The following is a 71,181-nucleotide window of genomic DNA, read 5'->3' on the forward strand; positions in this document are numbered from 1 at the left end:
CAATGTTAGGGAATTTAAACTGGTAAGAGCTTATGTTATATCACATTCATATTTCTTCACACACTGCCAAGCAACTAGCAATACCAATGAGAACTGATGAGAGAAAATCCACTGTATCCTGTGCAACAGAGCCTCTAGCTCCTTTGAGCTCCTGTCAATTTGTCTTCCCTTCTGGTCCTAAAAATAACCTTTGACTGTGTGGTAATTCTGACAACTCAAAAGAAAAGTGTGAAATTATTCTACAAACACTCAGCACATTCTTGTCAATTAATCTAATCAAACTGAGAAACAGTAATATGTCTACAAGGAGTAAGTGCTATTACCGAGACAGAAACGTACCCTAACTGTGGGAAGTCTGAGCCCAGGGATTTTGGCGACAGGTGAAAAGCCCCCAGCAGCATGGCCTAACAAGGCATGCAACACATTGTGGCACGTAGCCATGCAACTAAATACCTGTCCTGGTTTCAGCTACAGAATTCTCTCAGTAGCTGTTACAGTGCTTGCTTTGGATTCAGAATGAGAATGGTGATGATAACTCACGGATTTGTTTGTCTGAAGTCAGGGACTGGTTTTTCCCTTGTCTCATGCTCTGCCAGTGAGGAGATATGCAAAAAACCCAACAAACTGGGAGGAAGCATAGCTGGACAGGTGACCTGAACTGGCCAAAGGGATATTCCACACCACAGAATGTCACACCCAGTCCATAAACTGGGGGGAGTCACCCAGAAGCTCCTCCAGTCTGGATCCAGGAGGGGCTTCTGGCATCTGTCAGTGGGCAGTGAGCAATTGCATTGTGCACCACTTGGCTTTTTTCCATTATTATTATAATTATTATAATCCCCTATTATTTTATTTTAATTATTAAATTTTTCTTTTCTCAACATACAAGTTTTAAGTTGATTCTCTTTCCTATTCCACTGTGGTGGTGCAAAAGAAATGGGGGAACTTGAGGAGGGGCTGCATGGTGTTTATTTTCCAGCTGGGCTTAAAACAACAGCAACACTTAAGGCGAGTCTGCCCAGCTACTAACCTGAAAAGGATGTTTTTGTAGTGAGACACAGAAGACACAGAAAGGACGGGAACTTGTAATATCGCTATGAGCAAAATGTCCCTGGCTATATAGAATCATAATGAAGGACAGTTGAACCTCAGGGAGCCTGAAATATACTCCTTCACTCCAAAACAATAAAGACTGAAAATGGGCATGAGAACGAGAAAAAAAAAAAATAAAATACATGCGAAATCCTCTGCACTGAAAACCAGCAAAGATAATAAAGCTTTCTGGTGCATTAAAAGTATTTTCTGGTTGTGTGGTGCTGTTGGCAGTACCTCATTACAAGCAGAATAAAGAAACTTTTGGTCCTTGAGAAAATAGGTTATTGCCATTATCCTTGCTCCCTCTTCCAGGGTTTTTTTTTTTTTTTTTTTAATGCATCAACTGATGACTGTAGCAGACATCCTGCAGCTGAATATAGCCTCACTGGCTGGAATAAACCCATTTTTATAATGACAGTCCAATTCAGAAGTTAAGAACAACTTCCACTGCAGAATGACTGTTACTGGACCTTTGGCTTCAACTTTGTTCCTAAGGAAAATTTCTTTTAAAAGGTCTAAGAAAAAAAATTATTTCATATTTCATGTGCTTACATTTCCAGAACTTTAATACTCACAGCCTGATTTAGACCTAAAGGGAAGCAAGTCACCTAATCAGCAGCATCATTTTCTAAAACCATCTTTAAGATGTTTTATATAAGTTTCCTATACCTGTGCTTAATCCCAGTATTTCAGTTTAAATAGGCATGATCACCAGTTGTTCAACAAGAGGCAAATTCCATTCCCAAGAAACAGAACACATTTTCTTCAATTTTCTCTCTTTTCTACTTCACCAGCTCTAGTGATTTTACTAATGGTCCTTGGTTTTGTTCTTTTGGGCAAGAAAAGTGAGTGATAAAAATACCTTTTTGTTGGTTTATCTCTTCAAGGAGTTAGAATAGTGGAGCGGATTCTCCTTGATACCAGCTTGAATAAATAAATGGACTCAAGTGCCCTCTTGTGTTTCTCTGCCTAAAGCTTTGAGAGGCTTAAGAAAATACATAATATTTCAATTGTGAATACAAAAAAAAAAAAAAGAGAAGATATCCTTAAGTAAATATTTAAAATCATATAGCTCTTAAAACATGAGAGGTATTCAGAATTTTTTTTGCCTAGTCTTTCATGCAAGCACTATCTCATTTCACAGCATGAAAGTTATGCTGAAATACTTACAGTCTTTGTTGATCCTTTGTCCTGTACTGTACTGCCTCAGCACTGCTGCATTCACATCTAAGTTACAGCATAAATCAAGAAAGCATCAGCAGAACAGAGTTACAAAAATAAACACTCATAAAACAGTCCAAAATGTGACATTTTGCTTTAGTCCATTTCCTAAAGTAACATCTTTTAAAATGGCAATAAAACAAGGTTTTATGCCAAAAAATCCTTTAAGTAGCAAATATTTAGTATTAAACTGGCATGGTTTTTGTCAGGTGAAGGGGATTACTTGTGTTAAGAAGGGATAGGACCTTTTCATCAAGACCGAGGGACAGCCTGAAATGTTTTGTGGTTGTCTTATGTTTCACACTAGGATATGCATGTTATATGCAAATGTTAATGTTTACATACTGTTTTAGTGTCCTTTTCTTGGGAGAAACAACGTGAATGATAGCAACAAATTCATCAATCATTTGTGAAGAAGGAAAATACCTAAAAAATGAATTCACTTTGGAAAAGTCAATGACAGTTTGAATGCAGTAGTTTGCAAAGTAGACTCTCAAACTTTCATGTGTCTTTTACTGGGCATATTCCCAGCACATTTAGCTTGTTGAGAAGCGTTGTGATTTGGGAATGGTGCTCTCCAATTTCATGCTCCTACTAAAACCATGCTGCCACCCACTTGCTCCCCCTCTCCCTTCTCCTCCCTCTGCGGGTGACTGGGGAGGAGAAATGGAGGCACAAAAGTTGAATATCACAGGTTGAGATATGAACAATTTACTGGAAACAGCAATGAGACAACAACACAAATGGTAACAGCAACAATATTAATAACAAAAGCCTTAAACAAAAGAGAAAGTGATTCACATACAAAATTCTCACATTCTTCACATACAAAATTTAGATCCTGCCAGCCTCACCCTCCTGGCAGGAACCCATTCTCCTCAAAACACACTCCTTTTCCCCTGCCTCTGACAATGATGTGAGGTGGTAAAGAATGACCTCTGGGTTCTGGCTGTTCCCTCTCGTGACTACTGCAAAAATTAAGATGGTCCTGGCCAAAACCAGAACAACGAAATAAAAATCAAAAGCAGTATATGACGTCTATGAAGTAAATTCAGATACCTGCAGCAGGACAGGTGATACCTGCTCCTGCCCTGGCCTGGCAGAGACATCAGGCACTGTTCATCACCTGGGTTTTCAGCTCACTGCACAACATTCCTGTTCAATTACTGCTTCGCTCTGTACCTTCATTTTTGACTGGGAGGTCCCTGCAGATATCTCTTTTAATATATAACAGTTGTAATGGAGCAGTTGTTTGGGAAAAGAAGCAGAGGTTCAAGGGTCTTGGAAATTTTGGCCTGGAGATGAATGATTCTCTCATTGAAGTGGCTGGCTTACAGTTGCAAAGATTTAAATGTTCATTTTGCAATTCTGTAGTTCTTTTCTTTTTCCCCAGCTATAAAGGCTCATTCTGAAATGAAAGATACAGTTCTGTTCCATTCCTATTTGATGCCTATCAAATTAAAAGTTAAATGGGCCTCTAACCACAAATATTAATATAAAGCAGACAATAGGATGGAGCTGGGCTGGTTTTAGGTCTGTCAAAATTCAAAACCTGATATGTGTGCAGAACTGGGCTGTCTGTGGAGGATTTCTGCTTTATTTCCCACAACTCTGCTATAATTTGTTACATCTATGTTTTAGGCACAATCTAAGGCAGATTCCTTCTTGCCTGAGCTTCTCCACACAGACACACACTGACATGGCCTCTCCTGAGGAGAGTGGAGCAATTTTTTTGGCTTGCAAATCTCCCAGAGGACTCTGAGCTCTGCAACAATCTACATGGGGGTATCTCAAAACCCACAATCCTGTCCCATCCCCTCCTTCCTCCCTCTCTCCCTCTTCTGTAATGGAATGTTTTTGAAAGCTCCCATTTTCACAGCCTGTTATTTTTCTCCTTCCTCCTCTAATACCACTTTATAAGTCAAGACCTTACAAATCAATATGTTTCACCACCACCAGGTAAAAATTCAGGAACCCTGAAGAGGATTCACTTGTTATTGTCTCACTGATTCCACCCTACAATATCTGAATACTGAACTAGTCTTTGATGACAGAAATCCCTTTCTAAAATATAATCTGGCTTACAGATGCAGCTATTTGGGTTTATTAATATTCATAAATACAGCCAGGCATAATAGCAGTGAAGGACTGCCTCTGCTATGATAGTATTAATCTAGTATTTTTCACTTTTTACTGCCTTATATTCTTTTCTATTTGGATGTCTTCTTTGGTTTATGTGTTAAATTTTGTCTTTATTTGTTTGTACTGCTCATGAATTGTGCATACGCCCTACATAAAAAGCTGTGTGAAACTCCATAAAGCATGAAAGAACAATTCCCATCAGATAGATGACTAGCATGACCTAGTAACCTGCTTTCTTCACTCAAAGTTAGAACCAGTATGCCATTTCTCTTTTCTTGCCATTCCCCTCACTGAAGATTCAGTCCAAAGACTTCTGGGTTCAGCAGAGCTCTTCCTAGTGGCTTTTTTTCTGGGCTGTCCACCAGGAACCTGACTGTGATACACATGTAGATCACTGACCACTGCAAGTTCTTTTCACAGCTTTGAAGAAATAAAACAGGCCTCTGAACTAAGCATTGAACTCACTGGCTGAAAGACCATGACTGCTAGCCATGACAAGCAGGCAAGTGTGTTTTGGAAAAAAGAGAAGAGAAGCCTTGTGCAACCACTCTGTGGGGAACTGAATGATAAATCTCTGCTGTTTGTGGTGCCCTCTTCTCTCTGTAAACATAGATACTGATCTGAATAAGTAGATATTATACCTATTCACAAAAAGTGCTGATACAAAATATGTTGAGTTAGAAAATTATCATAATGAAATCAGACACTCCCCTGAGCACAATGAAGATGCATCTTGCAAGATTGACTAGTGACAATACATGTGATGATCTTACAAATGTAAAATTTTATCTTCTTCAAGAAAACTATGACTGAATTTTATGATAGTGTGATTATACAGAATATTCTACTTTTTATTTTCTTTTTGTTTAGAGAAATGAATATGCATGTTGCATATCTACTCAATATAGGTAAAAAAATTCAGACTATAATTTATTAAACAGATTCAACTATCTGTTCTTTGTTACTGTAGTATGAGATGACAGGGAGTAAAAGTAAGAAAGGATTTAGAGATTCTGAGTAGAGGACAGTGTCATGATAAGTCACACAATTTTCCACATAATACTTTGCTATGGATGCAATACCAGCAAAAACCTTATAGGCCCTTGATTTGTTTGGCTATTTCTATTCAGATATGTTTTCAAATAAATTTGTAGTCAGCAAAACTTCTAGACATGTGCTTATTTCTTACTTAAAACTGTAGTCAATATATCAGCTCTATCAGTGCCTATAGGAAACTCACTGGAATATAACACTTGTCATGCTCTAGATAGATGTTGAACGTTGCCCTTCCAAAAGGATTATTCTTTCAAATGGTTGTATTTTCTGTGTGTTTGTATTCTTCTGTCTGTGTCAAATATTGGCCTTGTGGAACTGACAGAACAGCTGACTGCCCTCACAGGTTTTTGTTTCTATTCTATACTAAAGCATTAGCTATAGTCAAAGTATCAGTTTTGAAAAACACTTTGGAGGATTTGGGCATAACAAAGGTTATTTATTTCCCTTTTGTCATGTTTGGATATGTATTTAATTACCAGGGCACATGATAAATAAATCTAGTCAGCCATGTTATAAAACAAGAATTGAATAGTTTACTGACGTTAGAGGGAAGTCAAGGATTTTTTTTGTTCCCCAGAGATGACATGTCTGCTTTTAAAAAATTTTCCATTTGATGCTCAATATAGATACCAGAGATAAGTGAATTCTTGAAATGACATGAATTGGCATTTCATAAGCAAAATCAAACTGGTGTTAATGACTTAGGCGCAGATAAGCTAATGGTGCTAAATAAAACCTTAACAGCTGAGGATCTAACATAATGCATATCTTAGTATGAGCTTAAGCATTTCAGCCAAGAATCACACCTGAGAACATGAGTTTTTCTGTAATTATTGATGGGTGCTTACTGCTGTAGGTTTGATCAATTCATAAGTCAATTCAAGTCAAAAATAGCAGAAGCTATAAAAGGACACCAAGTATCTTCTGCCAGAAACCTGAAAATTGAGGCCAATCCACATACATCCTGGAGAAAGACACCAGACAACTAGCATACTCTTCATAAAATACTGACCTTTTATTTACCCTAATCCTTGGTAGGATTATGCAAAGCATACATTTTCTCACTTTTTTGCTCTCTCACTATGGTTTTCATGAATACATTATAAGAAAATAAAAGGTTAGATACTGTAGATATGACAGCCTGGTCAGAGAGCAAGAAAACTAGATAAGTTTTCCCAGAATAGGCTTGAGAAACTTTAGGGAGTTTAAGACAAACAATGATAGCTTATTATAAACAACCTGCAGGTGCTGTTTGCCTACTCTCTGTTTTCTTGTTTTTCTCAAAGATTTTTTATAAGAAAGGTGTCTTGTTAATTAGCCAGTCAGGTGAAATGTATTGATTAATTGACCAACCAGATCCATCTGTATTGGAACAATGTATAAAAAGAGGATCCGAAGTAAAGAAGCATGCTCTATGCAAACCAGCCTTCTGGTGAGTCTGTGTCATTTCTTACTCAATAGCGACAAGATACGATACCCCAGAAAGGACTTTTATATCATGAAAGTAATCTAGATACCAAACCGATAAATCTCCCTTGGTAGGGCCATTGTCCAGACTCCAAAATGTTCTCATGATGCTCTCCTAACCTCACATATTGTCATCATCCATTTCATTGTGATAGCACCTAAATTCAGAGCAACCTGAATCACCAGAACAACCAATGTGAGTAACTGCATCCACACTAGATGACAGAAGAATATACTGCAATTTCATGAATAATAGTTGCAAAAGAAAAAATTTGCTGTGATTTGCTGTACTCCAAAAGGCTGCCCAACTAGCTGGGGTTCTCAGGGAAGGCATCTGTGACTTCCAGGAAAGGCCGCCCTCTCAGCTGCATGCCAGGGCTCAGGCAGCTGCAAATAAAGGCTACCAAACTACAGACAATACCTGAAATCTCCACAAAATCCTAAAGCAGACAATGGTCTAGACTGTGGAAGCAACATAGCAGACTGTCATGCATCCAAAAAAGTGAAGTCCAAGAAAACCAGTGTACTTCTAATCAATTGAATCCATCATCTAAAGCAATGAAATGAAGTACATTTGACAAACCCTATTTTATTTTAAGCCCTATTGACTGTCATTAATTCTGCTTCAATCTTTTAAACATTCCATCTTCTGGCCACAAATCAATGCAAGATTGACCTAAAACTACACAGGTCATTTCACTTACCTTTCTAAAAATATTATCATGGCTTTCATGCTCTCCCTTGTCTCCTGGAACACATGCAATTATAACTTTACAAGAAATTGCAGACTCAGCTCAGATACGTCTACTACAAATACAAGCATTTTCTTGTCATCTTGGTACCTTTGTTGGACAGAAGAGACTGGTGTAACTCGGGCCTCCAACCGGTGTTGTCTGATGCAGATGGAGGTGGTATCTCATTTATCCCTACTATTCCCACACATCCCACTTGGCCATTCTCTCCCCAAAATCTTAATGGGCACAGTCAGTCCTGTGGTAAGGAATTTGCAACCTGCACTTCTGCAAAATTCCTCAGGCTTGTCATTTGTCCCTGTGAAGAAGAATGCGAACATCAGGAAAGCAGTGTGAATCAATATACCCTGCTGGGGGAAGAGGATTTGTCCCTTAGGATGTGCTGTGGATTAGGGAAGACGTAATACCGCTGAGTAAAATAAGCAAGTCTCTCTCAAACATAATTGGCCATGACTCTGGATTATATACTGCTTACATCATATTACTCTTCTGAACCAACACTTGAATCTTAACATCTTACTGCATTATCAAGCTGTTTGTTCTTAAATTCAGCCCTCTCCACACATCTTCCTTCTGGCTGAAGTAGTACTAAATTTCTGACTTCTTCTAAGATAGGGCTTTGTCTTTGCTTGATTTTTGAACACCATCTCATTTCTTTCAAAAGAGTCTCTCTTATAAAGAATACCTCAACAACCACTGCCATCAAAACTATTCTTTTCCAAATTTAACAGATTAATGCTGTCAGTGATGACAGCACTAATAGTAAAAAAATCAGTGTATCAGGAAGAGCATTGAGAAGGGAAAAACAAACTGGGGGAGCAACTAGTCCCTTTAAAATTATTAGCACTTATGATAAAATGCATGTCAGAAGGCTTCAAAATTTCAACCATTAAATGAAAGTGCCTGAAAGTAAGAGACATGGGTATACTCAGGTATGCCTAGCTGCTGTATTTCCCTATGCAGTGATTCCTCATATTAGACTTATCTCTAACTTTCAAGACAGTCCAGAAAACTGAGCATGTTACTGACACGTTCAGAGGGCATTTCACAAGTCAAACTCACTTTGTTACATACCATGAAAGCAAAACTACACACAGTCATGCAGCATTTCCAGCAAAGACATGCTAAGATATGAATTAAGCCCTGCACCAAGGTCCCAAGGCCATGATGTGATATGTCTCATTTCACCCAGTAAGGCCAGAGGAAGAACAGTAAGGAATATCTCAGTCACAGTAAAGTCAAAGCTGAAACTCTCTGCTGAGGCCTTTAAGACCCAAACTTCAGGTTTATTTTGTCAGTTTCTGGTAACTGCAAATAAATGTATTTTTCATGGTAAATCATTGCTTGCTGCCTGCTCAGCAATGCAACCCTTAGCAGACAGCAGCTGGTTCAATGGTTTTATTTTTATTTAGTTTTCAATCTCTATTTAAAGACATGGACAGTATTGACTACAATGCACTAAACATCTATTAAAAACATCATGGTACAGGCAGCCTTTTAGACTGTGGACGTTCTCTCTTCAAGTGATCTGAATGGTTAAACATTGCTTTGAACTTCTTTTTAGTTTATCTAATAGACCATTATGTTGTTCATCTAGTTCGTAGGACAGTGGACAAGTGTACAGTAGGACTGGGCCTTGAAAAATATCTATTTTCCACCTTCCATGAATCTTTATACATAATCCTAACAATATAGGGAGACCTAAAAGGAAAAACACTAGTGACTGGTTCTGTCTGCTAACTTAATTGCTGTGACTAGTAAGTAGGGAAGGCCTTCTCCTTCCCGACTTAATAATCATTCCTGTGTTCTCAAACATCAAGGGAATGTGTGGACTGCCAGGATAATGAATTTCCCATACTCAGATTGTGCCAGGAAGCAAGCTAAGGAGCAAAAGTATTGAATTTGGTCAGGTTGGCTGTTCAGACAGACATGCTTGTCTTTGCCAGTTGAATTTTTACAGCATTGTTTGAGGGAAATGACATTTGCTGATAATGAATTGACCTAGTCCCTAAATTCAGAAATAGGAGACATGAGCATGGAATTTCACATTAGGCAGAATGGGGAGGAAGAGAAGAACCTCATTCTTTTCTGCACTTAGAAAAGAGCCCCTGGAGTAGTTACAAATCTAAAAATAAAGCCAGCACCCAAGCTGAAGATCTGCCATGCAGAGGTGCACAGTCATCAGCAAAATAGGGACAAGTTCACTGTTGTTGTAAGTCGACACAGCCCTTTATATCTCATGGAATTACTTTTCTTTTAACCATCAAAGTAAACACTACTTCTCAGTGTCACAGCACAAAACCCAGCTTACAAAATTACCATTGCCCTGAGGACCCTTTGTGTATTCAAATTATTTTTCAGACAGTAATCAATGTAAACAAATCAGGGTGTCTTCACTCAAATGGAGAGGGTGACTCATCTGAGTGCACTGGTGGACTCCGCCTCTTCTAATGGGAATGTCAAGCCAAATCCTTGGGCCTAACCCCTTCTGGTTGACAGGCCTGCTGCTGGACCTGAGCCCTGAGCTCTCTGGAACTCCTGGACTACATCAAGAGCAATGGGGAGCACTTCCCTTCCTCACTACAGTACTCTCTACTTCTATGGGAGAATTTCCCTCACAGTTAGCATTAAAAACTCAGGTGAGTTGGAAATGCCATCATCAGATTAATTTGGCCATCATGACTGCAGGTGCTGAGTTTTACACATATTCTGAACATTGCAGAAATCTTTGTAGATCAGTCTTAAGTAAGGACATCCTTAGTGGAGCTGCATGATGACCTGAGTAAGCACTGCATGGACAGCTACTAGCAACAAGGAAGAAAGGGTTAATATCACTTCCACTGCCAGGGGAACCTTACTGTGAAATGATATCATAGGACCCTCCAAGGTGGGGAAATAAAGGAACAAGCCTGATCATGAAAGTACAACAATTTTTTCCATCACTCCTCATGAAGAAGGCATTAGTGAGGGCCATGACAGACAAAGAACCTTATATAGTTATTATCCAAACTAGACGTATAGCAAGATGAAGAGGCACTTCAGCCTCCAGAACAATTTTCTACTAAGAAAAATCATCCCAGGACACTAAATACTTAAAAGACAGCTTAGCAAAGCAAATGTCCCCATCCCATGCATCTTGCTTTATCCATACATTTATTAAAAAGGCCTTACTAAAAACGTACCAACCTTGCTAAGTTCATCAGCAAAACACTAGGTGGCTAAGACACAGTGATTGAAAAGCACTGAAGCAATTTATTTCTGAGCACAATTAGGCAGCTGCCTGGCACACAGGTACTTGATCATGGGTTAACAAATTAGTATTTGTGTGACCTGAAATACCACTATTACTGCGCCTGAGTGGGTCGCTGCTGGTGAGAGAGAGACGGTGAATCTTCTTTCTTGAATCAGAAGGCTTGATTTATTTAGATATCATATATAATACCTTAAGACTATGCTAAATAGAATATAGAGAGAGGTTTGCAGAGCTGCTAGGCTAGACTAGGAATAGATAGAAAAAATCTAAAACAAAGTTGTGCCCAAGGACTGAGTCCCTGGCTTACACTTTGTGATTGGCCCTTAATTATAAACATAGAAAATGAGCCAATCAAGAAAACCCCTGTTACATTCCACAGCAGCTGATAATAATTGTTTACCTTGTCTTCTGAGGCCTCTGGCCTCCAGAAGACACAGAAATCCAAAAGAAAGGATTTCTGTGAAGAAATGTCTGCGACATACCACATCTTGTATATGGACTATGAATATACCCATTAAGAAACTGATTGGAATCAGTTGTGTGCTAGTCCTTCAAAAAAAGCAACAGCTTCATGCAATCATTTTTTGTGGAAACAACACTGACTGCTGTTAAAACACGTAATTGCAATTCAAGCAAAGACCAAAGTTCCACAATGCAAGAACTTTTAAAAAGATATCAATTTTTATTCCTCTTACCAGCTACCTTCACAGAGCAGTAAATGTGACAATATCAACTCCCAAAGCAGGGAAATAATGTAATTTTTTTAAAGTTTCCTTTGCTTATCAGGCTGGAATTAAAATTTTCCAAAGGTAAGTGAATGATAGCAAACAGACCTAATTGCTAAAGGAGGGATTTATTTTAAAAGGACCACTATGAAGGTATCTTTATAAACATCCAAGAAAAAACACATCTCTATCTTCATCATGGACAGAAACCGCCTGGATTGCTCCAGTCTGAACTCAGATCACGTAGGGCTGTTAATCGTTGAACAAATGAACCCTCAGTATATCCTCAGCTGCGCCACCAGGATGTCCTGATCCAACATCGAGGTCGTAAGCCTCCCCGTCGAGACGGACTCTCGGGGGAGACTGCGCTGTTATCCCTGGGGTAGCTTGGTCCATTGATCAACTCTAGTGGGTCTGGTTGCTATTAGCACCTTGAGGGGTTGCTCTCGGTCTAGAGGTATGGTCTAATTTTTGGAAGTTTTGTTTTGCTGCAAGGTCGCCCCAATGAGATGTATTAAGTGATATGTTCTTGCCCTCACGGAAAAGTGTACATTCAACATTTGTATTTATGTACAACCTCTGTAACGTGTAAGCAAATCTGAAACCTTGTTTCTTGTTTCCTGCTGTTTTCTGGTTGCAAGGTCCCATTTGTGTGATTCATGCATGTGAAAATATGTGGATCTCAGAACTGACCTGAAAAACAAACCCCAAATTTCTATGCAAAGTCACAGACTTTGTTAGAGGTCAAGCTGACTGGATTTTTCTGTTGTTTACCGCTCCATCACATATATACACACACTAAATGAACCTTCGCCTCTATGGAAAGTGAAAGATCTCTCTGTACAACATTGACTGTCACTGCCGGGTTCCACAGAGCCCTTCTACATGACTGTCACTGCCTTGTGCTTCCTGACAGGGTGGGCTCCTGCAGCCACACTTGACCAGCCAGGACTCACGCAGCCACTCCACTACAGCTGCTCCCGGGAACCAACTGCCTCAGTTTACCAGTATTTCCATGGATAGGCAGGATTCCTTATGGAGAAGCCTGCAGAGGCTTGCTTGCTCTCTTGCCACTCTATCAGGATTATTTTAGTTGCACTTCCCAACACAAAATAACTACTCAGCCATCTGTGGAGGCAATCCTCTGCTGCGCCCTGATTCAGAGGCAGGCACAAAACTGTAACCAAGCCCTCTTTGATGGGCTGGCATCAGCAGATCAAAAGAGTAAGCAACATATTGCTAAAAATCACTGCCAGAGGAATCTTTCAAAGCACCTATCAAATCAATTTTGCTAATAAAATTGTTCCCAGTCAATATATAAATTGAGCAAAACAGAAATACCTATTTTTAATAAAATAAGTCTTCCAAACTTTAGAGGGGACTCCACTCTGGAAGTCAGTGCTGATGACTAGTGTTCATGCTCCCAGGAGGCTTCCTAGTGTGACTATCAGAAAACTGCATATCTAGATAAATTACAGCATAATAATGGAGAGAATTCCACAAACCTGACAGTATTGTTTATCAAGAAAACAAGAAGAGACCTAAATAAAAACAAATTGTACAAGGAAAAAAAAAATTAAAAAGAAGAAATCACCGTTGCCTCTTCTGGTACTTGGTTACAGAGTATCTAGCTCATCATTGCATGTTAACTTTTCATAATGTGGTTTAATTGCCAAAGATGTTCACCCTTTCCCATCGCGTGTTGCTCATTCTCACCCATGCAGTATCAGTCACTGCCCTTTACAAAATATCTTCTGGGGGTGTGAAAAAAGCAGTCAGGCAGCTGGTGGCAGTGCAGTCAGAAGCATCTTAAATCAGCTTTGCTGCTTAAAACTGTCATACAGAATTGCATCACTGCTCTTAACAGAAAATGTGACTTAGAAGCCTTGGCCTGAAACAGATCCCTTTTTCACTTAATCATGACACAGCACTGATGGCATAACCATGGCACTGTGCCCTTAAGCAGGGCACAGATGATTCAGAGAAATCTGTGTCCATGTGTCAGAGAGAAGAAAATTATTACAATTTTTAGGCTAATTGTAGGATAAACTCCTAATGCTACTAAATGAGGCTGAGGTAATAAGTCATGAAAAAAAAAAAAGCACAAAGACGCAAACAGCAGATAAAATGCATGAGAAATAGAGGATCAGGATGCTCTATCTCTTGGAAATATGAGCCAGGAAATACTCAGGGACACTGCAGTAGCTGAACATGCCAAAACAATTCATTCCTCTCCCAGGGCCATCTTCAAGCACGCAATTAATAAAACCAGCAGATATCAACCCCTAGATGTTTTGAAACTAGCTTAGTAATGCCAGGTGAACAGTCTTCTGGTTGACACCTTCAAAACCAATAGTTTTATAACTTTCATATGTTTAATTAGTTAGAAGGTTTCTGGACTGCCCTAGAGAAGCAGTGTCCTTCTTGAATTAATTTTTTTTCCTCTTTGAGAAAAAAAAAATATATCTGCTGAAACTTACAGGCAAAAAGCTGTTAAGAGTGTGAAAAAACAGATATATGTAATTCAGACTTTACATGGCATGCTTGCAAATATGAGATGTGACGTGAGGCACTTGCCTGCTCTCCTGCTCTCCCTGGCTCTGTGTTCAGTTTCAGACCTGTCTTTCCATAAAAATAGGAGCCATTTGAGAGGAACTAGAAGCATGATGAGGGTGGAGGAAGCAATCAGCAAGCTAGAAAGCATGACTTTTAGAGCCAGATTAAAGAATTTGGCAGAGAACTTGTACTTAAAAAGAAAGGACAAAATAGGAAGTGGTGTAATAATGATCTTTAAAACTTCAAGAAACTTCTGCCTAGGAAAGAGGGTGATTTGTTGAACTCCATAATGCAAAAAATTCAACCAGGCAAGCTATGCTGCAGCAGGAGAGGGGGACACTACCAGTACCTTCTTGAGAATCTTTGGAAACTCTCAGATGTTGGGAATGGTTAAGGACATGTCATGTTACTGTATGTCAGGACATAGTTATCAGTGATCTACTCACACCATGGCTGAGACCCTTCTGCATCAATTATTCTGGTATGTGGCTTTTCATTATGAAGGAATTATTTACTGAGCTGATCATGGCAAAAAATTATCTCCTATGTGTTGCATAAAATAAAGCAAAGAGTCAAAGATACTTTTTCTGACACACTTGTCAGTAGAGAGCCTTTCCAAAGCTGAATAGCTGCATTGCTTAGTAGGAGACCCAGATATTCAGATACCCAAAAAACTGCTTTAGATGGCTACAGCCCCATCTAGACAGCTGTCTCAGTTTGAAAGACAGGGCTCTGCTAAGGAAGGCAGGAGCCTCCCTTAGAGCGAATGTAACCTCCTTCCCTGCGAATTATTATAATTTTGAATCCAAGGGGCTCTCAGGCAAAGATAAGACAATAGGAAGAGCAGTTCATGACGAGTGTGTGCAATAAAGCACACAAACATCACCAGCCCCGGCACTGACCCCACACAGAACCCGAGCTCGGGCCCGGCCCGCTCGGCCGCGGCGCTTTCCCTCTGCTGCAGTTCCGGCCTCGGCCGGCAGGGGCGCCGCTGCTCCCGGGGGCGGGGCGGGGGCGGTGCCTCCCCGCGCCTGCAGGGGGCGCTGTGGCGATGGCGGCTCGGCCCACGCGGGCCGGGATGCGGGAGAGGCCTCGCCCCACAAACCCCGTGGCACCGATCCCGGGGCCCGGCGGGACTCTCGGGAGCACCAGGCTGGGATCGCAGGACGTCTCGGCAGGCAGGGGTGGGGGGCTACAGTGCAGTGAAAGCTCGGAGCAGTGCTGAAGGAGCTGCGTGGGCAGCCCGGCTCGCAGCAGGGCAGGGAGAGCCGAGCTCAGGATGCCGGGCAGGAGCAGACGGGGCAGGTCCCTCTGTAGTGAGGTCGGTGTTAATGAGCTCCCAGTCCAGTGGCTGCTCTCACCAGCAGAGACTCACCCCATGGCAGGAGAAGCAGCAGCTCTGGGCTGGGGTTTGGCAGCAGCAGCGAATTCCCTTCCCCAAGCAGCAGCTCCGACCGTCCTCCTCTGAAGCTGAGAGGAGAGAGAGAAACAGAGAGAGAGAGAGAGGAGAGAGCCAGCAGCTGACCCAGCCCGTCCTTTACCTGCCCAATTCCCACAGTATCTCTGCCCCTCGGAGAGAAACTCCCAGATAAGAAAAGTGAAACCAGATACCGTCCTCCCCCAAGCTTGGCCACTTCTTTTGTTTTCCTTAAGTACTCGGTTGTTAGAGTTTCCTAGCAGTTTATGGGAAAAGTTTCTACATATAAAAAGGACAAAAAGAAAGAAACCTAGCCCCCAACAGCAAGAAATTTTCAAAAATGTCCTCTCGACTGAGGAGCCTGTTGTGTAAATGGGCATTGTGTCCTCTTTCCACCTATGGATTCATCACCAGATTAAGAAATGGTAGTGTGATCTTCTCCAAGTCCTTTGGTTTTAAAATTATTTATAGTCTCAGGCACAGAGTGCCTGCAAATTGAGTGTTCAGTATTAGAACAAGCTGTATGTCCTTCTGGGAATGTAGTGAACATATGCCAAGAGCAGCCTCCAGCTGAGACAACCAGCGCTCAGCCAGAGGAAGCTCTGCTTCACCTCACCTGGGGTGGCTTGCTGCCCACAGACCATATTGTTCCCCTGAACAGGGCCGGGGGAGCAAAAGCAGTGTGCAGGCGTTGCCTAGGCACTGTGAGCAGGACACTGCCACTCAGCTGCATGTGTGGGAAGGATGTAGAAGGGAAGGTAGTTGGCATCTATTCAAATTTAATCCTGAGTGGAAAGAAAATGGTGATTCAAAAGCATGCCTGGAACTCAGCACTCTTTCAGGAAGTGAAAAGGTGTGTAATCTTTTTGGTTGGCACATGTACTCACACAGGCAACCCCCGACCACCTGCTGATACAGCAGTCAAGAAAATAGACCTTGTGCCCAGTGCAGAACTCCACTTTAGTTGTTCCTGCGATGGTGGCACAAAGGTGAGTGCTTCTGGCATTTCTAAAGAGATCAGAACTGTACATCTGAAGCATGTTTGGTCGATGCATTAACCGAGTGCAGATAGAAACGTCTTTTTGTACACATAGGCCTGATCCTCAGCACTGCCAAGTGAACACATACACTTTTTCCTCAATTTTATTTCACTACATTGGTCTTGGGTTTTTGCCTGTTGGCTAGCCTTTGAAATCTCTTATTTACATCAACTCGTAGGGTACAGCAGATTTTTACCACTGTAAGATGTATGCCTAATGTATATATCCTGCCTAGTACCTGGTGCATACCTAGTGCATGCATCCTACAGTTTGTTCTTGCACTTTGCAGCAGTTCTCTTAGCACCAGTGCAACAAAAGCAGGCACGGTGCAGAGGTGGTAATACTGCATCTTCTGTCTCACCTAGATGGCCCAGAGATGGCCAGACCACGACAGTGCCCAGTTCTGCCAGAGACACGGATCACAGACTCGCCTGTCCCACTTCTGCATGGGGAGCTGGGTAAGCAAAGATTCGGCAGGTCTTTGGCAATCAACTTGGCCTTTGCTGTCTTCCGCTCTGGGAACCTGCTGGCAAAGCATTCCTCCTCTATTGCCCAGCTCTGAGAGGGGCTGCAGGACTCCCAGGTGCTTCTGACAGGGCTGGGGATCTCCCCGGTCCAAGGCAACCAGCGAGCACACAGGTGAAATTTGGCAAGCCAGCGCCTCGGCTGCCGCTCGCTAGCCCCCTGCAGCTGCCCCGGCTGTGTCCCTGGGCCCCAGCTGTGTCCCTGGGCAGTGGGGGAGCCTGTTTGGCGCTGACAGAGCAGGCCGGGAGCGCCGCGCGTTCCCAGCCCGGGAGCTGCTCCCGGCTCCCGGCTCCCGGGGCAGGCCTGCCCTCTGCCGGCAGCGCCACAGCGCGCCGGGCCCGCCTGCCCGGGCTGCCTGCGTTTACTGCGTTTGGTTTGCTGGGTTATGTTCTGGACGGTGTTTGTTGCTTGGAGGTTTTGTTAGTTTTGTTTAGTTTGTTTTCGTTTGGTTTGGTTTGTTTCGTTTTGTGGTTTGGGCGGTGGGAGTTTTTCGGGCACGGGGGTTTGAGTCAATAGGCGCGGCCTGCCGCCCCTTGCTGCAAGGGAGGAGTTCCTGCCACGCTTACAGACCTGCTGCTGGGTGTTCCTGGCGTTTGGCTGGGTCCCTTGAATCACACGTTGGAACAGCTGGCTCTGGCTATGGCAGGATTTCATTTCGGGCGCTTCTCAGCAAGAGGTGTTTGGGGCCACAAGCTTTGTTCACATGACTCCTTCCAAGGTCGCTGGAAGGGCCACATCCCTGAAACCCCACATGTCTCATCCCAGTGGATGGCCAAACACATGGAAGTTGAAGCAAATATATTCTGCTGTAAAGCAACAGAGTTTTTAACTGATTGGTACCGTGGGTGCTTGAGACCAGACATTCTTTTGCACAGACTATTCAGATAGTCAGTTTTGACCTTCTAAGTACTTTTTTCCTTTTTCCTCACTGACATTTAGAAATGTTTTGCCTTTATAGCAGCAAATTTATATTTGTCTGCATTTAAATACACCCTAACAGAGAGCTTCCTCTATTCCTACAGCACAATTAATACATCTATATCTCTACCACCTGCAGCAATCCCATAACTGACTTTTAGCAGTATATTAATTTCAGCTGTAAGTTTTACGTTTAAGCAGGTATCCTATTTCCAGCTTCCCCTTTCTTATCCCATTTTCCTTGCCCTTCATGGCACTCCAAGTAGAAACACATGTTCCTTGGCATTTACAGGTTCCTCGTTATGGCATTAAGGTCTGTCATAAGTCAAGCAGAAAGAAGACACATCTAAACCTCAGCTGCTTGTCTGCACAAATCCACAACCTTTCTCTGGATCTCCAGGTGAGCCTTGAGAAGGGGTCCCTGGCCCTGGTCCAGCAGTGCCCCTTAGCTGCTGGCCAGGACACAGGCAGGGCCCTGCTGGTGTAGTTGCAGAAGAGTTTCCCATGACTCTAGCTAATCTTTCTCTCATAATTCATTCCAGGCATCTGCTCCATAGACACTCTGGGAGGGCACCCACTATAATGCGTCTTGCCCACCATGGACCGCTCTGCCCCCTACTAACTTCAGCCTGGTAGTGAAAATGGTAGTGACAAACCGACCAGGCAAAGGTATCTGCAACATCTGTATGCAACCTGCAGTGGGCAACAATCCTGCCAGTTGCCTAGAAAATGGACTCTGATCCTCCTGTAGCAGACTTCGCTGCTTGCTTTCCTCAGGAAAAGTGCAGGACACTACCTTACAAAAATAGGAAAAGGCACTAACTTACAGCTTCTACCTATTTCTTTATACTACTTAATGAAAATATAACCATTTTGAAGAGTAAAGGACTAAATACTTCACTAAAACACTGTTTGAAAGGGTTCTCTCTGGGCTGTACCCACAATAGTTCACAAGAGTTGCTGTGATTGCCATGCCGATGGTTTAATGACAACAATTTAATGGAACTAAGCTCACTACTAAATTATATTAATTGTCAGATCTGGAAGACTGCATAGAGCACAGTGCCAGGCTTTTGGACTGAAGAAATACCTATTTAAAACTGAACCTTAGTGATTCAGTAGAAGCAGAGATGATCATGCTAACAACTGCTGTGATATCAGAGGTTAAAACTCCAGCCACCTCTCATAACTGTGTGTAAAAATAGTCATGCTGTGGAAAGTAAAACATGCAGGTGAGGGAGAAGGGAAACGGCAGAGATTTTTTTTGAAACACAAAGAAACTCAAGACTATTTATTTATTTGCAAGAACCTAGGTTTTCTTTTTAATATGCTTTCATGTCTGATGTTAAGGTCTTCACTATTCTGTGACATCCATGCGGGCATACACTTGCATCTCTCCAGCAGAAAACTAGTTTGGAGTTTAATGAAATGTGTTGTTCTTGTCCTCTTTTGGGGTCTGTTGAGGAATTTATGAAGATATGAAAGCTCAGTGGTAAGGTCTTGAGACTAATACAATCAAGACAGGTTTAAATTACTTTCTCAAAGCTGTTTTTGTTCCATTTGCTTGGCTTTGTTTTTGACACTGTTATGGTTTGGGCCTGGCAAAGCCAGAGCCCCCATGAGTACACCTTCTCCCCGGTGTCTGCTGCGAGATGTGACCAGGAATAAACAAAGCAGGCTCCAACTTCAACATACAGAAAAGTTTATTAACTAAGCTACACACAAACAATTACTAAACTACAAAACTACACACAAAAGAGGGAAAAAAAAACACGAGGAAAATGAAAACCTCACAAAAAAAACACTCTCCCCCTCCTCCCCCCTAAATTCCCAATACAATACATCCTCCAAAATCACCAGTTCTGGGTCCAACACCACCCTTTAGATTGCTCAAACTTTCAGTTCCTCAAGAGGAGAGGGAGTCCTTCCATGTGTCATGGTGGCCTCTTCTGTCCTTGTTCCGGTGCTCTCACCACCGAACAGGGATCAGGGCTGCTTCCAGGGTTGTCTTTTTTTTAAGGATGCTTTGTCCAGTTCCAGAAAAGCACAGTATCTCACCTTTGGGACATCTATCCCCCCCATATTTTATATACCCCCTGGGGCCGAGGGGTACCCACACTGAATCTTCTCTGGCACTGGGACATTTCTCCCCCTGGACTCAGTCTCTGTATCTCACGGAAACATGGCTCTGTCCATGGCTACACAAAAGAGTCCAGCATAAAATGCCACTCCATCTTCTCCATTCTTCCAACATCTCTCACTCTCTCTCTCTGGTCCAGACCTCCATCACTCGTTCATTTCCTTCATCCTCCTCCACTCTTATCACTCGTCTAGGAAGGGTTAATGTTCTGTAAGGCTTTCATTGTCCAAAAAGAAGGGTTAAAAACTCCTCCAGGCGGCTGGACTCCTGGCTGCACCCCCCCCCATCTCCTCAGCCGGGCTGCCTGCTGCCAGCACATATTTACTGAGTTTCGAGGTAACGACACAGGCTGCACTCTCTCTCTCTCTGTCTGTCTCCAAGGGGGAAGGGGGGAATGGCTGTCTGATGTCTCTCGGGGCTCTCCACCCTTTCATCCTCCAAGGCCTCCTCACTCCCATCTCTGTCCAGGCCCAGGCCTACCGCATGGCTGCCCCTGCCCCGCCCAGCAGCAGCGGCTGGACGGGGGAGAGATCCGACCTCCGTCCCTCGAAGTCCCAAGAGAGCCTCCCAGGCCCGAAGCTCTGCTTTTAACCCCTGGGTGTTCTCGGAGGTGTGTCCTAAAACCCACTGGCTATACCAGGTGCCAATATCAAAATCCAAGCACCCATTGGTTTGACCACAACATCCCAGAATTCCCACTTCTTCCTGGTCAAACCAGCACAGACACCCTTGCTGTGTGGAACAGTTTTTACAAAAGGAAATGATCAATCAGTATTTTGTTAATAGAGTACTTTCTAAAGTAAAGACTTTACTTTTGAAACACAGCTGTGTTTCAAAATGAGAATGATTATTTGGTATTTCACTGCCAAGGCTCAACACATGGGCTTTTTTCTTTCTTCTGTTGAATCCAGCAATGTTTTTTAATAATTAAATATGAAAAAAATTTAACACAAACTTAAGTAATTGGAATCTTGTTGATGTTAAATGTGTTGAATGAACTACCCAAGGATCAGATCAGAACTTGTTAATGAAGATGTAAAAGGGTTTTTCTTCAACAGTTTGGTAACTTGGAATATTGTAGTCTTAGCACTTTGTTAAGATAGAAGGCCCTAGCTGTAAAACAAAGCAAACTAACATTAGTTATCTGTTAAGTATTTCTACTGCTATTTATGTCAACATATACAATATTTTGAAGGCATTTAGAGTAAATCTTTTAGAAGAAGGGGAAGGGCAGAGAGATAAAAATGTTCTGGTAACTTAATTACAGAAAAGAGAAGTAGAATTGGCAGGTTCTTGTACTACAATGTTATAACATTGCCTAATCTTTCTGCAATATTAATAATCATTTCCTTTATTCATTTCTCAGTATCTTAGCTTAAAGCTGTTTTTTTTCTGATCTATTACTCTCTTCAGCAAGCCATGGAACAAAGTCTAATTTAGAGCTTCAACCAGTTTTGGACTGAACATCATAGTCACACACAAAGTAAATGTGTGAATGAAACCTAAACTTGCTTTGGAAACTGGGAAAATTCAGGCCAGAAAGACAGATATGCTGGATTGAAGAACATGGTTAAAATCCTGTCTCTCCTGAAAAGGAGAAATAATTATGTCTGCATCAGATATCTACTTCCTTAGTCTCAGTTCAGGAAGATGTAATTAATAGATCGCTTAGAGTGTTGTCCATTTTAAAGTAAAATTGAATTTTGTTTTGAAATTAGAAAAAAATGTAGGTTTGTCCATTTGTTTTTTTTCTCAATAGAACCTGCTTTTCTTTTTCTTATTCTCAACAATTGAGGGAATCACGGGGAGAAAAAAGTACTGTATCATTTTAAAAAAAAATAATCAAGTGTAAAAAATTCACTTTTTTGCTAATTCCACAGCAATAACAAATGGCAACTAAGAAATCAACTTAATGACTAAGTTGACTTTCTTGTATTCATAAAGAATATTATTCTCAAATTCCCTAATGATGACATAAGGACTTCGAGCAGATTTCTCAGTGTAGAAGCCAAACCTAAATTTCTTCTGGCAAAAACATTGCAAATGGGAACAATATTGATGTGAACAGAGAAAAACAGTACAATCATCCGTTGAGTCACTCTGGAGACGGGCAAGATTTTAACTCAATTTTCAACAAGTTGGTCTCTGCAAACCTACTTGTTGAACTCTGTTTCAACAGGCTGAATATTGTTTAGCATAATAGCTGTGGAAAATAAGAATATGATTTCTCTCTTCCTTTGCTTCTCGAAACCTTTTGATAGTCACTCTCTAGAATACATTTGCATTGTATTGTGCCATATCAAAGGGAGCAGAGAGGCAGTCACTGGAGCAATGGCTTTGCCATTGGGTTTGCATTTCAAAGGGGAAAAACAATTTCCCAGTTTTACTTCAAAGCAGCTAGCCCTTGTGCCTTTGCCTTTCTTGTGTGGTCTGTTGAGGACAACCCAGTGCTACCAGCAGCACTGGAAAATTAGAAAGCCTCGTTTGGTCCCTAGTCAAAGAGCACTTCACACAGCTTTAAATCTTTCTCGTCTCCTTTGAGAAGTAAATGGGTACTTGTGAGATTGCAGACTGTAGAAAGCAAAGCACACACTGACTGTACATGAAGCAGAACAAAGAAGGGTCAGCCTGTCTCCCAGGGGAGAGGAGGAAAAAACTGCTGATGGCTGCTGTGAAAACAGATAGCCCATCTCTCCTAACTATTTTAGTTTCTGCTTATCCATCAATATGTTTTGACTGTGCATTCTTAAAAATATTTCAGTATTTCTTCCTTGCTGCCCTATTATGTGTTCCAGGCTCACCAGTACACACAATTGGCTTTTTTAGGGTGAACTTGGAGCTAGCCCAGGCATGCATGTCGTGGAGTAGAGGATCACACCAGCGCACCTTGGGGAATTGTCATAAACTGTCAAAATCTCCGTGTTAGTACCAACAGAGGGATCTCAAACCCCTGAGCTGGGAGAGCTGAAACTCTGAGGGACAGTGGCCATCCCCCAGCAAGGACAGCAGAGCACAAGCAGCCAGGATAAGAGGCGGCCAGGGTATCTGCTCTGCTCCAAAATCAGCATCCGAGACCCAACAAAAAATCATGGCAGTGCCCCGTGGAAAGCTCAACAAGACAATGTGTCCTGTTGTACTCACTGCCCTCACAGCAAGTCACAAAAGGCGTGCTGGAAGATAAACTCCTACTCAGTTCCTCTTGAATGCATTTACACCATGAATCTGTATGCTGGGTGTTATTGCCCCTTGATTCAGAGCAGTAAGGCACCATTGTGGGCACTGTGCCTGCCAGGTGCACACGTGCCTGGCTAGTGCACGGGGAACTGGATGGGACTTAGGGCTGGCCAGCTTGCCTCCATGCAGCCTCACAAAATACAAACTGCATAAAAAAAAAAAAAAAAAACAAAAAAACAAAAAAAAAAACCCAAAAGAAACCCAAACTAAATTAAAAAGAAAAATCCGAGTTTGCAAAGGATTTGCGATATTTGGACAACAAATAGGATTTACATAGAAAAATCTTACTTTTCTCTCTAGTGTCTTGGAAATACATTTCTCATTTCTTTTTATGTCTGGAAAAAAATGAAGGGCTCTGAAATAAAATTAAAATAGTACAAACCTGGTACTATATGTGATTTTTTTTTTCTCATAGTAAGTCCCAGTCTCATCCTTTTTTGTCCTTATTTTTCTGTCTCAATGAGTCTCTAAAATTATCTCTATTGTCATTTTAAAAAAAGATAAATTGGCACTTTGTGTTACATTTACTTTGTGTAAGGGTTTGTTTTCCTGTTTCCCTGTGGAAGCAGGAAAAATTCACAATAAAACAGACATGAATGAATTCACACCTGCATAAATACCCAGAGAACCAGGAGGCACCTGATTTATAGCATTTTCTAAATAGGGAAAGAAGTGACAAATTCTGTGGGAAACCTATTTCCTTTGCTAGTTAGCTTCCAGGCAGTCTACAAAGAAAGTTACTTCCAGACCCTGAATGGGAATCATGTGGACATAGCCACTGAGAATTTCTGCCAGGTTAGAGATACACAAGAATTGGGCTTGAAAGGTGCTCCCTAGCATCATTCCCAACTGTAGAGTCTTAGAGACTCCCAAGAAATGGCAGGGAGGGAGCTCTAAGTGTCTGTATTGTCTACAGGTTTGGTGAGGAAAAAAGTGAGAAAAAGTAATCCTGTCAGCTCCACTGGGGTACAATGCCACATCTTCACACCTTCTTTTGGCTTAATGTTCACAGGTGGAGGGGATGGATGCACAGACCCAGCTCCTTCTGCCTCAAGCAAACGAGTGAAGTCCCTTCACCCTGTTCACTCCTAGGTGAGGAAAGGAAAGGGCCATCCTCTGCCATCTTCATGATGTAAATACCTGGCTGCAGTGAGCACACTTAATCCAACAATATGCACAGTTCTGAGTAAGATCGGCCTAAGAACATTTATCAGGATTATTTGCGTAAGTCCTGCTGTCTTCTGATTTTCCTAAAAATGTCGTGAGTAGTCAAGTAACTTTCCAGAAAAAAAAGATACATGCACTTAAGCACAAACATAAGCACATTTACCCAAGATATATACAGAGGTAGGTTCTATGAGAAATTAAATTAGCTGTTCCTAGCCAAGTACTTAGTTCAAATCCCTGCAATTCCGTTATGAAATCACTTCTCAAATGAATTCTCATTTTTCAACCTTCATTTATTGCTTATCTTGGTTTGGAAGGAGTATTTATGAGATTATTTCTCAAGCTCTTTTCTCTCACCAATTTATTTATGGTGTTTTTGTGGTGTGCTATATAGCAAAGCATGATGACTCACTTAAATTAGATTGCTATAAATACTACCCTTAAAAGTTATACCACAATTCTCTTTTTAAGAATGGATGGATACATATGTATCCATATGGAAACAATGTTTTTGCTGGAGATGGACATCTTTTAAATCAACTAACATAGTCTAAATATATTCTTTTTATTCAAGTTCAGACAGACAGAAAGCCACTTGCACATTATACCATATAGGAAGAAACTGAATGTTCCCCTGTTTTAGCCCACCAGGTTGCCGTGGCTTATCAACCCCAGAAACAGTTCTGGACAATATGTCAAGCTGTTCCGTGGACTGCCCATGTTTAGCAGCACCGGTGGGAGCCTCCTCTTCCATGCTCAACCATCTATGCAGAATGGTCACTCATAGAGTCCAAGGAAGAAAATAATTATTTTTCCTGTCTTCTGAAAATACTTGCCCTTTCTTTCCTTTTTTTTCCTACCAAGTTGAGTTTTCCGTTCTACCTAGGGCACTTTCTCTCCATCTTCATCTAGTTTAAATATAGCTGTGTATTTTATTTCTTTCTTTTCTTCACCAGTCAGAGTGAACAGAGGAGCAGAATATTTAGTGTTTAGTTCCTTTAGTTGTTTTCAGGTCTGAGAAAAGAGCAGGAAAGCAGCTATGATAGAGCAAAAGAGAGGAAGAATTTAACAAACAGGCAGGAAAAAAAAATAATTTTTGAGAAAAGTATTTTTTATAGTGTTTAAGCCCCCCACTTCTCCCATGCAAGTGTCTTATGGGATACAGGAGGAATAAAAGGGTTAAGAACAAGAACAAAGCCTGTCAAACCAGGCAGGCTTGCTAAAACAAATGGATCCTTTCAGGCTAATTTGGATTTTCTCAGTGCAATGTTTATAGTTAGGCAATAAATAGACAAAAAGCCTTACTATTTTGCCAAGGAGCTAGAAATATCCTTCAGGCCGAATTAAAGCTACTTCTTTCTAATTTGAGACTCAGTGCAAACTGAAATTCTCTCTCACACAGATGAACCATTTGTTTTTCTGAACCTCAAAATAGGCTTTCAGACCTTGGTTCTGAGCAGGAACTGAGCCAAAGACACCACAAACCATCTCAGGTTTCCCCTGATGGCAAACACCCTGGAAAGCACCAGACAGCTCTGCATTCATGTGCTGGTGGAGTACTCAAAATATTCTTCACAGCCCTTTTCAAGTGCTTCCTCAGACACCCTTCTGTCTCTTTTACTACATTTCAGTCAAAAAACAAGCGTGTCATTCATACCTTTGAACAACCTACTGAAGAATGGCAGCCATATCAAAAAAGCTTACTCATAGTGGGCAGCTCTCTGTTAAGGAGCACTGCATGCCCCATCTGCCAGCCTGATGGAGAGGCAGAACATCTGTGCTGCCTGCTAGAGGCTAAGATCCATGATGTTGCCTAGAGAGCAGCCCAACTTGCCAAGTAGCCGCTACTACTGTTTCATGTGGGTGCAAATCATGCCGCAAGCCAAAAAATAGGCAGCATCAAGGAAGACTGTAAATTCCTGGTGAGGCAGGTGGAAAATATCAGTGCCCCAAGTCGTCTTCTCATCTATGCTACCAGTTGAGAAATAGATACAAAAGAGAAATAAATAGACAGAGAGAAAGAAATAGAGACAGAGAAGCAGACATAGTGCAGATAAAGATCTGGCTTTGTTATGAACAAGTTTATAGGTTAACTCAGTTAATCAATAGTTATGATGTTTGTTGGTTGTTAAATGTTAATCACCAGGTTGAATGTGTTGATTCTGTTAATTACCTATATTGGTAATCACTCTAGCCAGCAGTCCCTTACCTGTACCCTTTTTCTTTATCCATCAAGTATTACCCCCACTGCATCTCAAAATGGTCCTAGTTATAAAGAGGAAGGTAACATCACAGGCGTATACGTAAATTGAGAGACACCCGGTACCATTCAGAGGAATAACACCCTAGAAAAGACGAGCCAACCTGCAGTTCAAGAGACTAAGTGACCTGTCATGCTTGAGACCCATCCTTCTATTCCAGGCGTAATTCCAGGTTGTCATCATAACCCAGCAAGAACTGGACCAGGATGAGGACCTTAGACAACGAACCCAAAGGCGTCTTCCTAGGCATGCTCATGAGGGCGGAAGCCCCAGCTCTGCTATACGGCAAAGTTGCCTACCACCTCCTCCACATCGCCAAAGGGAGCAGCAGTGGTGTGTGTGACCCTTCAGGCCCCCACCCAGTGCTGATTTCACAATAAAGGCATCAAAGAGGAGCAGGTCTCCTTGCCCATTTATTTCAGCTGGGGACTCATCTGGGATAGCCTCGCCTGAAGAGGACCAGAGACAGAACAGCCACCTGCCCTCTTGGGCCTCAAGGACAGCTGGCTATCTGGATCAGAGAAATCAGCCTGGGACCAGCGATGTCGAGGAGCACTGGAAGGGTAAGAAATTCCAGTGGCGGGTGTAGGAGGTGTGCGGGTGGCGCGTGAGCACGATGAGAGCCGGCAGCTCGGACCCTCAAAGCGAGCGTGGACACCTTGTACCACAGTTCCAGACTCCTGCGAGGAGCACAGCTGGGAATGGGGCAAATGAAATTGGTGAGTGAGGCGCCTCCTGGGGACAAAGAGGGCAGGGAATAACTGGGTGTGAGCCACACGCATTAGGGCTAGGCCTCCCCTGGTAAGGCCGTAGCAACCTAGGTGGCGGCAGGCACCTGGAGAGCCTTAGGCGTGGTGTGGGTCACGCGCATCCCTGGAGGGGCAGGCAGACCATCCCAGGGTTTACAGGGTGTCCCCTAGACACTGCCAATCCCAAGAGCCCAAGAAGGTACCTGCTTCCCAGGACTGGGCCAGATGTATTGTAGGTGGTGCACTGCCGTGGTCCCAGGGACGGGGGCCACAAACCCATGGCCTGAGAACACAGGGTGGGGGAGTCAGTGCTGGGGGCAAGGCGGGCACCATACATACACACAATTGTCCCTTTTGCTGAGGCTACTCTGCCAGGGGAGGGATAGCCAAGCCAGACATGGTGGAAGGCGAAGAGGTTGGACCCCGCTTGGGTTGATCCAGGTAACCCCACGGAGTCTCCTGTGACCTCCTACCTCTGCATAAAAAAGTCAGGAGAGAGACAGCACTAGGGACAGGATGGTTCTAGCCCAGAGATTGGACTATAGGTCTGGCTTGGAGGGTGGCTAGGCATGGAAGGTCCTGGGGCCTAAGGAGAGGACCCCAGTGCTAGGGACCCCATCGTGCACCACAAAGTGTGCTCAGAGTCTCAGAGGTGAGGCGTGGGGTTACACAGGGGGTTGGGTCACTAGGGATCAGCACAAAATCCAAGCCCTTGGCCAAAGCAGAGGCAGGGGACTGCCATAGGGGCCAACCAAGTGTGAGTAGAGGCTGCCCGGGCAAAAGAGAAAGAAAGTGAGTGAAAGAAGAATGTGTAAGCCCTATCCTTTATTCCAATACCCTATTCCCTGTGTGAGAGTGAATGTGTGAAAGGTGTAGGAGTAGTGGAAAAAGCATTAGGTTCAGATCAGTAAAAGGATTTGTGTTTAAGTGTTAAGCGTTAAGGATTTGAGGTAAAGTAAGTTAAGTAAGGGAAGTCAAGAAATTTTTAATTGCTTACAAACTTATGTTGCCCGTCAGTATATTTTTGTTCGGGTAGGGGCACATTTGAAGTTTTAGTTTATTGGTTTAAAAAAATGGGTAAATGTGGAGAGATTTATTAATAATTGGTTAGCTGAGAAAGGCCATACTGACATAATGCCGCTGGTCAAGCTGAGAGAGGGAAGTCAGCAGTCAGTAAGCTGAAAGGAGAAGTCAGCAGTCGGTGACCAATGACAGGCAAGGACAGAATGCCCTTGCCGCAACATGAGGATAGGGAAGAGAGATTCTCCCTGAGAATATGTAGAAAGTATCAAAAGTAGAACCATAAGAATGCAGAAGTAGGCATAGTTGCTGATATGTAACTAACCAATCCTGAGCTCAGCTTTTGCAATATGTATGAAGCTCATTATGAACTGTATTTAACCTGCTGTACTGATCAATAAAATTGGGCCTGTGATGATCTAATTGATGTCCTGGTCTCCTTCCGTCGACAGGTAAATGTGTTAGCAAAGAGGGAGGCTGCCTAAGAAGAAACAAGAAAGTGAGAAGTATCCCCCTTGATAGCCCACTTGAGCAGCTGTTAGACAAGTGGGATTCTCAGGAGGCCACGAAAAGCCTAGACCAAATCAAGATGGTTCATTATTGTACAGAAGTCCGGCCAAAGTTAAAAGTTACAGGGAGAGTGGCCTTGGTATGAAACACGTGATCAGTGGATGTGCTCCCAATTGAGTCAGCATTTAAGAACCCAAGGAAGTCCAAATGCTTCCTGTTGCAGAAAAAGGCCACAGGTGACGAAAGTTTAAAAATTTGCAAATTGAAGAAAAAGGAAAAGGACAAGGAGAAAATTGAGGGGGCAAAAGAAGTTAGTAGGAATTGGAATCCCCTCATGACTGGTGCCATCAAGAAGTTTTTGACTCTCATGACAATGGGCTGTACTTTAATGATGATAACCTACCAGGGAGAAACAGGAACCACCTGTCTAAAAGGGGCAAGAGAATCTTTGGCAGCAGGCTGGCCAGTTTGGTGAGACAGGCTTTAAATGGAAGGATTGAGGGCAGGGGATGTGTTGTGTCTGAAGTGGCAATGCTCCTGCCACTGCTTCCTCCTGGGGAGCCAGTGCATTGACAAATCTCCCTTGGCTGCCTCTCAATTTGAGAACCACAGGGCTAACTACATCGAGGTGTGTATGGCTTTGGTAAATCCCTTCTAGGGAACCTGGAAGATGCATCACATCTCTGAAATGCCTGTACTCAAATGCTTACAGCATGGGGAACAAAAAGGAACTAGAAACATAAACAGGTTGATGTCACTGCTCACATTACTGGAATGTTGTCATGGATGCCTGTGTACTTTATAGAAAGGACAGCTCAGCATGGTGAGGTGATGGCATTGCTCCTTAAGTGAGGGAGCACTGGGAATGTATTGAGCACTTCCCAGGGACAGATGAAAGAGTTGAGAATTTATGAGTGAGAATTAAGGTGCAGGCTGACAAGGGTGACACTGTAGTGGGTAGTTGCTGCAGGCCACCTGATCAGGAGAAGGAGGTTGATGAGGCTTTCTGTGGGCAGCTGGAAGCAGCCTCACAGTCACAGACGAGGGGGCTTCAAACACCTTGATACTGTTGGAGGGACAGCATGGCTCAGCACACCCAGTCCAGGAAGTTGACCATTGACAGTAACTTTTTGACAGAAGTGAAAGAGAACCCAAGAAGAAAAGTATGTTGCTGGACCTTGTACTAACAAACCAGGAGGGACTGGTCACAGATAAGAAGGCTGGGAACAGTCTTGGCTATAGTGACTATGAGATGGTGGAACTCAGGATTCTTCGTGGAGGAAGCAAAGCACTAAGGACGAGAACCCCGAACTTCTAGAGAGCTAACTTCAGCCTCTTCTAAGGGCTCTATGGGTTAGGGCTCTACAAGATAAAGGGGTCCAATATTCAAGAATCGCTTCCTCCAAGCTCAAGACCAGTGTGTCCCCATGATGAAACATTCAAGCAAAGTGGACAAGAGACCTGAATGGATGAGCAAGAGGCTTCTAGTCAATCTCAAACAGAAGAAAGCCACGTATATGATATATTGTGCTCAGTGTTATGCACTTGATGGGGGTGTGACACCTCCCCAGGACCCCGAACCTCCTAAGCACTTGCCAAAGGATCAATGTGGAAAAGCAAGATGGGCCTTGCTTGCTTATCTGAGGATTGTTTATTAAAGCATAAGGGTGAATACAAAATCATCCATAACTCAAATGTAGAAGAGAGGCAAGGACCCCGAACAGGGGTAGTGGGTTTTAAGGGACAGGACAGGGGTGGAGTTTAGGGTATGAAAACAATAACAAAGGGACTTGGGTAGAACATAAAGTGGAGATTACAATGTTAAAACCAATGGGAGTTACAGGGGCGGGGAATGGTTTAACTAAACCAATGAGGCATCAAAGGATACAAAATTGACAGGGAAATCTCTGGGAAAAGGGGTAGTTATGGGGGAGGACTGACAGCTGGGACTAAACCAATGCCTCAGGGGAGTTGGGGGTACAAAACCACCTATTGAAAATAATAAGGTAACAAAAACACACTACAACGTTTATGGGATGTATAAAAAGGGACAGGCCACATGGGAGAATGGTAGGAACAACATTAGAGTATGCAGGGATGCAATAAGAAGAGGTCCACTTGAAAATGAATCTGGCAAAGGATATCAAGGACAACAAGAAGAGCTTCTGCAAGTACATCAGCAGCAAAAAGAACATTATGGAAAATGTGGGGCTGCTGCTCAACCACATGGGTGTCCTAGTGACAGAAGACACAGGTCAGGAAGGATTACTGCATGCCTTCTTTGTCTCCACCTTTACTGCTGAGGCTGGTTCTCAGGAGTCCCAGACCTCAGAGTTAAGAGAGGAATGCTGGAAAAAGGAAGATTTCGCTATGATCAAAAAGGGTTGGGAGCTGAGGGAGCTGGCAGATATCACTGTTAAGATTCTCTCCATCATCTTTGGAAAATGATGGAGAACAAGAATGGTTCCCAATAAGTGGAGAAAGACCAGTGTTACCCCATCTTCAAAAAGAGAGAACACAGGAAGCTACCTGCCAGTCAGCTTCACCTCCCTCCCTGAAAAGGTAATGGAACCTTTTCTCTAGAAGTCACCAAGCATGTAAAAGAAAAGATGATCAAGAGAAGTCAGTTTGGATATACCAAGGGGAAATCATGCTTGAGTAGTCTGATGGCCTCTGTGATGGCATGGCAGCATGAATTGGTATGGGGAGCTATGGAGGTTGTCTACCTTGGCTTCAGGGCTTTTGACACTGTCTCCTATAACATCCTGGTAGGTAAGCTCAGGAAATGTGCACAAGGGGAGTGGACAGTGAAGCAGGTCAAGAACTGGCTGAATGTCAGAGCTCAGAGGGTCAGTGGAGTGGAATCCAGTTGGAGGCCTGTGGTCTGTAGCATTCCCCAGGGATCAGTACTGGATCCAGTGTTGTTCAACTTGTTTGTCAATGATCCAGACAAAGGTATATAATGCAGCTTCAAAAAGTTTGCTGATTATATGAAACTGGGGCTGGTTATCAGAAGGCTGTGCTGCCATTCAGTGAGTCCTTGGTAGGCTGGAGAGTTCTGAAAAGACAGAAACCTAGTGAGGTTCAGCAAGGGCAAGTGTACTACAACAGGGGAGGAATAGCCCTAAGTACCAGTGCAGGTCAAGGCCTGACCTGGAAAGCAGCTCTTTCAAGAAGCACCTGGGAGTCTTCATGAATGACAAGCTGACTATGAGCCAGCAATGCCCTTGTAGGGTTAATGGGATCCTGCATCAGGAAGAGCACTGCCAGCAGTGCAGGTCAATAGGGAGGTGATCCTGCCCCTCTTCTCAGCCCTAGTGAGGCCACATCTGCATTGTTGTGTCCAGTTTCTCAGTACAAGAACAACAAGGAGCTGGTGGAGAGTGTTCAGCAGGGGCCACAAAGATGATTAAGGGTCTGGAGCATCTCTCTCACAAGGAGAGACTGCAGGAGCTCAGCCTGTTTAGTCCAGAGCAGAGAAGACTGAGAGGGGACCTCGTAAATACAAATATCTCAGATGTGGGAGACAAAAGAATGGTGCCAGACTCTTTTCAGTGGTGCCCAGTGAGAGGACAAAAAATAAAGGCCATAAAATCAAACACAAGAAGTTCCATGTTAACATGAGGAAGAATTTCACTTGAGACTGGGAAAGAACTGGAACAAGATGCCCAGGGAGGTTGTGGAGTCTCCATCACTGGAGACATTCAAAACCCACCTGGAAGTGCTCCTGTTCTCCCTGGCTCTGGGTGAATGTCCTGGTTCCACCAGGCAGAGTTAACTTTTGCAGCAGGCATGAGTGGCACAGCCAGGTTATTCTACAGCAGCTCAGGCCCTGTGCAGTGGGGACAGACAGGTGTGGGGTTTTTCGCCGAGGTGTGTCGGATGTGCCCGCAGGTGGCACCGGGTTCCATGTGCTGAGCAATCCCATGTCAATTATTCACCTGTCTTGTATACTCTGTTATTAGTATTGCTGTTGTTGCTGGTAATTTTCTTATTTGTTTTTTCCTAGTAAATTCTCCATATCTCAACCCGTGATCTTTACCTCTTTATGCCTCCAGGGCTCCTCCTGCCACAGTGGGGAAGGGAGAAAGCAGCACATGTATGGTATGGGCTGTTTCCTTGGGAACACTTAACTGAAGAACACCAATCCTAAACCATGACAGTGACCCTGCCTTGGCAGAGGTGTTGGACTAGATGATCTCCAGAGGACCCTTCACACCTTAACTGTTCTGTGATTCTGTGAAAATTCAGCAGAATACTGCTCTTGGTTTCAATACTTCTGCTTTCACAGTAGTATCAGTCTGCCTCTCCTAGAGCATACACATCTACATATTGGCAGCTTTCACTGCACTGGCACAGCTCACGGGACATTCCCTGTGGATACAGCCTCTCTTGCTTCCATATGCACACACAGCTGGCCTGAAGGCAGCAACCACTGGAAGCTGGAACTTTTAAAACACCCTGCAAAAAACAGCATCAACTAATGTAAACACTGAATTAAACAAGGAATGCAGATTTAAGCAGTGGCAGGTCCACCCAACCTGAGGTCTTCTGGCTGAGCTGTACAGGTTGAAGAGCTAAAGCATTTGCTTCCTCTACTAGGGAAGGGGTAGGTTCCCTTGAAAATGCTCAAGAGCCAAGTTCCTTCTGGATGCACATTTTCCTTCCCTGACTAGGGAGGGAGGCTCAGGCAGTCAAGATCCTAACATCAGCATCTTAAGTAAAAGCTTGCCAGTCAGTCCAAACTACTCTTTAGTCCTCCTAAAATCAGAGAAACTGGTATATGAGCACACTTGAGAACCAAAGCAATGCTTTCTCCCCACAAGTCACCTATTGTCATGTTTTGTAGGAAAAATTATTTCAACCAGAATACTCAGGAGCTGGGATGCAATAATGTGAATGACTACGATACTTTATTTCAGCTTTTATTAAAAAAAACCCAGGACATCACTTTTACATTTCAGAATATTTTCAAACAAGTTTTTTTTTGTTAAAGCTTTAGGTATCTAAAAAGTGTCTACATGATTCACACCTGTATGAAGCTTTGCAAGTCACATCATAATCACCAAACAGCTATATTGCACAAAGATCCACACAATACCACACCAGTTTTAGCTTAGTCTACATTGTAAAGTGCTGTTTCATAGGGAGAAACTTGAAAAAATAATTATCTGGATAGGCAAGTACTGCTGAACTGCATTTCTGAAAGTTGACACTTCCATAGTAGTTGAAAAAATATCACAGCGTGTTGTCAGTGCCTCTTGACAGTGTGTTTTTTATTTAATAAGCTGGAGTAAGCACCAAAGAGTACTGTCTGGAATGCATACTAAGTATTCAAGTAACACCAAAAGCCAAATTAATTTTTAAACTCAGGATGAGATAAATATAGATATATCAAAAGGTAGATAAATGTTTAAAGTAGCATCAGTTTCTGTCCAGTAGAGTAATTGCATAGCAGAGCACATGTTAAATGAATTTGAAACTCTAGTAGAAAAGGCCCCTAAATTTTGAATTTCTTACTTCTACAGTCTCAAACCAATAATCTTTCTTTAGATCATGGAGTCTGAGACACTGTCTTCATATCTGCAATAGACTGTTCCCTTTATAAATATTTCCATAAAGTAAAAAAAGGTCTGGGGATACAATCCAGATGCTTATAAAAAATCTAAACGTGGAAATGTGGAGTGCTAACCATGACATAAAGCATCTAATTTAGACCAGTTTCTGAAACAGAGGAATCAAAAATGAAACATTTGTCTATGGAAGGAGATTTGGTCTGGAAAAGAAAGTTTAGCCCTACAACCTACAGCTCTAAGCCGATTCTTGGTGTGGTAGATGAACTGACCATGCCAGTTATACAAGGGGAGAAGTCACAGCTACTGAAGTGAGAATCCTTTCTCCTGGCTCTCTCTGACTGCTGCACTCACACGTAATACTCAGCAGAGTATACTAATGTAAGAGTTTTCAGTGCTTGACTTGGGGTTTAATAAATATTGGAGGGGGAAATGAAGTGGAAGGAACAAAAATCTTAACAGCAGAGAGATCATCTGAGTCTCACTACAACCACTTTTCTCCAAGACCTGGAAAAGCAAACAAAAACATGGGCATGTTTGTGTTTCCAATTAAGCTACTCAGGAACATCCAAGTCTAGAAGCGACTGAAGAGCTGCAGAAGGCCCTCAGAACTTAGTGACTAGGTAAACAAGCATGATCGACATAAACAAATGCAAAACAGCCCATCAGTGGGGAAAACCCTGCACACACCCTGCACAACCATCAGGACTGTGTGAAAAACAATGCAGAAGAAGCTTCATCATGACTATGGTATCAGGTATCAATCAAATAAAAGGCAATTAAGGTTTTAGGACTACAAGAAGGAAAACACAAAACTTGTCATCCGTCACAACGACAGGGTGTCTTATGGACAGACTGCTGTCAGCCTCAGCAGGCAAGAAGATTGCAATGGCTTCAATCCAGTAAGAGGGAAGATGAAAGGGATGGAATGACAGAAATTAAAGGCTATAATGATAACCATCTAAACCAGAAGAAGTTACTAAAAAGGCTAACTAGTGAGAGACCCTTTGTCTTTTCGCTTGGGGGAGAAAATTCCAAAAGGTACCCCATACTTCACACCTGCTGCTGTGTGTTTCTCACACAACTCACAGTGAATTTATGGAGTGCACTTTCACACAGTCTCATCAAGACAGAACATTTGCAGATGAGATGCAGAAAAGAAGTTGCGGTTGCTCGGCCTTTCTGGCTGGTATAGACCACTGCTTCTGACAGTTTTTTCCAACAGTGGCCACAGTCAGAGGCTTAAGAGAGAAGACACTGGGAGAGGTGGACTCGAGGTCAGATCAGTTCAGACAGCAAAGCCTGCAAAAGATTTGCATTATGACCTACATTCACTTAACTGTATTGTGATTTTCAGGTCCCGTTTCAGAGCTCTGAAGCTGTACATACATGTACTTAGTAAGCATCCTTCAGACATTCATCAAGATGCAACACTATCCCCAAATTAGAAAGCATATCCCCAAATTAGAAAGCATATCCCCAAATCAGAAAGCACCAAGTACTTACTAGAAACATCCTTCACTTTAGATCCTTATTTTTCCATAAGTCAACAGTTCACACTCCCTACTATTTTTATACAGGGGTTTCTATAAAGACAGGCAGTCCACCTCCATTCTCAGTAAGATCATGAAACAGATCCTCCTGGAAGATAGGTCAAAACTTATGGAAGACAAGAAAGTGATCAGGGACAGCCACATGAGTTCACCAAGGGCAAGAACTGCTTGACTCACCTACTGGTCTTCGGTGACACAGTGACTGCAACAGTGGATAAGGGAAGAGCTAAGAGATGTACCTGGGCTTCTGTAAGGCCTTTGATAAGATCCCCCACAACATTCTTATCTCCAAACTTGAAAGAGAAGGGTTTAAGTGGATGGACTGTTCAGTGAATAAGGAATTGGCTGGATAGCTTTACCCAAAGAATCACAGTCAACAGCTCAATGTCCAAGCAGAAACCAGTAATGAGCAGTATCCCTCAAGGGTCTGTCCTGGCACTGGTGTTGATGTGGATCTCATGAGGTTCACCAACCAGGGTACTGCACCTGAATCCAGGAAATCTCTACTATCAATACAGACTGAGGGATAGAGAGCAGCTCTGTAGAGAAGGACTTGGGAATCCTGATGGATGAAAACTTGGCCGTGAACCAGCAATGTGTGCTTGCACACACTGTGTTCAGCTCTGGGAGCCCCAGTACAGTGGTTCCAGAGAAGAGGCACAAGAATTGTCAGAGGGCTGTAACACCTCTCCTGTGAGGACGCTGTAAGAGATGGAGTTATTCAGCATGGAGAAGGCTCCAGAAAGACCTTATTATGGCCTTTTAATATATAAAAAGGATTTTAAAAAAAGATGGAGGAAGTCTTTTACCAAGGCCTCGAGAGACAGGACAAAGGGCAATGGTTTTAAACTAAAATATGATAGATTTCGGTTGGAGATTTTTTTTTTTAAAGGAAGAAATTTCTAACAATAGGGGTGGTAAGACATTGGAGAAGGTTTCCCAGAGAGGTGGTGGATGCCCCATCCCTGGAAGTGTTCAATTTCATGTTGGATGCAGCTTTGAGCAACCTGGTTAGTGGAAGATGTCCCTGCCTGGGCCAAGGGGGGTTGGAACTAGATGGTCTTTAAAGATCCCTTCGAACTCTAGTTGTTCCCATGGTTCTATGATTCTGCTAATGTGATACAGTTTTAACATTAGAGGAACTGAAATTTGAAGGGAGACATCCTTTAAGGCAGAAATTAGGTCTCAAAACTTAACCAGTGCATTTTTAACATTCTTACTAAGAAAAATCCAAGCTGCTACTAGATTAAAAAAAAAATCAGATATTTCTTTAATACTTGCTTTTATAGGTTAATTTTTTTAATTCACATATAATTATTCATGTCAGCAACTCACTTCCTTTTGCCTAAATACCAGGTACCGTTACTCACACATGCAAACATTTCTGATTTTTAATTCCAAATTCTGACATTTAAGGGAAAATTGCACTTTTTTTAGATAGCTTATAGTTAAAGCCTAGAAGAATAAAGAAACTTACCATTATGCCACCAACTATAGGACACTGAGTGTCAGAACTTCGAGTTTTAACTTACAATCACATTAAGGGTATACAACATGCAATGAGATTCAAGTTTACCTTCATCATTCCAAGTATAAGTTAAACATTCAACACCATTTCTAATTTCTTTTTCTTTCATATTATATTTTTTATATTCTATTCTGTGCTGAAAGGCCGAACTGGTGCTCAGGGGTTAACTGGACAGCATTTAACCCTGCAGAGGCATTCAGGCAGATTTCTTAAAAGGAGAATGGCAATCACACACCGTCAGCTTTGACTTCATTAAATACAAAACTGACTATGTAAGGATTTAAGTTAAATAAAAGGCAGATTTCTACCCCGAAGAGTAAGTTTTGGTTGCTAGTCCTGAAAAGTAAATTTTGGTTGCTAGTCAGACTTCTTCCCTGCTTCCCCCAGGAAAAGAAGTCTGTGGAGAACAGCATTGCACAGATGACAAGAAAGGCAGGAGAATTCCTCTGGTGCAGAAGTGCCTGGACCATTTATTTTAAAAAAATCACAGGCCAGAGGCTTGTGAGCAACTTTTAGGTGGAATATAACTTATCAGGACTAAAAGCTAAGGTAGAATTCTTCTGCTTTCATTTTCTGTCTCAGAACAGCAATGGGAAGAGTTTACTGCACTAGATGTCGTCGTGGTACTCCCTGTCCTTGGCTGTGACAGCCTCCTCAAGGTGCACTGCCGCACTGCCCATCAGGGCAAACGCTGGGTACATCAGGCCGGAGCAATCCACCTCACACTCGTACAGGCACTTCATGCGGCCTGCATCGTAAAACCCCACCCTGCCTCTGTCACAGTCAAGGCAGACGCCCAAGCACGACGGCAGGGGAAGGATTCTGCTGGCTGGATCCTTGGGAGCAGCAGGTGTGGCAGGGATAAAGAACTTCTTCATGCCTAAAGTGACCAGCGTGCAAGGCTGCGATGAGTCGAAGAAGATATCTTCACTCCCACTGTCATGACCGCTGTCCTGCTCGTACCTGGAACACAAAAAAACCCCACGTGCTTTTGACAAATGCTGAAGTGGGATCAGTGATGTGAACAGGAGAAGAACATTTCTGTCATACAGGCAACACCACATGTTCACCCAAAAATCTTGGTTAAAAAAAAATCACAGAATCATAGAATATCCTGAATTAGAAGGAAAGCACTAAAAACATCATATTCCAAGTTCTAGCCCAGCGCAGGACAACCCCAAGTGTTACACAATGTGCCTGAGAGCATTGTCCAAATGTCTCTTAAGCTCTGGCATTTTTGGTGCTGGGACCACTCCCCTGGGGAGCCTGCTCTAGAGTCCAACCACCCTCTGGGTCAAAAACCTTTCTCTAATATACAGCTTAAGGAGCTCATGACAAAGTTTTATGTCATTCCCTTGGGTCCTGGCAATGATCACCTGAAAGATAAGATCAGTGTCTCCTCTCTGCTCCCCTCCATCTCCTCTTCCCCAGGCTGCACAAGCCAAGTGACTTCAGTCAGTCCTTATAAGCCTTTCACTCCAGACCCTTCAAAATATTCATGGCCCTCCTCTGCACACTCTCTAACAGCTCAATGTCTTTTTTGATGTCGTGGCACCCAGACCTGCTCCCAGCACTGGAGGTGAGGCTGCCCCAGTGCAGAGCAGAGCAGAGCAGGACAATCCCCTCCCTTGCCTGGCTGTGATGCTGTGCCCGATGCCCCCCAGGACATGGGGGCCCTCCTGGCTGCCAGGGCACTGCTGGCTCATGTTCAACTTGTCATTGACCAGGACCCTCAGGTCCCTTCTAGAACACTGCTCTCCAGCCTCTCCTTTCCCAGGCTCTCTGTACATCCAGGGTTGCCCCACCCCAGGTCAGAACCCAGCACTTGCCCTTGCTGAATTTCATGCAGTTGGTGCCTGCCCGGCCCTCTCATTGTCAAGGTGTGTCTGCAGGGCCTTCCGGCCTTTGAGGGAGTCAGCTGCTCCTCCCAGTTTTGTATCATCTGAGACCTTACTTAGTAACCCTTCCAGTCCTGTGTCCAAGGCGTTTGTGAAGACAAAGAGCACAGAGCTGAGCATGGAGCCCTGTGGAACCCCCAGTGACAGGTCACCAGTCTGGGGTCACCCCGTTCACTGTGACCCTTCTGCCTGGCCCCTGAGCCAGTTGCTCATCCATCACGTGATGTCTTTATCCAGCTGTGTGCTGGACAGTTTGTCCAGAAGGATCTTGGGAGACGCAGCATCAAAAGCTTTACTGAACTCAAAAGAGATTACATCAACTTCCCTTGGTCAGCTCAGTGGGTTACATGTGTCATGAAAGGAAAGTAAGTTTTTAAAGCAGGACTTTCCCCTGATGACTGCACTGTCCTTCAGGGGTTGTTCAGTAATTCCTAGAATAATCTTCTCCATAAATTTACCAGTCACTGAAGGGAGACTCACAGCCCTATTGTTACCAGAGTCATCTTTCCTGGCAGTCTTGAAAACTAGGACAACGTTTGCCAGTTTCCAGTTGACTGGCACCTCCAAAGACCATTGAAACATCAGAGAGGTCTCACAATTACATCAGTCAGCTCAGTACCCTAGGAAGAATCCCATCAAGCTCCACAGACTTATGGGGATTTGGGTGGAACAGCAAATCCTGCACAAATTTGGGATTGGCTGAGAGTTTATCATTCTCACAGCTATGGTCTTTGAGTTCTGGGACCCCCAAAGACCACTAGTGGTGTTGAAACTGTCAATAAAGCATTAAACATTCCTGTCTTGTCTCTGTCTCTTTTAGTGAGGTGACCATCCTCCTCCTGTAACAGGCCAATGGTATTTCTGACTCCCTTTTGCTATTATCGTGTTTTTAAAAAACTCTTTTTATTGTTCCCCGCGTTCTGGCCAGCTTCAATTCCAGTTGGGCTTTGACCACATGAACTTTTTCCCTCAAATGTCAAGCAGTGTCTCTTTATTTCTCCCACATTGCCCAATCTTGCTGCTATTTGCCATACCTTTTTTTTTTTTTGCCTCAGCTCTAGAAGTTCTCTGCTCACCCAAGGCAGCCTTCTGTCCCACCTGCTTGACTTATGATATTTTGAAATTGCCTGCTCTTGTGCCCTTAGGAGGTGGTGCTTAAAAAGTGACCAGCACTGATGGACCTTAGCACCTTCAATAGTGGCCTCCCAGTCTTTCCTGACTAGTACCCTCAGCAGCCTGAAGTTTGTTCTCCTCATGTCCAGAGTTGAAGTTTTGCTGGCACTTCTCCTCCTGACAACAGAGATTTTAAACTCAATTGCTTCATGGTTTCTGTGGCCAAGACGGCTGCTCATCTCCACTTTGCTCACGAGATCCTCTCTGTTGACTCAGAAAAAATCAGGGAGAGCACCTTTCTCAGCTGGCTCCCTTAGAACCCATACCAAGAAGTTATCATCCAGGTGTTTTATGACTCCTCTGGACCTGTTTGTATCATCTATGTGGTGCTTTCAGTTAACATCTGCCAAGCTGAAGTGCCCTAAAAGACAAGGGTGGTTGATGTAGATATTCCTTAGTTCCTTAAGGAATAATTCATCAGTGTCCTCATCTTGGCTGTGTAGCCTGTAGTAGATTCTCACAAGGACATCAACTTTGTTTGTGCCATAATCCTTACCCAGAGGTTCTCAACTGCAGCACTGCCAGCTGCAGGCTCCATACATTCCAGGCACCATGCTACAGACAGTGGCACCCCCACTCCATCTGCCCCCAGCCCCTCTGCAGAGCCTGTAACCAACAGGGCACTCCAGTCACAGCACTCATCCCACCAGTGACACATAGCTTAGCCAGGAAGGAAGGGGCATTTAGTAGGTGGGATTTCACTTGGGTCACTTCAAACAATTAATAACACCTGAACTCCAATAAGGACAAAACCACAGAAGGCTTTACTAAGAAGTGGGTGTATCTAAATGTACTTAGGCTAGGCAATCATTAATGAATCTACAGGTACAGTAAATCAGTTAACTTGAGAAGTAACTTAGCAAATATGACCAATCATTACAGACAAGAACATGTCCTGTGAGTTTTCCATGATGCTGCTATGTTACATTATCTGTAAAATTCACAAAACAAAAGGTAGTGTTTTAGTGGTTTAAGTTTGGTGGCTTTTTTTAAAGTGCTCTGTCTGAAGACTTCCCTGAAAGTTTCTCAGATGGTTACTGGAGAGTCTGCAGACATACTTGGTCAGTCTACATGCCTTGCTCTCCACCTCTGTCCTCAGATAAAGACACATGGAGAAGCACACAGTAGAGACATTCCCTACTTAGGATTTCAGTTTTGGGGTGCTTGTGGGGGCAGTTCTTTCTGTGTCAGCTAAAATTTTACAGCTCTCTATGCGAAGAAGGAAAAAGAAATCAGGAAATTTAGATCTAATTTCTCACTTTGCAAATGGCTCCATCTGGCTTCAAGCAGCTCAAGATTGTGCTGACACATTTTCCATGTGTTATACAGGAAGAAGTCAAACATTTCTAAATTTCTAAATAAGAGTCCCCAGGAGATAGCCTCCCTGCCTGCAGTCCCCACATATGTGCAGGCTTGCTATAACTCTAATTGTGAGATGGAAATCTTTTTATTGGTTTGTCCACTGTACTTTGGCTTGTGCTCAGTAGCACTCCAATGCAGTATGCAAGCATGTAGCCTGGGGTAAGCCAGTGACTTGGAATCCACTGTGACACAGCTAGTGCAAAACCATACAAATATGCACAGTGAATACTGTTCCTCTGAAAGGCTGCCAAACCTTGTATGCCAAGGGAATTAAGGCAGAACCTTACTACTGATAATCAAGTATTGCTTCAGTCTTAAAACTTACTTATTTTTAACCTTCTTGCTTTAACTGACATTCCTTGGCATCTACAGGAACCTGACTTCTTTCCCAAAAAGAAAGAAAATAGGACTCTGGATAATCAGGACATCTTTCTGCTAATAACGGGGGAAACTGCTTACACAATATCCTTCAAACTTTTCACTGGTTAGGTTCACCTTGTGTACTAACTGAAAACAGACTTGCTCTTCATTTACTTTTTAAAAAAAACCCATCTTCCTATGTAAAACATGCATTAAAGCAAGAGTATGCAATTTACCTTGGACTGATAACATCACAGGTATTGTGGAACAATTTCTGTATCTTGCTGCCAGGAACAACTCCCACCTTCACCAGGTATGAGTAGGGTTCAACATTAAAAGCCCAGAAGTGCTTCCCTTTGGCAATCCCAGTGTCACCAATGATGTAATCCAGGGTTGTGAAGCATCCAACCTGCAAGCGCTCAGATCCCAGAAGCAGAGGAAATCCAGCCCTACTTTCCACAGATGTTCTTCTTGGGTTCAGTTCGAGATGTTCACTGTTGTACCCACATTTGTCATCAAAAAGAAAACTGAAAACTGAAAAATATCCCAGAGAAAAATTCTGCTTAGTTATGTATTTGGCCTTCTGTGCTTATAAACTACATTTTAAGTCATACAGGCATTAGAATTTGCCACTCTTAAAGGCAACCAGGACTGTCATGCAAGCTAACAGTCTCTGTGTGTTACTGACTTAATCTGTAACAGTGCTTCTAAACATTTATGAAACTGGTAACAGTGTAGGAGACATCTGGGAGCTACTGGAAACTGCTTTCAGCTCTTAACACTGACGAATATAAGAAAACCCCCTACCCGGAGCTGGAGGAGTACGCATGGTAACTTCTCGGCTCCAAGGGCTGCCGATGGATCCTTTGTAACCTTGAACTCTAAAGGCGTAGCTGCTGTCATCATCGAGATCAGATAATACTTTGCTCTTGCCACACACTTCAGTCTTCTGCCATGTCACACTCTCCTCTTCTTTATTAAGTTTATGATACTCAAGGACATAGATATCAGCCGAATCTGTCTTCCCAGAGCATTCCCAGCTGATCAGAGCTTTGTTGTACATTCTGCTCTGCTCTTCGTTGATTTCTGGTATTTCTAGACCTGAAACACATAAGAAAAAAGGCTCTGAAATTTAGATACATGTTATTTTGGAGTTAATCATACAACCAGTCCTAGGTAACCCACACTGTTATTGTGTTCCAAATCTAGCTGTGCCCAGTGAGATTTCAGCCACTTTGTAACTAGGGACTATTTACAGTTATTTTTGGCCCATTGCTATTTTGTTTTTTTAGTAAACTGTTATTTTCTTCACTTCTATCTACTCATATTTTTTTTCCTTATTGGTGGAAAGGGATTGGTTAAAACAATATTGGAAGGAAACTCATTTTAAAGCATGCACCTCTTAAAACTGTCTTAAACCAAGAGTTAACCCCTTTGTTGAGCTATAGCACTGTTAAAGGGGGAATCTGACTCTCTCAATTAAAAGGAGTAGATGAGGATGGTTCTCTGTTCATACACTTAAATAAATCCCCTATTTTCTGTTTTTACTTTGAAAGGCTTGAGCCTTTTTTTTCTGGCAGCTTTAAAAACTACTTCTTTCTGTCACGCAATAAAAAGCTTTTAGAAAGACTGAGTGTGATGTAAATACAGTATTTTGGAAGCCAGTGCAAACTGGTACTGTAGGAAAGGAAATGTAATTTTAGTTTCTTTATGAAAGCTGAAACTAACACTGCTGCCAGGTAATGCCTTCTGAATCATGGAGACAGAAGCAACAATGCAAGCCACAACACTGAGCTCTGCAACTGCTGCCCTGTGCAAGTTCTGCCTTTCTCCAGATAAGCCTTTAAAGCTAAAACTTGAGAAAGACCTAATGCTCTCAGAATTTACCATTGGAATGGAAGGACAAGTCACCAAGGATGTCTTCTTGCTTGGCAGTGTCCACGACAAAGCCTTCAAAAGTAGTTGCAGCTGCTGGTGTAAAGCTGCTCAGAGACTCGGTAGCTTTTTGGATTCTGAAAACACAAAAGTGGGATAGCACAAAAAAAAAAAAAAGGCAATTCAAGTTGGACATTCCTTAAAGTAAAAATGCCAGGTTTTGCTTTTAAAAAGTTTTGCTTTCATGTACTTATTGATGTCTCCCAGAAATTTTCTCTAGAATCTCTAGAAAGATTCTCAAATGCCAAATTTAAAGGCCTTTTGTACATGAGTGTAAAGATAATAAACAGGTAGTCATTCAGTCGGCAAAGCATTTAAATAATCTGGAGCATTACATTCAAAGAACAAAACTGATGTAGGGTGCCAGTAGAGAACACAAAGATCAAAGAGCCTAAAGCCAGAAGAGTCCTGGTAAATTAACTTGCAAACACCTGATAAAATCTCCGAGACAAGGAATTTGTCAGGGAGCTAAACAGACTGCCCTCCCACTTCAGTCCCACTGAGCAAGGCCAGGCATTGTGGCAGGACAAGAGCACTCCTCTCCTGAGTGTTGTTTCCTAAGGCACACTCTCATGCAGGAATTCCAGCTAAACCAGGATCATCTCCCAAGAATACAACTGCACAGACATCCTGGAACAGTACTTGCATCTCAAACAGAAGATATTTAAGATACCTGACATGAAGTTGTTTTGCTGTTTGAACAAAACAAGAGGGATCTGTTTCTTTAAGCACTTCTTGAGCATATCCTACAAGGCCATTATTTTCCAGGAGCCCTTGGTATTCTTCCACTTGTGTTTGCAATTTTTCCAACCTTATATTCTTAGAAGTTTCAATTGCCCTAAGAGCTGCAGATCTCTTCTCTTCCAGGACACAATACAATTTCTCAAAACTATGAGATGCTTCTTGTTTAGCTCTTTCACTGTTGCACTAGGAGCAAACAAAAGACATTTCAGACAGATTCTATGTCACTGTGACTCTGCACAGAAACATACTTAAGGTTGTTCAAGGTATCACAGTAATCTAGCCATCCATTTGACAGGTAAGACTAATGAGCTTTGTTATGCTATTCAGCACTGAAAATGAGATCAGCACACCACCCAAGCTAGTCAGCATTTGCTGTCTTTAACAGAGAATGAAGAGCAGGAAAGTATTTCTCTGATTACACCCTGAGTTATGCATTACATTTGTCTAGAGAGCTCATGAAAAAGCACTGTAAAAACAGACTCAGAAGTCTTCATGCCCAAGTGCTAGATGCTCTTCCACCTTCCCCAACCACCCTGACATGAGGGTCCAGCCCAGCTTCTCGTGTACACCCTCTGAACCTCTGAATACTGTCCTGGATAAAAGGAACTGCAAAACTCAGAGGCAGTCTGCAATCAAGACACACCAGTACTAGGAGCTTCTTTCATTTCTGCCTTTGTGCTTTTCAGCTTGTATGTGACTCTTTTGCAGGGAGATTTTGCCCTTAATTTTGCCTTTCTCAAGGTAAACAGGCAGTGTAAATAGTGCACAATCATAAATACACAAATACTCTATGTGTAACCCACTTTGATTAAGGTATCAAGTAAGCTTTATTTTATTTAAATTTACACAAACATAAACTTCCTTTTGTCTGCTTCCCATACTGGCAGGACTAGGTCTTACCATGTGTGACTCAGTCTACCACAAACTGTTCACAAATTGTTTTACTACTTAACTGAAAAACTCAAAGTTTGAAACATTTCACTGAAAACAGTTTTGAATCCTTCCTGTGACTGTACAAAGGCCAACCCCAGACAACCTTGAAGCCACTCTTACCTCAGTTTCTTTCATCAGCAGATCCAGCTGTGTGATGTGAGCCTTCACCTGGCTCTCCTTACTGATGAGGTACTCGATATCTTTTGAAAGTTTCTCCTGTTGAAGTAAACCAGCAAGAACAGGACATCTCACACAAACTGACAACCAGCACTAGCAGGTCATCCTTTTTTATCCTCAGTTTATCTAGCCACAAGGACAAAAGCATGACACCAGTTATGAGCAGCAGTCCTGCGGAGAATTGTTTGGTGACCTGCAAAGCAACTCTGAGAGCGGCTGCTGGCACAGGCTGAAGGATCAGAGGTAACAGTGTCAGCTGGCTCCCAATCACCCAGGAATCACCCTCTCTTGGATAGGGAAAAAGAGGCTTCAGGACATTAAACTTACAGAAAGGATAGTTATTAACTCATTTGTAGTAACAGTTGCTAGAAAAATGAGTAGTTCAAATCACAGATTTGTCCCAGTGCTTCCTTAGCTGCAAGAGTTACAGGAAAAGCCTTACAAACTGGTGAGGAGGCCAAATAGCACAAGGCAGGCTAATCTGAACTTTTTTTTCCTTTTTTTTTTTCTCCTGAGAGCAAGAGAGGAAGAAAAGGAAGAAGAGGAAGTAGGTGCTGCCTTCAATAACTATCTGATGTTTGCAAGTCTTTACTGTTGTGCTTTGCTTGGGAAATTAACATTCTGAAGCTATGCAGCTTCAGAAACATACAAAGATATCAACAGATACTTCAGATGCACATTTCTCAGACCGGCTTCTCAAGTATCCTCTACCACAAGCTACCTGAACACTTATATTTTAAAAAATTGATTGTAAAGTTGATTAATTACTTAAACCTTCTGCATTGTCTGTACTGCTGTACAATTAGCTGAAATAAGATGCCAGCGCTTTTCTGGAGTTATATTTCAAGCATCATAGTAAACAGTTTGGTTTCTAAAATATGCCCTATATCACATTAATATATACATTAACAAATCTTGCACAATGACAGGGCTCAAAACTAGTCCAGAGTCTCCTAAACACACATCCTGGCTTCTATCCAGTGGGAGTTTGCCCTCACATCAGAAGTACTCTTTCCCTTCTTAAGGCCAGGTCCAATGATATTTTCTTGTACCTTAAGGGTTTTGTAGGCAGTGCTCATGGTTGTTACCCTATGGTTTGCATGACCTCCACCCAGTTTGCAAAGATGACAAACAGGCCTTCTGCAGATTTCACAGTACATGTTTACTCTCTCCATTTCATGTTCTGGACACATCAAAATCTGTGGGGAAAAAAAAAAAAAGAGCAGAGACAGTACAGGTGTACTTCCAAAATGGAGGTTCTCAACAAAAAAATCAAAACATCCAATGAACCCAAAGCAGCGTGTGACTTCATCAGTGAATTTTTTATAGTCAGTTTATCTCTACCTTTTATATTTGTCAAGGACATTGAAAGCCAGCAGATGAACACATACAGTTTCACAAGGTTTACAGTAAGTAAGCCTCTAGCAGTGTCTGTGTAGCCTCCATATAGCAATCAATCTTTTGCTAAACCCTGCCCATGTTGTTTGCAATCCCTCCAGCACCCTACACTCCAGCTCAGAGCTGTAAATGCAACATATAACACACTCAGCCTGTCAAACTTAACCATGCTCATGCCAGCATCTCTTGCAAGAGCTACGAACTGGTTCGTAAAGCAAGAGCTGACATAACATTGCAGCAATTTAAGTCCAAGCTACATTTTAATAAACCACATAGCCATTGCTTTTGGAGCCACAAAGTGCAGCCACCTACAGCTACAGTCATTTTAAAGACAAAATTTCAAATTTGTGTTTCAATTTTTCTGTCTGACTCTGGTTGGAAGCTGTTCACACTGGCTGCTACTTCCAGGATTAGCTCAAACAGCATTGCAAGAAAGCTGGAGTTTGCTAAAAAAATCACCTTTCAAAACCAGAACTTGTTGAAATGAATGCTCAAAGAGTTAAAAAAGTGCTGCTCAAGTCCAAGTTCCAGCAACAGATTAAACATATAAAGTGTGTGTGTGTGTGTGTGTGTGTGTGTGTGTGTGTGTGTTCATTTAAAAAAAGAAACAATGCTTGCTTTGCCTCATTCTAGAGAAAGACAACATTTGGGTCATCTATTACATAGGAGTTACCAAAGAGGAACTTTTGAGGAAGCTTTTTAGTTTCAATATGCCCCCACACAAGAGAGGTCAGAAAAGGGCATAAAAATAGAAAATTGTGAGCATCACAAATATGGACACAATAAGCTAAAACCTGAAATCAGCTTTCAAATCTCAAATGTTATCCTAAGGAATGGTTAAAGGCACCAGGCTCACCAGCACGTTAAGACTATCCTTAAACAAAATATGCAGTTAGTGATCCCATTTGGATTGACTACTGGATTTGGAAGGAATTAAAAAAGAGAAAAAAGGAAGCCACCAAGAAAATCAGCTGTGCAGGCAAACATCTCCAAAAGCTACAGTCATTCACTTAAACTGTGGAAGTAATTTTTCCACACATCAGTGTGGAAATTTTCCACACCTCACAGAAAATCCTTGTTTTTATTCATCTCCTCATATAAGCAAGAACTACAGCCCGCAAGCAAGAGACAGCAGAGGTCAGCAGACTGCCTTGTCTTCTCTCAAAACTCAAGAACAATCAGCCCAGTATGTGCTTCTCCCATCCCCACCACACACCCTACAAAGTGCTCTCCAGCCTGGTTGTAAATTAAAATGGTGACTGAGGACATTGTTTAGGGAATCAACAAATACTACATGCTTTCAGCTCAGGTCTTAAAATTGCAGTGCAATTTTTTTCTTACTTTATATTAAGCTCAAACAGTCCTCAGAAAAGTTTCTATAAGAGCACCGTAAGGATCAGCTTGCTGCAGTTGGGAAGTTTTTCAAAACAAGTAGATGTATCTAAAGTTACCTACACTGTGCTTTTCTCCTTTTTTCCCCTCTTCCTGTCTTCACATACAATTAGAAATGCTAAATCCCACACGTGCACACATACTCAATACATCAGTGTCAGAATAATCTAAACCACTTCACCCCATTTTGCTCTGCTTCAAGAGAATTCACCCATTGACTTTTAATCCTGAATTCAGTCTGCATGTAGTAACACCACGGGGCACTTTTAGGAGTGCACAAAGATCACAAGATGCCTTTGGTATTTTCCCATAGCAGACCAGCAGCTGTGAGGATTTAGATGCCATGGAAGAAAAGTTTTTAAGGAGCTGTACAGCATTTTAAAGCAAGAGCTGGAAGATAACATGCAAACTTTCACCTTTCTCATTTATCCAATAGAGGGACATTTCACACAATGTGCAAGCCCATTTGAAAGCATATGAAGCACATGCTCACTTTTAACTGGAATTAGTGTTTTAGACTCAAGGAAAATACCCCCAAGTGGACTTCTGGACGTTCAGTATCTCCCAGCCTGCTAACTTTAGAGGCTCAAATTTTTCCAGTCTCAGAAGCAAAGTACACCAGGAGTGAAGAGCTTCTTACACATTGCATATTAGTCAGATTTACTTAATTTAACAATAATTAATCAGGACTCCTTTACCATCAGCATTTCTGGCACCTGTGGGATGTCCAGCAAGGAGGCACAGGCACATGCCCCTTCATGTCCCCCAACCTGTGCTGGGACATTAAGGCCATTATTGTGGTCCCTGGTTAGCAAGATAGTATCTGTGACATGTAACATCTGTGATCTAACAAATTCAATAAGGCACTGCCATGTACTGCACCACGCTCAGCGTGAGACACAAAGGTAGTGGCATTTTGTTACCACTGTTTTGCCTGAATGCAGTAACAGCAGCACCAGGCTATAAAGTAGAATTTTTGCCATAGCGTTTTTATCTCTTCTGCTATAGATTAAAAAAAAATGGTGTAATAACAATGGAGAACATAACTCCATCTTTTGCTCTTGTTAGATGCAAGAAAGGAGAGAAAGAAGATGCTTGGTGATGGATCAGACTCAAGCACAAAGCATCCAAAGGGGATGTACCTAAAGGGGGCATGGAAGAGGCCAGGTGTGTGGGGGTTTTTAAGTTTACCACACACAGCATCCTCCCTAGGCAGTCCATTCTAGATGATCAAGACCAAGGTGCCAGTAACACCAAGGGGGGTATAGATTCAATCCCTCTATGAATCATTCACTTAAAAGCTGGACTTGATGATCCTTGTGGGTCCTTTCCAACTTAGAATATTCTGTTATTTGTGATCAATAAGCCTTAAAAAAGAAAAGAAAGACTCAGATCACAAGTAACACAATCCATTCCACAAAGTAAAACCCCTTATTTTTACGGGACCCTTCAAGTATGTTCTCAATGTCCCCTTCAATGACAGCAAGGAGCAAAAGCTTGTGGTTCACTCAATAAATAACAGCAATTGTCAATAAAGCAATCATGGTCCTAAAAAGCAACTATCGTTGCGCAGATATGTCTGCAGCTACATGAGAATGCTGCAACCTGAATTCTGTAAGGTACAGCATACTTACCTTGGGTCTGAAGTTGGTGGTTGGTCCTACATATTCATGCTGGGCTTTTGCTGTTCCCCAAGGATGGTGTATTTTGAAACATGGATTGCAATAGCTTGCACTGCAGTCCATGCAGCTCTTTGTGGACTCCTGAGCTGGAGGTTTGCAGAAATCACACATAATAGCAATGGCTGCCCTGGCTGCCTGTCTGTATCTTTCCACAATGGTTTCCAAAGTGAAGTTGCGAAATAAGCCATTGATGCCACGCTCCCCAAGATCAATATCCCGCTGGCAACTCGGACAAGGAAACAGAGTTGATCTAGGAGTCAGTGAATTACGTTTTCTGCCTGTGTAGACACCAAAACCCAATTTAGGATGAGTGTAAACCAAACTGGTTTAGATTTTAAAAGAAGCACAGGAATTTATTAACCAATTCCAGACTGTAGCACATCATCCAAACAACACCAATTCATATGCAGTCTGCCAAGCCAAAGAGAATACAATTGCCCTGACAAGGTAGTGTAATGTCTGACTCCAAAGAACATTACAAACTACTACCCGAAAACTTAATTTTATGTTGAGATAAATTTAGCTCTTCCAATTCTACTTTCTTTATCTAGTTTTGGATGCACTCAAGCTGTAACCTTTTGAAACAATAAACACAAAACTTTGTGGAAGCCAAGTGGTTTTAGACTAACTGGTTACCCATAGAGAGATGAGCAGCCTCCTAACATATGGAAGTGAAAGATGCTTACTCCCAGAGCAACGGAAACACATAGCTAACCCTGAGATCCCTGATACTTGCTTTGGCTGAGTTCAAACTTACTTTACTCATCCCAAGAGGCATCACAAAAAAAAATGGAAAATGAGGCAACAGTGTGACATCTTGTAGATGTGACAGTCTGGTCAGAGAGCAAGAAAAGTAGGTAAGTTTTGCCAGAAAACTAGGTAAGTTTTTCAGCTTGTGAGACTTTAGCGAGTTGAAGAGAAACACTGATAGCTTATTAATATAAAAAATAGCTTATTAATTAAAAAAATAAAGTTGCTTTCCTACTCTCTGTTTTCTTGATTTTCTCAAAGATTGTTTATAAGAAAGGCATTTTTTTAATTAGCCAATCAGGTGAAATGCATTGATTAATTGACCAATCAAGTCTATCTGTATTGGAACAATGTATAAAAAGGAGGATCTGAAGTAAAGCTGCTATGCTGTGCAAACCAGCCTTCTGGTGAGTCTGTGTCATTTCTTACTCAACAGCAACATCATCTCAGCCAAATAATTTCGTCAAAAAATGCTGAGTCTCATTTGGCCCCTCCTAAAAGGCCTTAATAAAGGAGGGCTGCCAAATCAGCCCTGCACACCAAAGGGGAATCTGAGGTAGTTACATCTTCAAGTTACTCTACCCTCAGCTGAGGAACCACAGATCTCCACAGGGATGTTAAACAGCATGCATCTACCTCTATTAATTTCTAAAGGGGGAGCTGCAGAGAAGCTGCACTCCTACCAAACAGCTACCCACAAATTTCCCCCTCTCTCCAAAGTAAGATCACAGGCTTAAGCAACGCCACTAACTTAAGAAGCCTTTTGAGTCTGTAAGGAGATGGCTCACACAGACTCAGAGGTTATTCTCAAGGTAATATTCCTGAGGTTATCAATCCAGGAGTGCATCCTGTCTCACTCATGAACCCACAAGCTGCAACTACCAGAAAGAATCCTTTATGTATTTCAAAAAGCAGGCTAAGCCAGTCTTTAGGCTTAACTTGTATTCTCTCCGTTTCCCCTTACAAAGAACCAAAAACCCCAAATTCTGTAGGGCTGGTGCACTGCTCTAAGATCTCTTTAAGAGCACTGCATATTTGTATAACTGTCCTGATTTCATCTGGGTTAGAGATCATTTTCTTAGTGCTGTGGTTTGGATTCAGTATGAGGTAATTACACACTGATGTTTTGGCTGTTGCTAAGTAGTGCTCATCCTAAATCCAGGACTTTCCAGTTTTATATGTTTCACCAGAGAGCAGGTGCATGTAAAGCCAGAAGGGAGAACAGCCAGGACAGCTGATCCAAACAGCCAAATAACATGGCCTGGACGTGACACAAAGTAGGGGCAGTCAGGTGTGACACGGTGGGCACTGGGCGAACAATTGCATTGTGCATCACTTGTTTTTCTTGGATTTTATTCCTCTCTCTCTTCTGTACTACTATTTTTTTATTTTTGTTATCCCTTCAATATATACTCCAGTATACAATTAACTCTATTCCAGCTGAAACCAGGACACTAACAAAATTTTAGATGACTTAAAGCTGAAATCTTAGTGTTGAAATTGGCTCTTCTTCAGAAAGGGAAATTTGTTCTTCTCTGTATTTAATCAGTATTTTCCCATCAAAATTGCCAATGCTTTATTTCTTTCTGAAGTGTCCTGTACTGCTACCCAAAACAGACTTGCCTTGAACTGCTCTCCTGCTCCTTCACCTAACAATCCAAAACCTCCATTCCTATCATGCCCTTTCCAGTCTCTTCAAATAAAACACCAAACCAACCCTCCTTTGAGGAATCAGTTCCTTTAAATATCTTTGAAATTTAACCCGTGGTAGTTATGTATGACTGTCAGCTAAGAACTCACAATCAGAGCATGGATAAGTGTGCATTACACTTATAATTTATGCACTTATAAAGTGCATAAAACACTCCCACCCAGCTTGGTCCCATGCTTTTCTGTAAGTTCCGAGCAGCACAACTAGGCTGCATTTACAGAAGAAGATGGGTGACACAAGGCACAGGTATGCAAATCTCTACCTAAGGGAGCAGAGATTGTTGCCTGATTTCACTTTTTTTTTCATATTTACTTGAAATGAATTAATTACTGCACATCCTGCAGTACCTATAACTTGGCATACACAGCAACACACGCATGCAAGGCACAGCAACAACAGTGAAACACAAATTGTATTTCCAGTGTACACTCCAAGCTAGCACTGCACACAGGAACACAGAGAAATCTTCTATGCAGACTTCTACAATGTCCTAGACAAAAAGATGACTTCACATGCAGTGCCATGCAGAAAACAGCTACAAAAACTGATCTAGAATACACACATTTGCTGACACTACGAAAATAATCATACAATGCAGCACATATCAGGACTGCCTACAAGTGGTATGCTAGAGCAGAGAGTGAACAATGACAAAGCAAGAAAACAAGGAAAAAAACCATGGGGCAGTGGTCAAGTTTAAAAATACAATCTGAAATTCTTATCCATCCCAATGGAGGCCTTTCATTCTGCCAGTGGTGGGCTGAAATGAGACTGTCTCATCATGAGCCATGCTCTGCCAAGACTGGTGACATTCTTTACGGAAAGCAATCCAGTATCAAGGAAGTCCTGCACACCTTCAGATGTCTCATCCCTTTTCATTGACAGCACTCTGAGAATCTAGGTTGGGGTTTTTTTCCCATTTTAAATCCTAGAAATTTATTTGCTAAGCTGCTTGGCATGCCCTGACACTTCAATAATAAAAAATAAGGAGATACATCCTCTTTTTGCCTACTGAGTGTTAAAATACTAACACTCTAGTTTGCTTTCTGCTTAAAGGATTTCTATACTCACATTTTAAGAAGAAAGCACTGGCGAAGTAGTGAATTACTTTGGACACTATCTTTCCTACCTGTATGGTGTCCAACTTGCTGAAACTAAATTCTGGTTATATTTTAAAAAATCCAAACAAAAAAAAAGCACACAAAAAAAAGAGAAAAAAAAACCTTGGATTTTGTAGACATATTTAGATGTGCAGCTCAGAGAAAGTTAGCTCCTACCCACACTCTCTTTTAGACTTGCCAATTCAGTTTACAACAAGCAAACATGTATTTTGTGAAATATTAGAAATCACCACACGAAATTTTCCACTGTGATTTGTAAACTGATTGCTCCACTAGCAATAAGTTGCTCAATCAGTTTACAAAAAAAAAATCACAACATACACTCAGACTCACAAGTATTACCATACAGACTGCAAAGACTCAAGTCAAAAAGCAGTTTTAAGTATGTCCTTTAAAGACAATTTTTAAACATCATCTTCGCAAGGAGAGGTACCAACACTTAAAATGTTGAAAAGTCCAAGCTGCAGTGAACGGTTTGCAAAGGGATAAGACATCTTAAAGTTGTGTTTTTCAAGTAAACAGTATTACCAGAATTCTATGGTTGTGGAAGACATGGACACTTAATGTGTGAAACTCTAATAAAAAAAGATTTAAAAGTCAACTGGATTCTCTTGCAACTGGATTCTCTTTTTTAAAATACAAATATATATGCTACCCATAACTCGTTTAATGTTTTTGGATGGGCTTTCAGGGGGAAGCAAAAACGGAAGGGAAAAAAGGGGACGGGGATAGCAAGGGGAAGGGGTAAAGAGGGAAGTGGGAGAGAAAGAGAGAGGGAAAGGGGAAAGGGGAGAGGCCTCCTAAGAGAAGCCAGCAGAGCTAAAATGTTACTTGCAGATACTTTAGTCTTTCACAAATCAAAAGAGCTTTCTGCAAAAACAGCAGACACGGACAGCCTTCCAAGAGGTCTGATGGCACTGTACAGTATCTCCGTTTAATGACACTTTCAGCCTTCAACTGAGGCAATTTAAACTTCCTCTTCCCATCAGCTGCTTCGTCCTCCACTGAGTGTGAAATTCAGATTTGTGTTTAGCTCGCTTCACATCTGTCTTGAAGGACACCATATTCCATGATTACTCATGTGTCTGCCAATACTGTGGCAACAAAGAATTCGGGGACTTTTTCTCCCATTTTTGGCCAACAATTACATTTTTAAAATGTAATCAGTATTAAAAAAGTCCACACAGTGGTTGAGCTGCTCAGACAAAGCTCAATTTTGGAAACAAGATATAATTAAAAGACTGACAATCCTTCAATCAGATTGTATCATTAGACACACCAAATACTACAAGTCTAAGTGTAAAATGTTTTATTTTCCTCACACATTCATGTGCTGTGATAAACTGTGAGATTCATAACTACCTACTCATTTCAACATGGTGTAAAATTCAATCTGTTCTTCATCAAATTAAGCAGTTTTAAATAAAATAATGAATGAATATTACATTCCATTTAGCAGTGATGGCCAAACACGACCTGTAAACGTAAGCAAGATCAATCCAATAATCAAACTTCATTACCAGTAAGACAGTTTCATTGAAACTTGAGCATGTAAACTGAAAATTAAAAAGCAGGGGGTGGAGGAGGCGGTGTGGTGATTGCTAGGGTTCTGTGTGCATTTTTGTACCCACCGATGTATACTCAGTCATATACACACAAGGAAAAAAATATAATCCAATCCTTAACTGAATTCCAGTCCAGTTGACCTTTAAATCATTCTTGCACAGAATGAAAAGCTGTCCTTATAGAACTTCTTTGCTGTACCTTTAGTCACTGCAAAAGAATTTTTGTGGACTTGACCACTGACAAAAAGCTATATGCTAATTGACAATATTTAACTCGAGATCTAAATGCTAGACTATCTCTAGCCAACACAAGAAGTGAAGCATTTCTACCTCTGCACCCAAAAGACCTCCTCTGTGAGGCTGCAAACAATGAACAGAGAGCTGTTTAGACATCAAAAAATGAGATATACCATTGGTTTACAATGGTTCAAATGAAAAGCACCAACTCTTTTCTCTCCTGTGGCTGCTTAACTCCTGCAGGGTTGAAAGGCAAGAATGTTTAATTTCCTAGCACAGCAAACAACAGTAAGATTTAAGCAGAACAGGAAAAGGGAGAAATAAGGCATTGGCAGGGGGAGGGGCATAGGGAAAGATATTTCAAACTTTCACACGAGCGTCAACATAACCACATTACACGCTTTAATTGCACCCACACTGTAATTACAGTAACATTAGAGATAATTGAACAGCAATAAGAAATAGCCTTCATTTTCATGTTATATACAGCAAGACTTTGCTAATTAAAATTTATTTTAAATATAATACAAACAGGAGAGTATTTTTAACCAGCACATACACTGGTTTTTAAGCAGCACATGCACTCCATTTCAATGAGTTCTGTCGCTTTTACATTAAGATAAATTGTACTTGTAAATGCAAGCTGTGTGTGCACAACAAATACAGAGCATGACCAAATACAGACCTTCTACAGTCCTTCTACAGTCCTTCTGGCATACCAAGAATTTAAATGGCAATCCATTTTAAATAGATTCTATTCCTTACAGAGACATCAGGGATTCTTTAAGTGGGGGGAAAAAAGAAACCCCATAGTGGGAATAAGGTGTCATATGCATTTTGAAATGTGACACTAAGGTCTTGACACTGACATGCCCTGCACAAGCCTCCCGCAAGTTCTAGTGGATTTTTGTTTTGCATGTGAGACCCCACTTTGAATGTTTTCCTTGCATTATCTCTCTTATGGAGCTGTTTTCTTGCAAATTCCCCTACAGATCACAAAGCCAATTTAGCAAGGCAATGCACAGTATGAGTTCTTCAGACGCAAGGGAACAACTATGCAAATGTAAATTGCAAGCTGGCGAACATTGCTGGTACCAAACTGGACTGAGAGCAAATCTCACACTTGATATAGCAATGGAGCTATAATGCCTATAACATTAGAGGCAAAAACAGTATAATCTGAATTTAAACATCTATTCTTTAATGCTTCAATTTCCATACGCTTTTCATTCTGTAAATTTGAACTGTCTGAGATTATAATTTTCCCGTGATGCGCATCTGCCCAAAGCTCTTTGAGGTAAGAGGGGGCAAGCTCATTATTTCTAAATCTCAACCCTCTCTTGCTACTCATCAAACAGGTCTTCAGGAAAGCCATCACCTCCCTGTTAGCAGGTCAGATCAGGAGATATATTCCCATCAGTTTGCTGAGACTGTGGCAGACCACAGCAGATTTAAAGATTTACAACTCCTGCAACAACCTGTGTACAGGTATCTCAGGACAGGGTGGTGGTGGCAGGAGAAGTACCAAGTGGCTTTTTGCTTAACAAATTTATTTGAAAGAGTACCAGTATTAACAATTCAGTACTAAGCAGAACTAAATAGCTGTTTAAAAGAAGCTGGTGAAATTGCACATTTGACCTGCGAAAACTGGGAAGGATGAACTTTAGTAACGTGAAATATAAGATAACCCATGAGCTGTCTCCAGCCTAGGTGTAAAATCCCAGGACACCTCAACCAAACTTCCTTCCTTGCCTCCCAACCAGGTGTTTTCTACGGACAATGCTCAGAAATCTTCAGAGCCAACCACAACTTCATACCAATTTAGTAGAATCCACCCCACTCGCCAAAGCTGATCCTCTTTAATATCATCCTAATCATTAAGAAGCTATGAACCAGCATTAGCCTTTTAAAGATAAAGCTTTGGAGTTTCTCTTGTTGGTAACTCTTCCTGAGCACAGAGAAGTGTGGTTTTAAAGTGGATAATTATGTCAGAAAAAAGCCTGAAAGCCAAGATTACATATCTTTCAAGAAGTAAAGCATGCACAAAGCACTTTCAATGCATCTGTAGGAGAGCAGACCAACTCATCCACGGATTACAAAGACTGCAAGAATGTTTCTAGCAGGATACCACAAAGAGCAGGAGTAGTCCTAAAGCTAAGCACGCCTTAAATCTTCAAGCAAGAAGGAGGCTGTTAGGGCTGTCTGCTTCCAGTCATCTGCCCTTCAAATCTGCAACCGTGCAATAATCATAACCAATGGAAAATTATTTACTGTATGCATAATGAAGTGGGCAGGACAAAACTAGCTTGCAAAGTCTACACAGGCTCAGAAGGAAGTCAGAAGTACTGCATTGGGGCTCATTGAAACCAGAGCAAACCATGGCAGGCAATGAAACCGTCAAAATCTACATCTCCATGCTACTGAACAGGATGCTACTACACGACCATGTAACTGAAATGCAGAAATAAACAACACAATGGTTATAAAGACTTACAGAATGCCACAAAGACAAATCTATTAAAGATCGAACAGAGTGCATTGTCCTTAAAAATATTCCCATTGTTCTGGACACAAAATTAACAAGAGTAGCACTATCCCCAAGTTATCTCTATAACCGCATCAGGAGCACCAGGAAGACATTTACCAATGCAGACACCATTCCACTCATGCCAGTCTAATAATAAAATCAGGAAAACGTGCACAATTTCTGATACATACCTGCTCTATTAATCCTGTCAATTCTGTCCACGCTAGAAGCAGCGATTCTAATTCGAGGGCTACTCTGATTAGAGGATTCAGAGCCTCCATCAGCAAAGGAGTCTTCAAATGCAAAAAGTATTTCTTTCACACATTTGTGACAGATGTTGTGCTGGCAGGGAAGGATCAGTGGATGGGTAAACAATTCCTTGCAGGCTGGGCAGATAAGCTCTCTTTCAATACCCTTAATGGCAATCTTCATGATAGAAAGAGGGAGAAACAAGTCTAAGTGCAGGAAAACATGAGCCACCAAGACTTATGGCACTACTCTATGTCACCAAACCCCAGATCTGCAGAACAAATACACACAATTTTATCTGGTTTGAGGCACTTCTTTGGATAAAACAAATATCAATTAACATTTATGAAAGCACTGACAGCATTCATTTTAACTGAAGTGAACATTGCCACTAGGCAAACTCAGTTCATCTTTAGGTCATGTCTGCATTGCAGGGGAGGAAAGGAGGGGAGTAGTCTTAATTCCACTCTAGGACCTAGTGAAATGCAACCGAACGCAACCATACGTCTCAACAATAGGAGTCCATATGTTTGGCTTGCTCGCTGGCTTACGAAGAGGGAGAAGGGGGGAAAAAGGGAAATCAAGTGTCAGACTGGGTAAACAACAGGCTTTCCTGACGTGTAATTCACGTTTAAGGGCTGAAACTGTCTTGACTTCATTGGGGTAACAATTCTGAGATCAGGAACATCATTTATTTATTTATTTATTTATTTATATGTTTATTTACGTCTTTTATCTGCCGCACAAAGAGCCGCCCGTGGGTAGGTGCGGCTCTTCAGCAGTTCCGCGACCCCCGCGGCCGCCCCGGGCAGCCGAGCCGCGGTGTCGGCAGCGCCCGCTCCGCCCGGCGCCCTCGGGCAGCGCTTCCCCTGCGTGCCCCGCGCCCGTCGGAGCTCCCCGCCAGCCCTGCCCGCCGTCCCGGCCGCGCCGACAGCCCCGCGGGGACGGGCGTGCCGGCGCACACCGCGGGGCGCCGACGGGCTGAGGGACCGACGGGCAGGCACACACCCCGCAGCCCCCCGCAGCACAGCAAGAGCAACGGCGCGCCCCGCCCTGGCGGCCGCGCCCCGCCGGTTCCCCCCGCGCTCACCGGGCTCTCCAGCCGATCGCTCTCCATCCCTGCACCGCTTCCTCCTTCTCCTCCTCCTACGCCGGGGCGCCGTCAGCCCGGGCGGGCGCTCGGGACACGCAGGAGCAGCGCCCGCGGCGGCGCCCGGCGCAAAATGGCGAGCGGAGGCAGCGGAGGCAGCGCGGGCGGGCGGGCGCGGGGCAGCGCGGGCGGGGCGGGGCGGGCGCGGCCGCCGCCGCCGCCGCAGAGCGGAGCTGTCCAGCCGGCCCCGCCGCCCGCGCCCCGCGGGACACCGCCGCTCTGCCCTGCTATTGTCCTGCTCCTCGCCCTTCGCCAGGCGGCGCCGGAAATGCCGCCCGTCCCGGCAGTGTTGCGGGCTCTCCCGCTCAGCCATTGATCACCCCCCGTAGTACCCGTGTGATTGAATCGCCGAGTCGTAGAACGGCTTGGGTTGGAAGGGACCTCGAAGATCACAGAATCACAGTACCAACCAGGTTGGAAAAGACCTCTGCGGCCATCGAGTCCACTCTGTGTCCTAGAGCCTCCGCGCCCCGGAGTTGACACATGTCAACTAGACCTTGGTGCCAAGAGCTACATCCAGTCTTTCCTGAAATACCTTCACTACCTCCCTGGGCTTTGAAGAAATTCCCTCTCATGTCCAAGCTAAACTACTCCTGATGCAGCTTCAGATAATGTCCTCTCAACCCAAACATCTATTTCCAATCCCCAGGACACCTTCTAGAATGGATGGCTCAATCCTTCTTAAACCTGGCCTTACTCCAGGGTTGTAGCACCAACAGCTACTCTGGGCAACCTATGTCAGTGTCTCCTCACCCTCTCAGTGAAGAATTTCTTCCTAACATATAATCTAAACCTGCCCTCTTTGAGTTTAAATTCATTATGCCTTTTTACACTACCTGGCCATGTAATAACTCCCCCTCCGTCTTTTTCATAAGCCCCCTTTATGTACTGAAAGACCATAGTAAGGTCTCCATGGAACCTTCTCTTCTCCATGCTCAGTAGTGCCAACCCTGTCAGCCTGTCTTCACAGGAGAGGTACTATAGCCCTCTGATCATTTTTATGGCCATTTTTATGATCATTTTTATGACTCACTCCAACAGATGTGTCTGTCTTGTGCTGAGAATCACAGACCTGGATGCAGTACTCTGGGTGGATAGAGTAAGGGCAGAAGAGAGGGGGATAATCTCCTCCCTCAAGCTGCTGGCCACACTTCTTTTGATGCAAACCAGGATACAATTGGCTCTCTGGGCTGCAAGTGCACACTGGTGCCTGATATCCAACTTTTCATCCTGAGAACCCTCAAGTCCTTCTCCTCAGGGCTGCTCTCAAGGACTCCTTCTCCCAGTCTGTCCTCGCGTTTGGAATTGCCTCGATCCAGGTGCAGCTCCTTGCACTTGCACTTGCTGAACTTCATAAGATTCTCATGGCCCCACTTCTCTGGTTTGTCCAGGTCCCCCTGGGTGGCATCCCTTCCTTCTTTTGTGTCAGCTGCCCTGCTCAGCTTTGCGCCATCTGCAGATTTGCTGAGGGTGCCCTGGATCTCACTGCCCATGTCATTAATAAAGATGCTGAAGAGCACCAGTCCCAAGAGAGAGCCCGGAGGAAAACCACTCATCACTGGCCTTCACCTGCACACAGAACCATTGACCACAGCTCTCTGGCCAATTCCTTATCACTGAATAGTCCATCAATCAAATCCATGTCTCTCCAATTTGGAGATAAGTATGTCATGTGGGACTGTGTCAAAGACCTTACAGAGATCATCTCTCGGTCTTGCCTTGTCAACTTTTGCAGTCACCCCATCACAGAAGGCAACCAGTTTGATCAGGCACAATTTCCCCTTTCTGAAGCTGTGCTGGCTGTCTCAGACCACCTCCTTGTTTTTCATGTGCATTAACATTTTTCCATGAGGACCTGTCCCATGATCTTCCCAGGCACCAAGGTAAGGCTCAAAGTCTGTAATTACCCAGACCTTCCTTCATCCCCAGTCAAAAATAGGTGTGGTGTTTCCCCTTTTCCTGTCACTGGGGGCTTTGCCTGACTGCCCTGAGTTCTCAAATATCATGCAGGAGCATGCACCAGGCAGGTTTTGTGGCAGCTAGGATGAAAAAGAGGTGAAGAAGTGGTTATGATGGCCAGCACCTCCTACCCTTCCCTTACAGCGCGTTGCCATTGGAAAAGGGGTAGTAAATACCCTTTTCACCATCCACCAGAACAAACTAAAAATACTTTTAAATTTCCAGTGCTTTCAGGTTTTGGCAAGGGTGCACACACAACCATTGCAGTGGCAATAGTTAACATAGCTTAAGCTAAGGGAGAAAGAACCAGTTAGAAAGCTTTGAGTGAAAGCATGCACTGTTCTCACATTACACAGGGGAAGGAGGTTTAGTTAATTAAAATACATGAACCCTGGATTATATGAATGATGAAATGTTGCCAGTTTGACAAACACCAAATTTGACCTACTTGCTTATTTGAAGAAAAACATCAGGATAAGAAGTTCCCTTATCCCCTGAAAACTACTTTTCATATGAGTCAATAAAACAAACACTGTTGACATGCCTTGCTTGGACATTATTTACACCTGGGTTTTGGGGCCTGGATGGAAACTTGAATGGAAATTTACACTCACAAATCATGAAGACAGAGGTGACTTTTTTACATCTCCAGTATAACAAAGAAGAACTTTCTACAGAAGACTTATAAAGATATTATTTAGCATTTACTTTAGTAACCAGTTTCATAAAAATACAGAGTGCTCTGGTTGAAATTATTCTGATAATGCCAGCAAATGTACAGTGTGTGTATTCAAACTGAAACATGTCACTTAACTGGGCGTGGGGAGAACAGGTTGGTAAGGTCATATGTTGTCAGCCTTCCAACTATGTTTTGAATACTGATTTGCAAGCCTCTGAATAAGGATATTATCTCTTACCTACCTCTGCTATTCCCCAGCTTCCCTGATTCCAGCTTTCCTTACCAGCAGGCTTACCAGTTTTTAATGAGCACTTGTCTGCACTAGCACGCTGCCCACCCCTGATTGTGGCTGATGCAGGGCCACACAAACAATCAGCCTCAGACGAGGACAAAGACCCCTGGGCTCTAAGGCTGCCTTTGAAACAGCAGGATGAACTTTTGTCTTTGGTGCCTCAGCAAGGAAGACCATTCTGAGCTCCGTGCCAAAGGTGTAGATGCCAGCACAGGTGGATGTTGCTAGTGCAGACAAACGTGGAGCACACATTTTCCCCTGGCCTCCTGAAGTCTTCAGGTGGACCAAAGTGCCAGCTACTGTTACTGCCAGGACTTGTGAATTATTCCTTGTTCAACCTCTTAACAGGTCATTAAGGTATTATCTTGTTTGTGTACCTGTTTGCTCTGGCTTCAGGGTGGTTTAGAGCAAGATTTTAATTACCACCTCCATTACATGGAAGAAAACGTCCTTGAAGGTCTCCAAAGGGCAAACTCCCTCTTCTGCCCTCACACCTTTTTACTAGCCTTTTGATCCTCCCCTAGCTCAGGACTACTAAATTTGCAGTGCCAAAATTCTCATTAGCTTCAAGTGTTGGGAGGAAAAGCAAAAGCTAGAAATGACTGATACATTAAAAAGATAAGAGCACAAACCAAAGTCAGAAAAGACTCCTGTCCTTGGCTTCTGAAAAGGGCGTTAATAAGATCAGCATGACTACAGAAGTCAGGCCTATCTTTCTGCTTTGTTTCCAGCCAAAGATGTGCATCAATTGTACACCCGTTCTGCTCACAGGGGACTCTTTTTGCCTGGAGTAATGCCTGGGTAGTGTTTAAGCAGCTCTACACATCCCTCAAAATTCAGCCCAGTTGCTTAGGCAGACAGGGCCTGACCAAGATTTACAGCAGGCCCTGCGCTCCCAAGACAGCAGAAGAAAACAGTAACTAGGATGGGTGGGCATTGGAATCCTCTTTTCCACCCTACCTCAGGTTAAATATGCTTGTTAATTAAATAATTGATATGCAGAAATCTCCCAAGTGTCGTTTGCATTGACTATTAAGATAGTTTGAAGAAGGATGCAGCACTGCTTTCCAACAAGCTGTAAAAATCCTACACTTGTTAAAAAGTGCAGCTAGAGTCTTACTGCAGGAAAAAACAAAAGCCTGTCCCAAAGCACCTGAAAGGTTCTGCCAACACCTCCCCTGCCTTCAGAAGATCCTCAAACCAAAGCTTTTCAAGACATTTTAGTGCTGATTTTGCAACCACAGCTTGAGACTGAATCCGTTTCCTGCTGGTCTGTCTTCCTCTGCCTGAAAAAATTATTGGAGCCAGTGCATCACAGTGGAGATATGCAGGATGAGAACAGAATTTTTCCTGAGCTAGTATGACTGACTGTCCTGACACACAAACACTTTTCTCCCTGTGCAATGTGTTTTCTTCCAGGAGGAATTCAGAGGGGTGTTAGCCCTTATTCCACTCTCTGTAAATTGTCAGCGATGCAATTTGCTTCTCTACTTACTTCTTTTCTCCTGAACAGCTGAACCTAATGAAGATGACTTTTACCCACAGGTTTCTTCCAGTCACGCAGGCTAAAAAATAAGGCAGCAATAAGGCAGGAATTTATGCTGCCTCAGAGAAATGTGTCTGTTTTGGCTCAGGAATAGAGGCTCAGTTTTGTCTTCACAACGGCTGCCCTTCAACTGTGCGACCTTGAAGAGCTAGCGTGGATCTGTAGACCTTGGGTGTTTCAAAGTGAACATAACTATGGCCAGAGTATCTCATCATAAAACAAAAATATCCTAATCCCTTGGTTCAGGGTTGTTTGTCTTCTCTGCACAGAAGTGCCACAGGTCCATCATCCTGGAGGCTGGGCAGGTTTCCTAACAGATCCCATAACCTGATCAGCAGGACTGGACAAGTTCAGGATGTCCCATGTGCCACTGCTTTGCAGAGAGGACTGAGCAATAAAGACTGCACTCACTGAACTGCCAGTACACTGGGTCTGCAATTAGCTTTGGGTAGGATTTGTATCTAGCATGTTTCAAAGTGTGCTAAATGGGTTCAGCGTGTCTTTACTTTTTAACAGAGTGCCAAATACACAGCACTCTGCTTCAGTTCCACGATGCCTGGAAAGCAGAAAAGGATCCAAGGACCAACTACACACAATAGTCCACACAGAGGACTCTGCTCTTTCCCTCCATATCTTGCAATCACTTGCCAAGCAATGGAAGCAAAAGCTTTCCAAAAATACAATACATTAAAATCAAAATATCTCCCAGCTCTAAATTTAGAGACAGTCCTACCTCTAAAGATATTATTACTGTTTAGCAGAAAGACAATGTAAGGTTATTTTGAAAAGGATTTAGAATATAAGCCATTTACATGAAAAAAAGTAATATAAGCAAATCAGTCATGGGCTCAGTTTCTGACGCTATAAAGATGTGACACAATAAATAGTACAGTACACATGGAGCACATGGGGAGCTTCTCTCCTTTGCTTCAGACTTTGGATATCCCTGTCACAGAAGACAGGGAAAAAGCTGGCAGGGAAAAAGACAGAAGAAAAAGCCAGCAGCTCACCCCTGCCATGTCACATCCCATGTGCTTCTAGGTGCTTCAGGAAAATTGTTGGAGTGATGAGGACATGTCTAAAATGTGGAAACACACCTCTATCACACAGGCTGACTAACCCAGCCAAGTAACTGATTAAAAGCTGTGAAGAAAGGCAAATTGGATTTTAACTGCTCTTGACTGGTTAGATCTCCATCTCAGACACCCCTGAAGTATCTGACTTAATGCTGCTGCCTGACACTGAACTCCAAGTTATCTCTACATATTCTCTTAACCAGAGTCACTTCTTTGTGCAAATGCCCCTCACAATACACACATATTATGGCATGCTTTTGAATACTCTGTAAAAGAAAGAAAATTGCTGTTAGAGGAGAATTCTCCTCATAGGGGCCCAAATCCCAAAGAAGCACTTTCCTGCACATAAGCCAGAAATATGCAAAGCCTTATCTTCTTTCACATGTGGAGCAGAGCTCCAGTTTGGCTGATCAGGCAGCCCAGAGCCACCTGCCAGCCACCACTAGCAAATGTTTCATTTCTCCTCTCTGGCTCCTCACTGTGATTTCAGTTTGAACCTCTGTATAGCTGTGTCCCTTTTTGTCACCTGGACAAAAGGTGAAATGCTACCACAAGAGAATTTTACATTAGTTATTACATGAAACCAGGCAGAAGGCAGGGACAGAAATCAGTGTCACCTGCAGGTTGCAGGTAGAGAGCATGCACAATTTAAAATGCTCTTAAAATTATTTTTATATATTTCTCATGCTCGTAACATAAGGGGCTTAGAGCTTGTTTCCAGTAGTATCTATTTCTCTAAACGCTTTTACTGGAGAATAGCCTTTAAAGCTGTTTCTTATAAACAACAAACTGTTGGTTTCTGCAAACCATGTGGAGTGTAGGAAAAGATGGTAAAACAAAGCAAACAAGTGAGGACCTTGATTAAAAAAATCGAGCATGTCGTTAGCTTCCATCTGAAACTCCTGTTGGTTTACATCAGCTTATTGATTGTATTCTGCTTATAGAAAAATGCTCAAAAATGGTTTTACGGAACAGATGGCAAGCATTGGTACCATTTAGCCCATCAGATATGATTGTTTTTTTTACAACATCTAAAAATTCTCTGGAATTAATGCTATGAGACAATCCCATGCATTTCAAAAGAAGAAAACATACACCTGTGAAAGTGAACCAATTTGAATTGGAGTTTGGGTGAATAGCTGGGGTAGGAGTGAGTGTATTTTGTCTACTGCAAAAGTGAACTTACAGGGAATAATTTGGGGGAGGGTGGGGAAGAGGCAGGGTTGGAAGAAGCCTGAGACCATTTCTGGAACGACATATCATTTTGAGAGAGATGAGTGTCCTTGCTGTGGTTTGAGCTGAGATTTCAGAGTCCTGAAAGAAGGTCACACAATCTCTTTCTGCACCAGTGCCTCTGATACAAAACGCAGTTAGTTGTTAATCTGTCTCTCAGGGGTATTTTGGAGTTCTCAGATGCTACTGTGACATTTGTGACAGGTGCCACGGAGGCCCGGAATATCTCAGAGAGTATTGTAGTGAGCCTAAACAGATGTTGTGGATGTATGGATTACACAAGGAGTGTCTTGTTGGAACTAAAAGTGCTACGTGCATCTTTCTGTTCTAGGTACTATGTGCAAGTTGTATGTATGAAGGGGAGTCACAGGAGAATAACGAGTACAGATCATTAAAAGGGATAACAGGTTTTTGAAGTGACATTCCCCCGGGGGAAAAGTGATATATAATGATTTGCCCTGTTTGAGAGGTCTGAGGGAGGTTGCCAGCTAAGTGGAAAAACAGCATGCTTGCCAAAAGGGGTCACGTGCCCAGGGTTCAAGAGCTGATGCTCCGTACTGCAGGGACCCTGTGCATGGAGAGTGAGTGTGCAAGTGTAAAGTATTCTTATTGTGTCCTGATTTTCTAATAGATCTTTGTTCAGTGAAAGCCAGATGCTTAGCAGTTAACTCAGAGAAAGTTAATGCTTCCAGGCTTTATTGAAAAAGCTTTATTGATGGGGGGAAGTGGGAACAGGAAGACTGGAGTGCTGAAACCTCTAAGCAGCAATACCCTGACCCCAAGCAAATACAGTTTAGCATGCAGAAGAGTCCTTTTGCTGGCATGATTTATGTCATCTGAGAAAGCAGTTTAATTATCCCAGCAGAATACCTCCAAGCTGCTGGATAACATCAATAAATTACAAAGAGGCTGTAATCTAAAACCCTGGTCTGAAGGTTCAAAAAATGCAAAAGGAAAATGTGGAGAGCAAAAGGTCTCAGAGCAGGGAGCTGGAGAAGCTCCAAGAGTGACTGCCACCATGGGAACTCTGTGGGAGTCACACAACTGGTCTTGCTCCCCTTTTCTTCACGTACATCGAGTGTCTGTGATGATGGGACTTGGCAATGTCATTGTCTGTGTATAAACAACAGCACTGTTTGTAATAAACATGCATATTTCACACTACTGTGCCAACTCTGCTGTCTATCGAGCCATATGCTCTTGCAGAGGGTGTCTGAATTAGGTACAAACTGCTTAACTGTGGAATAAGGGACAGATGTAGCACTGTCCCATTGCAGGGACATTGCAGGCACAAGGCGTTTCTGGCCTGAAACACTTCATGATTTTCTTTGGTGTGTAAAATGGACAGAACAAGACTGAATTTTCCTTTTCTTGATTATGCTCAGGCAAGGAGAAGCAGAAAATCACCCTGGAAACTCCTCATTCACCTGCTCTAAAGGTTGTTCCAGAACTTTTAGAAGAGGGAGTGGAGGAGAGGGAGAGGGAGAAGGATGTGCACAAACACCTGGCTGTGAAGGCAGCCTTTAGAGATATGCTGGAAAGCCATCAGGATGAGTCTGGAATAAGCAATATTTCTGATAGCATCATTGTTTGCCACAATTATTCTTAAGTTTAAAAATAATTGCGGCAAACAATAATTAAACAATAGTTTAAACTTGTGGCTGCTTCATTTTTTGAAAAAAAAAAAAAACAAAAACACTGTGCCTGAATCTTTGGTGCTCCCTAGTTTGCACACGTATCAGCATCTCAGCAGTACAAGAATTTGGATTTCCTCTTTTTTCTTTCTTTTTTTTTTTTTTTTTTTTTCCTACGAAATGCGCGCACAAGTTTTCCTCAAGATACGTGCCAGCTCTGAATCGGAGCCTGGGGAAGGCAGCTCTCTCTGCAGCGTTGCCCGCAGGCGGTGGCCAGCAGCAGCAGCAGCAGCAGCATCCCCCCGGGCAGGCGCATCCCATCCCGCTGGAGCGGGGCATTCCCCGCGCACGGAGCAGGAGCGCGGCTGGGACGCGACAGATGCGCGCCCAGCTGTGCTGGGCTGGGCTGGGGGACACTTCGCGTGGAAATTGTTTTTTAACGTTTTCACCCCGTAGCCTCGGAAGTGTGTGACAAATATTAGTCGAGCCTCCAGAGTACATTAGCTGTACACACGAGTCATTCCTCCCCCGACATTCCCCTGAAAACCCGACAAGCCGCTGGCGAAGGGAGCGGGCTCTGCCGCGGGCTCTGCCCGCCCGCCCCGCGCTCTGCCCCGCGCTGTCCCGCTACCTTGTCCCGCCGCAGCAGCTCCAGGATGTAGGCGAACCGGGCGCTGTCCGCGGCCGCCTCCATGGCCCCGGGATCGCTCCGGGCGGGATCGCTCCCCTGCGCTCCCTCGGTGCCCGGCGCCGGTGCCGCCCCGGAGCCGCGGATGCGCTGCCCGCCCACCCGCGCACGGGACTCGGGATGCTGCCGAGAACGCCTCATCCCGGAGCGTCCGGCAGGGCTGGCGGCTGGCACCGCCTCTGCCCAGGTGCGGGCGCTGTGCCAAAGTGCACAAAGTTGCACCTGCTGGAGGTCTCGTCCAAACTGAGCGAGGCTGCGTCAGTCACCGAGCCTGTGGCGTTGGGCTGGTGGCTGTGCGTGCCCCACAGGGCAACACCCGAGGTGGGCATGCCTCCTTTCAAAGCACAGGTTGTAGTGGATGTATGTTGAGGAACAGAATGATTCATTTGTACTCAGGGTCCATCTGGCTTTCTTAACTTCTAAGCTTTTGTTTAAATGACAAATCGTGTCTCAAAAGAGAACACCTACTAATGTGCATAATTGCATACATGATCTCTCTCGTGTGTTTGCACTCTACTGGTGATGTGTTTGTGGGGTAACTCAAACAGGAAGAAATCTTCCTGTCAGCTCTTTTCTTCATCCCAGGCCTGATGAAGCTTTTAGGGATGAGATGGATACAACATGCCTGTATACGCCTGTGCCAGAAAAACTGGTCCCAGCAAGCCAAGTACCATCCTCTTCTTGATGAAGGCAGCCATCAGTCCCACTGAAATGTTCACACCAGGCATGAGGATCAGCTATTAGGTGAGGGAGACCCTGCACAACCACCCAGACACAGTGGGCAAGGGGGCTCCACAGGACAGCTGGGGAATGGTGTTTGACATGTGGCAGACATCACACTTCTGCTCCGTGCCTGTCCCCACTCCATGCCTTATATACACCTTCCTCCTGGTGGAGGAACTGCAGTTTGCTTCAGCCAGCAGTGGCTCATTCCTTCCTGTTCTGGAGTCAAACTTCCCCAAACACAAAGGTCCCAGCTGCCTGCAAGACCTGGGGGAGAAGCACAGGTGAATGGCCAGCCCAGTGCTGTCTCACCAGTCCTCTTCCAAGCTGAGGGGTGGAAGGTGACAAGCCTTTCTCACGCTGTAGCTATCAGGTATCCCATGGAGCACATCACCCCTGTGTGGTGAAAACACACCAAAGAGTATTTTATAACAGTATAATGTATCCCCTCAGAGGCTGCATTTCCTAAGATATTGATATAGTAGTAATGTTATCTCAAATTCTCTCTACAGGTTACTCACTGAAATAGTATATCCTTCCTTTCTCAGGAAACGGGACTCATGAATAGCTTGAGACTTTTCTGTTAATAGATATTGCACAATTATGTCTATCAAATTACTCATTATTCAAATAGCTCATTATTATGATATAGACAGGCTTTCAGTGCACTTCTTGCTTTTGTGCAAACAGCCCAGGAATAAACAATAGGCAGTGGCACTGGGGACAGTCAGATGTCATCGCCCACACAGCTGAGCAGTCCTCCATATATAATTGAATTCAGTGTGAGATATTTTGCTTCCTGGTTTGATTTCAGCTCACCAAATGGCAGTCATGTAGGAAGTTTTCACTACTCTAATTTCTATGTCTCAGTGTGGAGGGCTGGTAGAGGGCAGGGCTGGCTGAGGCTGGGACAAGGGGCTGCCTAAGGAGTACCTTGCTTCTCCCAAGCTGCTCCAGCCCAGCAGCCATCTGCAGCAAACCATGCTAGCCCCAGCAGCACTCCTGCCTTCTCCCAAGCTGCTCCAGCCCAGCAGCCATCTGCAGCAAACCATGCTAGCCCCAGCAGCCCCTGCCTCATGGCAGGC

General features: G+C 43.1%; 1 protein-coding gene across 1 annotated transcript; it reads right to left on the bottom strand.

Moving 5' to 3' along the window:
* Nucleotides 1–34,187: 34,187 nt before the first annotated feature.
* Nucleotides 34,188–60,297, bottom strand: TRIM36 (tripartite motif containing 36). Its single transcript, XM_063180211.1, has 10 exons — nucleotides 60,207–60,297; nucleotides 59,059–59,293; nucleotides 50,909–51,234; nucleotides 47,537–47,683; nucleotides 46,428–46,523; nucleotides 45,304–45,557; nucleotides 44,583–44,707; nucleotides 43,503–43,796; nucleotides 42,932–43,229; nucleotides 34,188–38,865 (listed from the first exon to the last, which is right to left on the bottom strand). Exons 1-10 carry the CDS (start codon nucleotides 60,231–60,233, stop codon nucleotides 38,511–38,513), a joined length of 2,157 nt encoding a protein of 718 aa, XP_063036281.1. The 5' UTR covers nucleotides 60,234–60,297; the 3' UTR covers nucleotides 34,188–38,510.
* Nucleotides 60,298–71,181: the final 10,884 nt, after the last annotated feature.

This window comes from Melospiza melodia, chromosome Z, assembly GCF_035770615.1.
Source record: "Melospiza melodia melodia isolate bMelMel2 chromosome Z, bMelMel2.pri, whole genome shotgun sequence".
In the NCBI taxonomy this organism is placed as follows: Eukaryota; Metazoa; Chordata; class Aves; order Passeriformes; family Passerellidae; genus Melospiza; species Melospiza melodia.

What these genes read in the sequence shown, in the direction of transcription:
- TRIM36 (XM_063180211.1), bottom strand. Translation starts at nt 60,233, where the DNA reads ATGGAGAGCGATCGGCTGGAGAGCCCG. An exon ending in GCGATCGGCTGGAGAGCCCG is followed by an intron (nt 59,294 to 60,206) that starts GTGAGCGCGGGG and finishes TCTATCATGAAG; the next exon opens with ATTGCCATTAAGGGTATTGA. An exon ending in TGTGATGTTATCAGTCCAAG is followed by an intron (nt 38,866 to 42,931) that starts GTAAATTGCATA and finishes TTTGTGTTCCAG; the next exon opens with GTACGAGCAGGACAGCGGTC.